The sequence below is a fragment of the Eucyclogobius newberryi genome, unplaced genomic scaffold, assembly GCF_026437365.1.
Source record: "Eucyclogobius newberryi isolate DKJ021-1_F unplaced genomic scaffold, fEucNew1.0.hap1 SCAF_7, whole genome shotgun sequence".
NCBI lineage: Eukaryota > Metazoa > Chordata > Actinopteri > Gobiiformes > Gobiidae > Eucyclogobius > Eucyclogobius newberryi.
The window spans coordinates 2,247,629-2,318,506 of record NW_027316389.1 but is presented as its reverse complement, the minus strand read 5'-3'; the positions used below and the strand labels follow the sequence as shown (position 1 = coordinate 2,318,506).

Sequence of the window (70,878 nt, the reverse complement as noted above, 5' to 3'; positions counted from 1 at the left end):
GTACAAGACCTGTACAGGAACCTCAGGCACCACATGACTCTCAGTATAAGACCTGTACAGGAACCCCAGGCACCACATTACTCTCAGTAGAAGACCTGTACAGGAACCCCCGGCACCACATGACTCTCAGTATAAGACCTGAACAGGAACCCCAGGCACCACATTACTCTCAGTATAAGACCTGTACAGGAACCCCCGGCACAACATGACTCTCAGTATAAGACCTGTACAGGAACCTCAGGCACCACATGACTCTCAGTATAAGACCTGTACAGGAACCTCAGGCACCAGATGACTCTCAGTATAAGACCTGTACAGGAACCCCCGGCACCATATGACTCTCAGTATAAGACCTTTACAGGAACCTCAGGCACCACATGACTCTCAGTATAAGAACTGTACAGGAACCCCCGGCACCACATGACTCTCAGTATAAGACCTGTACAGGAACCTCAGGCACCACATTACTCTCAGTATAAGACCTGTACAGGAACCTCAGGCACCACATGACTCTCAGTATAAGACCTGTACAGGAACCCCCGGCACCACATGACTCTCAGTATAAGACCTGTACAGGAACCTCAGGCACCACATGACTCTCAGTATTAGGCCTGTACAGGAACCCCCGGCACCACATGACTCTCAGTATAAGTCCTGTACAGGAACCCCCGGCACCACATGACTCTCAGTATAAGACCTGTACAGGAACCTTAGGCACCACATTACTCTCAGTATAAGACCTGTACAAGAACCCCCTGCACCACATGACTCTCAGTATGAGACCTGTACAGGAACCTCAGGCACCACATGACTCTCAGTATAAGACCTGTACAGGAACCCCCGGCACCACATGACTCTCAGTATAAGACCTGTACAGGAACCCCCGGCACCACATGACTCTCAGTATAAGACCTGTACAGGAACCCTCGGCACCACATGACTCTCAGTATAAGGCCTGTACAGGAACCTCCGGCACCACATGACTCTCAGTATAAGACCTGTACAGGAACCCCCGGCACCATATGACTCTCAGTATAAGACCTGTACAGGAACCTCAGGCACCACATGACTCTCAGTATAAGACCTGTACAGGAACCCCCGGCACCACATGACTCTCCGTATAAGAACTGTACAGGAACCCCCGGCACCATATTACTCTCAGTATAGGAATTGTACAGGAACCTCCGGCACCACATGACTCTCAGTATAAGACCTGTACAGGAACCTCAGGCACCACATGACTCTCAGTATAAGACCTGTACAGGAACCTCAGGCACCACATTACTCTCAGCATAACCCCTGTACAGGAACCTCAGGCACCACATGACTGTCAGTATAAGACCTGTACAGGAACCCCCGGCACCACATGACTCTCAGTATAAGACCTGTACAGGAACCCCCGGCACCACATGACTCTCAGTATAAGACTTGTACAGGAACCTTAGGCACCACATTACTCTCAGTATAAGACCTGTACAAGAACCCCCGGCACCACATGACTCTCAGTATGAGACCTGTACAGGAACCTCAGGCACAACATGACTCTCAGTCTAAGACCTGTACCGGAACCCACGGCACCACATGACTCTCAGTATAAGACCTGTACAGGAACCCTCGGCACCACAAGACTCTCAGTATAAGACATGTACAGGAACCCTCGCTACCACATGACTCTCAGTATAAGATCTGTACAGGAACCCTCGGCACCACATGACTCTCAGTATAAGACCTGTACAGGAACCCCCGGCACCACATGACTCTCAGTATAAGACCTGTAAAGGAACCACAGGCACCACATGACTCTCAGTATAAGACCTGTACAGGAACCTGAGGCACCACATGACTCTCAGTATAAGACCTGTACAGGAACCTCAGGCACAACATGACTCTCAGTATAAGGCCTGTACAGGAACCCCCGGCACCACATGACTCTCAGTATAAGACATGTACAGGAACCCTCGCTACCACATGACTCTCAGTATAAGATCTGTACAGGAACCCTCGGCACCACATGACTCTCAGTATAAGACCTGTACAGGAACCCCCGGCACCACATGACTCTCAGTATAAGACCTGTACAGGAACCTCAGGCACCACATGACTCTCATTATAAGACCTGTACAGGAACCTCAGGCACCACATTACTCTCAGTATAAGACCTGTACAGGAACCCCCGGCACCACATGCCTCTCAGTATAAGACCTGTACAGGAACCTCAGGCACCACATTACTCTCAGTATAAGACCTGTACAGGAACCCCCGGCACCACATGACTCTCAGTATAAGACCTGTACAGGAACCCCCGGCACCACATGCCTCTCAGTATAAGACCTGTACAGGAACCTCAGGCACCACATTACTCTCAGTATAAGACCTGTACAGGAACCCCCGGCACCACATGACTCTCAGTATAAGACCTGTACAGGAACCTCAGGCACCACATGACTCTCAGTATAAGGCCTGTACAGGAACCCCCGGCACCACATGACTCTCAGTATAAGACCTGTACAGGAACCTCAGGCACCACATGACTCTCAGTATAAGACCTGTACAGGAACCTCAGGCACCACATGACTCTCAGTATAAGGCCTGTACAGGAACCCCCGGCACCACATGACTCTCAGTATAAGACCTGTACAGGAACCCCCGGCACCACATGACTCTCAGTATAAGACCTGTACAGGAACCTCCGGCACCACATGACTATCAGTATAAGACCTGTACAGGAACCTCCGGCACCACATAACTCTCAGTATAAGACCTGTACAGGAAGCCCCGGCACCACATGACTCTCAGTATAAGACCTGTACAGGAACCCCGGCACCACATGACTCTCAGTATAAGACCTGTACAGGAACCCCCGGCACCACATGACTCTCAGTATAAGACCTGTACAGGAACCCCCGGCACCACATTACTCTCAGTATAAGACCTGTACAGGAACCCCCGGCACCACATGACTCTCAGTATAAGACCTGTACAGGAACCTCAGGCACCACATGACTCTCAGTATAAGACCTGTACAGGAACCTCAGGCACCACATGACTCTCAGTATAAGACCTGTACAGGAACCTCAGGCACAACATGACTCTCAGTATAAGGCCTGTACAGGAACCCCCGGCACCACATGACTCTCAGTATAAGACCTGTACAGGAACCTCAGGTGCCACATGACTCTCAGTATAAGACCTGTACAGGAACCCCCGGCACCACATGACTCTCAGTATAAGACCTGTACAGGAACCTCAGGCACCACATGACTCTCAGTATAAGACCTGTACAGGAACCTCAGGCACCACATGACTCTCAGTATAAGGCCTGTACAGGAACCCCCGGCACCACATGACTCTCAGTATAAGACCTGTACAGGAACCTCAGGCACCACATGACTCTCAATACAAGACCTGTACAGGAACCCCAGGCACCACATTACTCTCAGTAGAAGACCTGTACAGGAACCCCAGGCACCACATTACTCTCAGTATAAGACCTGTACAGGAACCCCCGGCACCACATGACTCTCAGTATAAGACCTGTACAGGAACCTCAGGCACCACATGACTCTCAGTATAAGACCTGTACAGGAACCTCAGGCACCAGATGACTCTCAGTATAAGGCCTGTACAGGAACCTCCGGCACCACATGACTCTCAGTATAAGACCTGTACAGGAACACCCGGCACCATATGACTCTCAGTATAAGACCTGTACAGGAACCTCAGGCACCACATGACTCTCAGTATAAGACCTGTACAGGAACCTCAGGCACCAGATGACTCTCAGTATAAGACCTGTACAGGAACCCCCGGCACCATATGACTCTCAGTATAAGACCTTTACAGGAACCTCAGGCACCACATGACTCTCAGTATAAGAACTGTACAGGAACCCCCGTCACCACATGACTCTCAGTATAAGACCTGTACAGGAACCTCCGGCACCACATAACTCTCAGTATAAGACCTGTACAGGAACCCCCGGCACCACATGACTCTCAGTATAAGACCTGTACAGGAACCCCCGGCACCACATGACTCTCAGTATAAGACCTGTACAGAAACCTCAGGCACCACATTACTCTCAGTATAAGACCTGTACAGGAACCCCCGGCACCACATGACTCTCAGTATAAGACCTGTACAGGAACCCCACGCACCACATTACTCTCAGTATAAGACCTGTACAGGAACCCCCGGCACCACATGACTCTCAGTATAAGACCTGTACAGAAACCTCAGGCACCACATTACTCTCAGTATAAGACCTGTACAGGAACCTCAGGCACCAGATGACTCTCAGTATAAGGCCTGTACAGGAACCTCCGGCACCACATGACTCTCAGTATAAGACCTGTACAGGAACCCCCGGCACCATATGACTCTCAGTATAAGACCTGTACAGGAACCCCCGGCACCACATGACTCTTAGTATAAGAACTGTACAGGAACCCCCGTTACCACATTACTCTCAGTATAGGAATTTTACAGGAACCTCCGGCACCACATGACTCTCAGTATAAGACCTGTACAGGAACCTCAGGCACCACATGACTCTCAGTATAAAACCTGTACAGGAACCTCAGGCACCACATGACTCTCAGTATAAGACCTGTACAGGAACCCCCGGCACCACATGACTCTCAGTATAAGACCTGTACAGGAACCTCAGGCACCACATGACTCTCAGTATTAGGCCTGTACAGGAACCCCCGGCACCACATGACTCTCAGTATAAGTCCTGTACAGGAACCTCAGGCACCACATTACTCTCAGTATAAGACCTGTACAGGAACCTTAGGCACCACATTACTCTCAGTATAAGACCTGTACAAGAACCCCCGGCACCACATGACTCTCAGTATGAGACCTGTACAGGAACCTCATGCACCACATGACTCTCAGTATAAGACCTGTACCGGAACCCCCGGCACCACATGACTCTCAGTATAAGACCTGTACAGGAACCCCCAGCACCACATGACTCTCAGTATAAGACCTGTACAGGAACCCTCGGCACCACATGACTCTCAGTATAAGGCCTGTACAGGAACCTCCGGCACCACTTGACTCTCAGTATAAGCCCTGTACAGGAACCCCCGGCACCATATGACTCTCAGTATAAGACCTGTACAGGAACCTCAGGCACCACATGACTCTCAGTATAAGACCTGTACAGGAACCCCCGGCACCACATGACTCTCAGTATAAGAACTGTACAGGAACCCCCGGCACCATATTACTCTCAGTATAGGAATTGTACAGGAACCTCCGGCACCACATGACTCTCAGTATAAGACCTGTACAGGAACCTCAGGCACCACATTACTCTCAGCATAAGACCTGTACAGGAACCTCAGGCACCACATGACTCTCAGTATAAGACCTGTACAAGAACCCCCGGCACCACATGACTCTCAGTATAAGACTTGTACAGGAACCTTAGGCACCACATTACTCTCAGTATAAGACCTGTACAAGAACCCCCGGCACCACATGACTCTCAGTATGAGACCTGTACAGGAACCTCAGGCAACACATGACTCTCAGTCTAAGACCTGTACCGGAACCCACGGCACCACATGACTCTCAGTATAAGACCTGTACAGGAACCCTCGGCACCACATGACTCTCAGTATAAGACATGTACAGGAACCCTCGGCACCACATGACTCTCAGTATAAGATCTGTACAGGAACCCTCGGCACCACATGAATCTCAGTATAAGACCTGTACAGGAACCCCCGGCACCACATGACTCTCAGTATAAGACCTGTAAAGGAACCACAGGCACCACATGACTCTCAGTATAAGACCTGTACAGGAATCCTCGGCACCACATGACTCTCATTAAAAGACCTGTACAGGAACCCCCGGCACCAGATGACTCTCAGTATAAGACCTGTACAGGAACCCCCGGCACCACATGCCTCTCAGTATAAGACCTGTACAGGAACCTCAGGCACCACATTACTCTCAGTATAAGACCTGTACAGGAACCCCCGGCACCACATGACTCTCAGTATAAGACCTGTACAGGAACCTCAGGCACCACATGACTCTCAGTATAAGGCCTGTACAGGAACCTCCGGCACCACATGACTCTCAGTATAAGACCTGTACAGGAACCCCCGGCACCACATGACTCTCAGTATAAGACCTGTACAGGAACCTCAGGCACCACATGACTCTCAGTATAAGACCTGTACAGGAACCTCAGGCACCACATTACTCTCAGTATAAGACCTGTACAGGAACCTCAGGCACCACATGACTCTCAGTATTAGGCCTGTACAGGAACCCCCGGCACCACATGACTCTCAGTATAAGTCCTGTACAGGAAACCCCGGCACCACATGACTCTCAGTATAAGACCTGTACAGGAACCATAGGCACCACATTACTCTCAGTATAAGACCTGTACAAGAACCCCCGGCACCACATGACTCTCAGTATGAGACCTGTACAGGAACCTCATGCACCACATGACTCTCAGTATAAGACCTGTACCGGAACCCCCGGCACCACATGACTCTCAGTATAAGACCTGTACAGGAACCCCCAGCACCACATGACTCTCAGTATAAGACCTGTACAGGAACCCTCGGCACCACATGACTCTCAGTATAAGACCTGTACAGGAACCCCCGGCACCACATGACTCTCAGTATAAGAACTGTACAGGAACCCCCGGCACCATATTACTCTCAGTATAGGAATTGTACAGGAACCTCCGGCACCACATGACTCTCAGTATAAGACCTGTACAGGAACCTCAGGCACCACATTACTCTCAGCATAAGACCTGTACAGGAACCTCAGGCACCACATGACTCTCAGTATAAGACCTGTACAAGAACCCCCGGCACCACATGACTCTCAGTATAAGACTTGTACAAGAACCCCCGGCACCACATGACTCTCAGTATGAGACCTGTACAGGAACCTCAGGCAACACATGACTCTCAGTCTAAGACCTGTACCGGAACCCACGGCACCACATGACTCTCAGTATAAGACCTGTACAGGAACCCTCGGCACCACATGACTCTCAGTATAAGACATGTACAGGAACCCTCGGCACCACATGACTCTCAGTATAAGACCTGTACAGGAACCCCCGGCACCACATGACTCTCAGTATAAGACCTGTAAAGGAACCACAGGCACCACATGACTCTCAGTATAAGACCTGTACAGGAACCTCAGGCACCAGATGACTCTCAGTATAAGACCTGTACAGGAACCCCCGGCACCACATGCCTCTCAGTATAAGACCTGTACAGGAACCTCAGGCACCACATTACTCTCAGTATAAGACCTGTACAGGAACCCCCGGCACCACATGACTCTCAGTATAAGACCTGTACAGAAACCTCAGGCACCACATGACTCTCAGTATAAGGCCTGTACAGGAACCTCCGGCACCACATGACTCTCAGTATAAGACCTGTACAGGAACCCCCGGCACCACATGACTCTCAGTATAAGACCTGTACAGGAACCTCAGGCACCACATGACTCTCAGTATAAGACCTGTACAGGAACCTCAGGCACCACATTACTCTCAGTATAAGACCTGTACAGGAACCTCAGGCACCACATGACTCTCAGTATAAGACCTGTACAGGAACCCCCGGCACCACATGACTCTCAGTATAAGACCTGTACAGGAACCCCCGGCACCACATGACTCTCAGTATAAGACTTGTACAGGAACCTTAGGCACCACATTACTCTCAGTATAAGACCTGTACAAGAACCCCCGGCACCACATGACTCTCAGTATGAGACCTGTACAGGAACCTCAGGCAACACATGACTCTCAGTCTAAGACCTGTACCGGAACCCACGGCACCACATTACTCTCAGTATAAGACATGTACAGGAACCCTCGGCACCACATGAATCTCAGTATAAGACCTGTACAGGAACCCTCGGCACCACATGACTCTCAGTATAAGACATGTACAGGAACCCTCGGCACCACATGACTCTCAGTATAAGATCTGTACAGGAACCCACGGCACCACATGAATCTCAGTATAAGACCTGTACAGGAACCCCCGGCACCAGATGACTCTCAGTATAAGACCTGTACAGGAACCCCCGGCACCACATGCCTCTCAGTATAAGACCTGTACAGGAACCTCAGGCACCACATTACTCTCAGTATAAGACCTGTACAGGAACCCCCGGCACCACATGACTCTCAGTATAAGACCTGTACAGGAACCTCAGGCACCACATGACTCTCAGTATAAGGCCTGTACAGGAACCTCCGGCACCACATGACTCTCAGTATAAGACCTGTACAGGAACCCCCGGCACCACATGACTCTCAGTATAAGACCTGTACAGGAACCTCAGGCACCACATGACTCTCAGTATAAGACCTGTACAGGAACCTCAGGCACCACATTACTCTCAGTATAAGACCTGTACAGGAACCTCAGGCACCACATGACTCTCAGTATAAGACCTGTACAGGAACCCCCGGCACCACATGACTCTCAGTATAAGACCTGTACAGGAACCCCCGGCACCACATGACTCTCAGTATAAGACCTGTACAGGAACCTCAGGCACCACATGACTCTCAGTATTAGGCCTGTACAGGAACCCCCGGCACCACATGACTCTCAGTATAAGACCTGTACAGGAAACCCCGGCACCACATGACTCTCAGTATAAGACCTGTACAGGAACCATAGGCACCACATTACTCTCAGTATAAGACCTGTACAAGAACCCCCGGCACCACATGACTCTCAGTATGAGACCTGTACAGGAACCTCATGCACCACATGACTCTCAGTATAAGACCTGTACCGGAACCCCCGGCACCACATGACTCTCAGTATAAGACCTGTACAGGAACCCCCAGCACCACATGACTCTCAGTATAAGACCTGTACAGGAACCCTCGGCACCACATGACTCTCAGTATAAGGCCTGTACAGGAACCTCCGGCACCACTTGACTCTCAGTATAAGACCTGTACAGGAACCCCCGGCACCATATGACTCTCAGTATAAGACCTGTACAGGAACCTCAGGCACCACATGACTCTCAGTATAAGACCTGTACAGGAACCCCCGGCACCACATGACTCTCAGTATAAGAACTGTACAGGAACCCCCGGCACCATATTACTCTCAGTATAGGAATTGTACAGGAACCTCCGGCACCACATGACTCTCAGCATAAGACCTGTACAGGAACCTCAGGCACCACATGACTCTCAGTATAAGACCTGTACAGGAACCCCCGGCACCACATGACTCTCAGTATAAGACCTGTACAGGAACCCCCGGCACCACATGACTCTCAGTATAAGACCTGTACAGGAACCTCAGGCACCACATGACTCTCAGTATAAGGCCTGTACAGGAACCTCCGGCACCACATGACTCTCAGTATAAGACCTGTACAGGAACCCCCGGCACCACATGACTCTCAGTATAAGACCTGTACAGGAACCTCAGGCACCACATGACTCTCAGTATAAGACCTGTACAGGAACCTCAGGCACCACATTACTCTCAGTATAAGACCTGTACAGGAACCTCAGGCACCACATGACTCTCAGTATAAGACCTGTACAGGAACCCCCGGCACCACATGACTCTCAGTATAAGACCTGTACAGGAACCCCCGGCACCACATGACTCTCAGTATAAGACTTGTACAGGAACCTTAGGCACCACATTACTCTCAGTATAAGACCTGTACAAGAACCCCCGGCACCACATGACTCTCAGTATGAGACCTGTACAGGAACCTCAGGCAACACATGACTCTCAGTCTAAGACCTGTACAGGAACCCTCGGCACCACATGACTCTCAGTATAAGACATGTACAGGAACCCTCGGCACCACATGACTCTCAGTATAAGATCTGTACAGGAACCCTCGGCACAACATGAATCTCAGTATAAGACCTGTACAGGAATCCTCGGCACCACATGACTCTCATTAAAAGACCTGTACAGGAACCCCCGGCACCAGATGACTCTCAGTATAAGACCTGTACAGGAACCCCCGGCACCACATGCCTCTCAGTATAAGACCTGTACAGGAACCTCAGGCACCACATTACTCTCAGTATAAGACCTGTACAGGAACCCCCGGCACCACATGACTCTCAGTATAAGACCTGTACAGGAACCTCAGGCACCACATGACTCTCAGTATAAGGCCTGTACAGGAACCTCCGGCACCACATGACTCTCAGTATAAGACCTGTACAGGAACCCCCGGCACCACATGACTCTCAGTATAAGACCTGTACAGGAACCTCAGGCACCACATGACTCTCAGTATAAGACCTGTACAGGAACCTCAGGCACCACATTACTCTCAGTATAAGACCTGTACAGGAACCTCAGGCACCACATGACTCTCAGTATAAGACCTGTACAGGAACCCCCGGCACCACATGACTCTCAGTATAAGACCTGTACAGGAACCCCCGGCACCACATGACTCTCAGTATAAGACCTGTACAGGAACCTCAGGCACCACATGACTCTCAGTATTAGGCCTGTACAGGAACCCCCGGCACCACATGACTCTCAGTATAAGTCCTGTACAGGAAACCCCGGCACCACATGACTCTCAGTATAAGACCTGTACAGGAACCATAGGCACCACATTACTCTCAGTATAAGACCTGTACAAGAACCCCCGGCACCACATGACTCTCAGTATGAGACCTGTACAGGAACCTCATGCACCACATGACTCTCAGTATAAGACCTGTACCGGAACCCCCGGCACCACATGACTCTCAGTATAAGACCTGTACAGGAACCCCCAGCACCACATGACTCTCAGTATAAGACCTGTACAGGAACCCTCGGCACCACATGACTCTCAGTATAAGGCCTGTACAGGAACCTCCGGCACCACTTGACTCTCAGTATAAGACCTGTACAGGAACCCCCGGCACCATATGACTCTCAGTATAAGACCTGTACAGGAACCTCAGGCACCACATGACTCTCAGTATAAGACCTGTACAGGAACCCCCGGCACCACATGACTCTCAGTATAAGAACTGTACAGGAACCCCCGGCACCATATTACTCTCAGTATAGGAATTGTACAGGAACCTCCGGCACCACATGATTCTCAGCATAAGACCTGTACAGGAACCTCAGGCACCACATGACTCTCAGTATAAGACCTGTACAAGAACCCCCGGCACCACATGACTCTCAGTATAAGACTTGTACAGGAACCTTAGGCACCACATTACTCTCAGTATAAGACCTGTACAAGAACCCCCGGCACCACATGACTCTCAGTATAAGACTTGTACAGGAACCTTAGGCACCACATTACTCTCAGTATAAGACCTGTACAAGAACCCCCGGCACCACATGACTCTCAGTCTAAGACCTGTACCGGAACCCACGGCACCACATGACTCTCAGTATAAGACCTGTACAGGAACCCTCGGCACCACATGACTCTCAGTATAAGACCTGTACAGGAACCCTCGGCACCACATGACTCTCAGTATAAGATCTGTACAGGAACCCTCGGCACCACATGAATCTCAGTATAAGACCTGTACAGGAACCTCAGGCACCACATGACTCTCAGTATAAGACCTGTACAGGAACCCCCGGCACCACATGACTCTCAGTATAAGACCTGTACAGGAACCTCAGGCACCACATGACTCTCAGTATAAGGCCTGTACAGGAACCTCCGGCACCACATGACTCTCAGTATAAGACCTGTACAGGAACCCCCGGCACCACATGACTCTCAGTATAAGACCTGTACAGGAACCTCAGGCACCACATGACTCTCAGTATAAGACCTGTACAGGAACCTCAGGCACCACATTACTCTCAGTATAAGACCTGTACAGGAACCTCAGGCACCACATGACTCTCAGTATAAGACCTGTACAGGAACCCCCGGCACCACATGACTCTCAGTATAAGACCTGTACAGGAACCCCCGGCACCACATGACTCTCAGTATAAGACTTGTACAGGAACCTTAGGCACCACATTACTCTCAGTATAAGACCTGTACAAGAACCCCCGGCACCACATGACTCTCAGTATGAGACCTGTACAGGAACCTCAGGCAACACATGACTCTCAGTAGAAGACCTGTACAGGAACCCCCGGCACCACATGACTCTCAGTATAAGACCTGTACAGGAACCCCAGGCACCACATTACTCTCAGTATAAGACCTGTACAGGAACCCCCGGCACCACATGACTCTCAGTATAAGACCTGTACAGAAACCTCAGGCACCACATGACTCTCAGTATAAGACCTGTACAGGAACCTCAGGCACCAGATGACTCTCAGTATAAGGCCTGTACAGGAACCTCCGGCACCACATGACTCTCAGTATAAGACCTGTACAGGAACCCCCGGCACCATATGACTCTCAGTATAAGACCTTTACAGGAACCTCAGGCACCACATGACTCTCAGTATAAGACCTGTACAGGAACCCCCGGCACCACATGACTCTCAGTATAAGAACTGTACAGGAACCCCCGTTACCACATTACTCTCAGTATAGGAATTGTACAGGAACCTCCGGCACCACATGACTCTCAGTATAAGACCTGTACAGGAACCTCAGGCACCACATGACTCTCAGTATAAGACCTGTACAGGAACCTCAGGCACCACATTACTCTCAGTATAAGACCTGTACAGGAACCTCAGGCAGCACATGACTCTCAGTATAAGACCTGTACAGGAACCCCCGGCACCACATGACTCTCAGTATAAGACCTGTACAGGAACCTCAGGCACCACACGACTCTCAGTATTAGGCCTGTACAGGAACCCCCGGCACCACATGACTCTCAGTATAAGTCCTGTACAGGAAACCCCGGCACCAAATGACTCTCAGTATAAGACCTGTACAGGAACCTTAGGCACCACATTACTCTCAGTATAAGACCTGTACAAGAACCCCTGGCACCACATGACTCTCAGTATAAGACCTGTACAGGAACCCCCGGCACCACATGACTCTCAGTATGAGACCTGTACAGGAACCTCAGGCACCACATGACTCTCAGTATAAGACCTGTACAGGAACCCCCGGCACCACATGACTCTCAGTATAAGACCTGTACAGGAACCTCCGGCACCACATGACTCTCATTATAAGACCTGTACAGGAACCTCAGGCACCACATGACTCTCAGTATAAGACCTGTACAGGAACCTCCGGCACCACATGACTCTCATTATAAGACCTGTACAGGAACCCCCGGCACAACATGACTCTCAGTATAAGACCTGTACAGGAACATCAGGCACCACATGACTCTCAGTATAAGACTTGTACAGGAACCCCCAGCACCACATGACTCTCAGTATAAGACCTGTACAGGAACCCCCGGCACCACATGACTCTCAGTATAAGACCTGTACAGGAACCCCCGGCACCACATTACTCTCAGTATAAGACCTGTACAGGAACCCCCGGCACCACATGACTCTCAGTATAAGACCTGTAAAGGAACCTCTGGCACCACATGACTCTCAGTATAAGACCTGTACAGGAACCCCCAGCACCACATGACTCTCAGTATAAGACCTGTACAGGAACCTCAGGCACCACATGACTCTCAGTATAAGACCTGTACAGGAACCTTAGGCACCACATGACTCTCAGTATAAGACCTGTACAGGAACCTCAGGCACAACATGACTCTCAGTATAAGGCCTGTACAGGAACCCCCGGCACCACATGACTCTCAGTATAAGACCTGTACAGGAACCTCAGGCACCACATGACTCTCAGTATAAGACCTGTACAGGAACCCCCGGCACCACATGACTCTCAGTATAAGACCTGTACAGGAACCTCAGGCACCACATGACTCTCAGTATAAGACCTGTACAGGAACCTCATGCACCACATGACTCTCAGTATAAGGCCTGTACAGGAACCCCCAGCACCACATGACTCTCAGTATAAGACCTGTACAGGAACCTCAGGCACCACATGACTCTCAGTACAAGACCTGTACAGGAACCTCAGGCACCACATGACTCTCAGTATAAGACCTGTACAGGAACCTTAGGCACCACATGACTCTCAGTATAAGACCTGTACAGGAACCTCAGGCACCACATGACTCTCAGTACAAGACCTGTACAGGAACCTCAGGCACCACATGACTCTCAGTATAAGACCTGCACAGGAACCTCAGGCACCACATGACTCTCAGTATAAGACCTGTACAGGAACCTCAGGCACCACATGACTCTCAGTATAAGACCTGTACAGGAACCTCAGGCACCACATTACTCTCAGTATAAGACCTGTACAGGAACCCCAGGCACCACATTACTCTCAGTAGAAGACCTGTACAGGAACCCCCGGCACCACATGACTCTCAGTATAAGACCTGTACAGGAACCCCAGGCACCACATTACTCTCAGTATAAGACCTGTACAGGAACCTCAGGCACCACATGACTCTCAGTATAAGACCTGTACAGGAACCTCAGGCACCAGATGACTCTCAGTATAAGGCCTGTACAGGAACCTCCGGCACCACATGACTCTCAGTATAAGACCTGTACAGGAACCTCATGCACCACATGACTCTCAGTATAAGACCTGTACAGGAACCTTAGGCACCACATGACTCTCAGTATAAGACCTGTACAGGAACCCCAGGCACCACATTACTCTCAGTAGAAGACCTGTACAGGAACCCCCGGCACCACATGACTCTCAGTATAAGACCTGTACAGGAACCCCAGGCACCACATTACTCTCAGTATAAGACCTGTACAGGAACCCCCGGCACCACATGACTCTCAGTATAAGACCTGTACAGGAACCTCAGGCACCACATGACTCTCAGTATAAGACCTGTACAGGAACCTCAGGCACCAGATGACTCTCAGTATAAGGCCTGTACAGGAACCTCCGGCACCACATGACTCTCAGTATAAGACCTGTACAGGAACCCCCGGCACCATATGACTCTCAGTATAAGACCTTTACAGGAACCTCAGGCACCACATGACTCTCAGTATAAGAACTGTACAAGAACCCCCGGCACCACATGACTCTCAGTATAAGACCTGTACAGGAACACCCGGCACCACATGACTCTCAGTATAAGACCTGTACAGGAACCTCAGGCACCACATTACTCTCAGTATAAGACCTGTACAGGAACCTCAGGCACCACATGACTCTCAGTATAAGACCTGTACAGGAACCCCCGGCACCACATGACTCTCAGTATAAGTCCTGTACAGGAACCCCCGGCACCACATGACTCTCAGTATAAGACCTGTACAGGAACCTTAGGCACCACATTACTCTCAGTATAAGACCTGTACAAGAACCCCCGGCACCACATGACTCTCAGTATGAGACCTGTACAGGAACCTCAGGCACCACATGACTCTCAGTATAAGACCTGTACCGGAACCCCCGGCACCACATGACTCTCAGTATAAGACCTGTACAGGAACCCCCGGCACCACATGACTCTCAGTATAAGACCTGTACAGGAACCCTCGGCACCACATGACTCTCAGTATAAGGCCTGTACAGGAACCTCCGGCACCACATGACTCTCAGTATAAGACCTGTACAGGAACCTCAGGCACCATATGACTCTCAGTATAAGACCTGTACAGGAACCTCAGGCACCACATGACTCTCAGTATAAGACCTGTACAGGAACCCCCGGCACCACATGACTCTCAGTATAAGAACTGTACAGGAACCCCCGGCACCATATTACTCTCAGTATAAGACCTGTACAGGAACCTCAGGCACCACATGACTCTCAGTATAAGACCTGTACAGGAACCTCAGGCACCACATTACTCTCAGTATAAGACCTGTACAGGAACCTCAGGCACCACATGACTCTCAGTATAAGACCTGTACAGGAACCCCCGGCACCACATGACTCTCAGTATAAGACCTGTACAGGAACCCCCGGCACCACATGACTCTCAGTATAAGACTTGTACAGGAACCTTAGGCACCACATTAATCTCAGTATAAGACCTGTACAAGAACCCCCGGCACCACATGACTCTCAGTATGAGACCTGTACAGGAACCTCAGGCAACACATGACTCTCAGTAGAAGACCTGTACAGGAACCCCCGGCACCACATGACTCTCAGTATAAGACCTGTACAGGAACCCCAGGCACCACATTACTCTCAGTATAAGACCTGTACAGGAACCCCCGGCACCACATGACTCTCAGTACAAGACCTGTACAGAAACCTCAGGCACCACATGACTCTCAGTATAAGACCTGTACAGGAACCTCAGGCACCAGATGACTCTCAGTATAAGGCCTGTACAGGAACCTCCGGCACCACATGACTCTCAGTATAAGACCTGTACAGGAACCCCCGGCACCATATGACTCTCAGTATAAGACCTTTACAGGAACCTCAGGCACCACATGACTCTCAGTATAAGACCTGTACAGGAACCCCCGGCACCACATGACTCTCAGTATAAGAACTGTACAGGAACCCCCGTTACCACATTACTCTCAGTATAGGAATTGTACAGGAACCTCCGGCACCACATGACTCTCAGTATAAGACCTGTACAGGAACCTCAGGCACCACATGACTCTCAGTATAAGACCTGTACAGGAACCTCAGGCACCACATTACTCTCAGTATAAGACCTGTACAGGAACCTCAGGCAGCACATGACTCTCAGTATAAGACCTGTACAGGAACCCCCGGCACCACATGACTCTCAGTATAAGACCTGTACAGGAACCTTAGGCACCACATTACTCTCAGTATAAGACCTGTACAAGAACCTCCGGCACCACATGACTCTCAGTATGAGACCTGTACAGGAACCTCAGGCACCACATGACTCTCAGTATAAGACCTGTACCGGAACCCCTGGCACCACATGACTCTCAGTATAAGACCTGTACAGGAACCCCCGGCACCACATGACTCTCAGTATAAGACCTGTACAGGAACCCTCGGCACCACATGACTCTCAGTATAAGGCCTGTACAGGAACCTCCGGCACCACTTGACTCTCAGTATAAGACCTGTACAGGAACCCCCGGCACCATATGACTCTCAGTATAAGACCTGTACAGGAACCTCAGGCACCACATGACTCTCAGTATAAGACCTGTACAGGAACCCCCGGCACCACATGACTCTCAGTCTAAGACCTGTACCGGAACCCACGGCACCACATGACTCTCAGTATAAGACCTGTACAGGAACCCTCGGCACCACATGACTCTCAGTATTAGACCTGTACAGGAACCCCCAGCACCACATGACTCTCAGTATAAGACCTGTACAGGAACCTCAGGCACCACATGACTCTCAGTATAAGACCTGTACAGGAACCTCAGGCACCACATGACTCTCAGTATAAGACCTGTACAGGAACCTCAGGCACAACATGACTCTCAGTATAAGGCCTGTACAGGAACCCCCGGCACCACATGACTCTCAGTATAAGACCTGTACAGGAACCTCAGGCGCCACATGACTCTCAGTATAAGACCTGTACAGGAACCCCCGGCACCACATGACTCTCAGTATAAGACCTGTAAAGGAACCTCAGGCACCACATGACTCTCAGTATAAGACCTGTACAGGAACCTCAGGCACCAGATGACTCTCAGTATAAGGCCTGTACAGGAACCTCCGGCACCACATGACTCTCAGTATAAGACCTGTACAGGAACCCCCGGCACCATATGACTCTCAGTATAAGACCTTTACAGGAACCTCAGGCACCACATGACTCTCAGTATAAGAACTGTACAGGAACCCCCGGCACCACATGACTCTCAGTATAAGACCTGTACAGGAACCTCAGGCACCACATTACTCTCAGTATAAGACCTGTACAGGAACCTCAGGCACCACATGACTCTCAGTATAAGACCTGTACAGGAACCCCCGGCACCACATGACTCTCAGTATAAGACCTGTACAGGAACCTCAGGCACCACATGACTCTCAGTATTAGGCCTGTACAGGAACCCCCGGCACCACATGACTTTCAGTATAAGTCCTGTACAGGAACCTCAGGCACCACATGACTCTCAGTATAAGACCTGTACAGGAACCCCCGGCACCACATGACTCTCAGTATAAGACTTGTACAGGAACCTTAGGCACCACATTACTCTCAGTATAAGACCTGTACAAGAACCCCCGGCACCACATGACTCTCAGTATGAGACCTGTACAGGAACCTCAGGCAACACATGACTCTCAGTAGAAGACCTGTACAGGAACCCCCGGCACCACATGACTCTCAGTATAAGACCTGTACAGGAACCCCAGGCACCACATTACTCTCAGTATAAGACCTGTACAGGAACCCCAGGCACCACATTACTCTCAGTATAAGACCTGTACAGAAACCTCAGGCACCACATGACTCTCAGTATAAGACCTGTACAGGAACCTCAGGCACCAGATGACTCTCAGTATAAGGCCTGTACAGGAACCTCCGGCACCACATGACTCTCAGTATAAGACCTGTACAGGAACCCCCGGCACCATATGACTCTCAGTATAAGACCTTTACAGGAACCTCAGGCACCACATGACTCTCAGTATAAGACCTGTACAGGAACCCACGGCACCACATGACTCTCAGTATAAGAACTGTACAGGAACCCCCGTTACCACATTACTCTCAGTATAGGAATTGTACAGGAACCTCCGGCACCACATGACTCTCAGTATAAGACCTGTACAGGAACCTCAGGCACCACATGACTCTCAGTATAAGACCTGTACAGGAACCTCAGGCACCACATTACTCTCAGTATAAGACCTGTACAGGAACCTCAGGCAGCACATGACTCTCAGTATAAGACCTGTACAGGAACCCCCGGCACCACATGACTCTCAGTATAAGACCTGTACAGGAACCTCAGGCACCACATGACTCTCAGTATTAGGCCTGTACAGGAACCCCCGGCACCACATGACTCTCAGTATAAGTCCTGTACAGGAAACCCCGGCACCACATGACTCTCAGTATAAGACCTGTACAGGAACCTTAGGCACCACATTACTCTCAGTATAAGACCTGTACAAGAACCCCCGGCACCACATGACTCTCAGTATGAGACCTGTACAGGAACCTCAGGCACCACATGACTCTCAGTATAAGACCTGTACCGGAACCCCCGGCACCACATGACTCTCAGTATAAGACCTGTACAGGAACCCCCGGCACCACATGACTCTCAGTATAAGACCTGTACAGGAACCCTCGGCACCACATGACTCTCAGTATAAGGCCTGTACAGGAACCTCCGGCACCACTTGACTCTCAGTATAAGACCTGTACAGGAACCCCCGGCACCATATGACTCTCAGTATAAGACCTGTACAGGAACCTCAGGCACCACATGACTCTCAGTATAAGACCTGTACAGGAACCCCCGGCACCACATGACTCTCCGTATAAGAACTGTACAGGAACCCCCGGCACCATATTACTCTCAGTATAGGAATTGTACAGGAACCTCCGGCACCACATGACTCTCAGTATAAGACCTGTACAGGAACCTCAGGCACCACATGACTCTCAGTATAAGACCTGTACAGGAACCTCAGGCACCACATTACTCTCAGCATAAGACCTGTACAGGAACCTCAGGCACCACATGACTCTCAGTATAAGACCTGTACAGGAACCCCCGGCACCACATGACTCTCAGTATAAGACCTGTACAGGAACCCCCGGCACCACATGACTCTCAGTATAAGACTTGTACAGGAACCTTAGGCACCACATTACTCTCAGTATAAGACCTGTACAAGAACCCCCGGCACCACATGACTCTCAGTATGAGACCTGTACAGGAACCTCAGGCAACACATGACTCTCAGTCTAAGACCTGTACCGGAACCCACGGCACCACATGACTCTCAGTATAAGACCTGTACAGGAACCCTCGGCACCACATGACTCTCAGTATTAGACATGTACAGGAACCCTCGCTACCACATGACTCTCAGTATAAGATCTGTACAGGAACCCTCGGCACCACATGACTCTCAGTATAAGACCTGTACAGGAACCCCCGGCACCACATGACTCTCAGTATAAGACCTGTAAAGGAACCACAGGCACCACATGACTCTCAGTATAAGACCTGTACAGGAATCCTCGGCACCACATGACTCTCATTATAAGACCTGTACAGGAACCCCCGGCACCAGATGACTCTCAGTATAAGACCTGTACAGGAACCCCCGGCACCACATGCCTCTCAGTATAAGACCTGTACAGGAACCTCAGGCACCACATGACTCTCAGTATAAGACCTGTACAGGAACCCCCGGCACCACATGACTCTCAGTATAAGACCTGTACAGGAACCTCAGGCACCACATGACTCTCAGTATAAGGCCTGTACAGGAACCCCCGGCACCACATGACTCTCAGTATAAGACCTGTACAGGAACCTCAGGCACCACATGACTATCAGTATAAGACCTGTACAGGAACCCCCGGCACCACATGACTCTCAGTATAAGACCTGTACAGGAACCCCGGCACCACATGACTCTCAGTATAAGACCTGTACAGGAACATCAGGCACCACATGACTCTCAGTATAAGACCTGTACAGGAACCCCCAGCACCACATGACTCTCAGTATAAGACCTGTACAGGAACCCCCGGCACCACATGACTCTCAGTATAAGACCTGTACAGGAACCCCCGGCACCACATGACTCTCAGTATAAGACCTGTAAAGGAACCTCTGGCACCACATGACTCTCAGTATAAGACCTGTACAGGAACCCCCAGCACCACATGACTCTCAGTATAAGACCTGTACAGGAACCTCAGGCACCACATGACTCTCAGTATAAGACCTGTACAGGAACCTCAGGCACCACATGACTCTCAGTATAAGACCTGTACAGGAACCTCAGGCACAACATGACTCTCAGTATAAGGCCTGTACAGGAACCTCAGGCGCCACATGACTCTCAGTATAAGACCTGTACAGGAACCCCCGGCACCACATGACTCTCAGTATAAGACCTGTACAGGAACATCATGCACCACATGACTCTCAGTATAAGGCCTGTACAGGAACCCCCAGCACCACATGACTCTCAGTATAAGACCTGTACAGGAACCTCAGGCACCACATGACTCTCAGTACAAGACCTGTACAGGAACCTCAGGCACCACATGACTCTCAGTATAAGACCTGTACAGGAACCTCAGGCACCACATGACTCTCAGTATAAGACCTGTACAGGAACCCCAGGCACCACATTACTCTCAGTAGAAGACCTGTACAGGAACCCCCGGCACCACATGACTCTCAGTATAAGACCTGTACAGGAACCCCAGGCACCACATTACTCTCAGTATAAGACCTGTACAGGAACCCCCGGCACCACATGACTCTCAGTATAAGACCTGTACAGGAACCTCCGGCACCACATGACTCTCAGTATAAGACCTGTACAGGAACCTCAGGCACCACATGACTCTCAGTATAAGACCTGTACAGGAACCTCAGGCACCACATGACTCTCAGTATAAGACCTGTACAGGAACCCCCGGCACCACATGACTCTCAGTATAAGACCTGTACAGGAACCCCCGGCACGACATGACTCTATGTATAAGACCTGTACAGGAACCTCAGGCACCACATGACTCTCAGTATAAGGCCTGTACAGGAACCCCCGGCACCACATGACTCTCAGTATAAGACCTGGACAGGAACCTCAGGCACCACATGACTCTCAGTATAAGACCTCTACAGGAACCCCCGGCACCACATGACTCTCAGTATAAGACCTGTACAGGAACCTCAGGCACCACATGACTCTCAGTATAAGACCTGTACAGGAACCTCAGGCACCACATGACTCTCAGTATAAGACCTGTACAGGAACCCCCGGCACCACATGACTCTCAGTATAAGACCTGTACAGGAACCCCCAGCACCACATGACTCTCAGTATAAGACCTGTACAGGAACCTCCGGCACCACATGACTCTCAGTATAGGAACTGTACAGAACTCTGATTGGAGGTTTCTTGTTATATAAATCTAGAGATATTTTTATTCCATCATCAAACTGAGTCTTGAACAGAGAGAGAAATCTGGACAACACATCATTTTTTATAGTTTATCAATTTAAAGTCTTTATAGTCGAGAAAAGAGTTTTTCTCTAATATTGTTGATAGTTCTTTATGAAGTACAAGACCTAAATATCTGAGGATCAGTTATTGTGTTACACATGAAGGAAATGCATCATTAGGTCTGAACATTTCACATCAGACCATGACTTGTTTTTCATTGTCTGATATATTGATCCAATGCTTCCAAGTACAAAGCAAACAAAAGGGGAGACCAAGCACAGCCCTGTCCCACCCCTCTGTCCAGAGTGAGTGGGTCCTTCAGGTGACCAGACATTTTAATTCTTGATGTTGGATCATCGTAAAGAGCCTCAAAATGTTTTATTATTAAATCATCTATTTGAAATTTGCCTCTCGCAACTTGTGGCGCTCGGGCCTAATAATGATAATAATGATAAATATAGCCGCAAGCGGCAATGATCGGCCCTCACCACGCCGCCGCCACGCCGCACGAGGAAGGGGCGTGGCTAACGCGCCCCAATTGTCCTTTTATTACATCTGAATCTGTGACGCTGTCACATCTTCTCACTTTGTTTTACCATCAAAAAGCAATTTTATTTTGAATTCTTGGCAAAATGTGCGGCTCTGCCGCACAGACACCGTGACTCTCAGAATAAAAATGTGGATAACTTTTGATGGTCCTGAAGATGAGTCTCACCACATTTCAGGTTAATATGTCTGACGCCCTGAGGGGGAGGAGTTTGTGAAAGTCTAAAGTGTAAACATGTTCTGGCGATTTCCCCATTGGAATAACATGGGAGGTTTCGGTCATCGCTACGGCAACGCCATAACAATTATGAGTTGTGTGTCAAATTTCAAAACTAAACATTTAACCTCCATATAAAATCTGTAGGGGGCGCTGTGGCTCCAAATTAATTTATTTCACCTTAAGTAGGTTTAGGGCAAAGAGTTTAACAACTGATTCTAATTTGACGCAATTCGGACTTTATCTGCGCAAACGGCAGAAATGTTAAATTTGGGAGATTTCTGAAATTCTAGCTACAGTTTGCGGCTTCGCCGCACAGAGACCGTGATAGGGTCAATGTAATTTGAATAACTTTTGATGTCCCACTCCTCAGTACCATTTTCACCAAATTTCAGCTTTTTAGAGCCAACGCCCTGAGAGGAGTTCGTAAAAGTACGACGTTTGGAAAAACTCCCGAGTCAAGCTTAGCCATTTTTGAACCAATATGGCCGACATTTGGTTGGGCGGACGGCGTTGCCGTAATAATATTTTTTACTTCTCTTGTCACCATCTACCTCTGCGCCAAATTTCATGATTCTACGATCAGATTTTTTTTGGGTCATTTCCCATCTCTCAATGCATTTTTGGTACATTTGGGGGCGCTGACGCGCCAATTTTTTTTATTTTAGAAAAGGGAAATAGCCAGAATGTAGAGAGGCACGATTTTTAGAGGTGTGAACATTTGTGTGACTTTTCGTCAATGTTCACTGGGTGAAAAATAGGGGGGTTGGTCCCGAAAAGAAGAAGAAGAAGAAGAAGAAGAAGAAGAAGAAGAAGAAGAAGAAGAATATTCCGATGCAAAAACAATGTTTCCCATTTTTCAAATATCATAAACTATACATTTTCGGAAAGCGCTCGCGATTTCCTACCTCATGGTGTGGGTCCCTGGTCACTGATGGGTACTTTCATTAATATACAGTAATAATGTTACATTTTTGCATTACATGCTTATATGCACGGAACATGCAAGAGATGGGGAACGTATTCGTGAGCTACTTAGCGCAAATGTGTTTTATAAATTTTAAAAATGTGCTTTATAAGGCGATGATGCTCTCGCCTTCCCGCACGTCCATGTTTTCTGCTGCGTTTTGTGTCACCAAAGACGCTCAGTATTTCACAGTTGATGATTGTGTGGTTTGTCCTGATGCAGGATGGTGCTGAACGCAGACCTGAGCAGTGAGAGAGAGAGAGCCTCAGTGACCCGGCTGCACCCCTCCTCCTTGTACCTCCATCACCTAGCAACAGAGACCCGCCGCTAATGCTAATGCTAATTAGCATCAGCGTTTTTGAATTTATATTAATGTATTACGTCTCTAGATTTGAGCTCGATCGGACAAAAACCTAGAACAAGTACGATTATGGAAAAAAAAGTCAAACGTGGCAGTGCCACTTTGATTCAACATGGCTGACTTCCTGTTTATCATAGAGCGATGCTGCCAGGTGTGTTTTACCCGTCAAAGGTCAAAGGTTGCTCTATCAATGTTCCAGCTTTCATGTGCCTAGGCCAAAGATTAAGAGTTTCATGTTTTTTATTGTTTTAAACTAAGTGGCGTTCTTGACAAGCGTTCTTGCAACCTCCATTTTATTCTAGATCGGGCCGATCGCGTCTATGTCCCATGTGTGACTTTTCATCCATGCTCAGGGTCAAAAATGCCCAAGTCTGAACATGAAGAAGAAAAATGAGAAACCAGGGAAAAAGAAAGACTCCTTTCAATTCCGGGGAAGAGCCAAATATAGCAGCAAGCGGCGATGATCGGCCCTCACCACGCCGGCGCCACGCCCTCGCCACGCCTGCACCACGCCCTCGCCACGCCGGCGCCACGCCCTCGCCACGCCAGCACCACGCCGGCACCACGCCCTTGCCATGCCGGCACCACGCCCTCGCCACGCCCTCGCCACGCCCTCGCCACGCCCTCGCCACGCCGCCAGAGGCGTCTTCTTCCCTTTGCTTTACATTTAAAGGGAAAAGTTTGCGGCTGCGTCGCACAAGTCCGTAGCTCTTAGAATAAAAAATCTGATAACTTTTGATGGCCCACTCCTGAAGATGAGTCTCACCACATTTTAGGTCAATTGGGCGAACGCCCTTGGAGGAGTTCGTAAAAGTGTAAACATGTTCACATTTCAGAGATTTGGCGATTTCCCCATTGGAATAACATGAGAGGCTCCTGTAATTGCAAAGCCGTAACAAATATGACATGAGTCTCTTAGAATTTTTTCATCGGGATGCCAAAATGAAATTTTGTGCCAAATTTCGTAAAATTTCGAAAAACTAAACATTTTACCCTCAATATAAAATACTATTTCACGCTGTAGGGGGCGCTGTCGCACCAAATTAATTACTTTCACTTAAAGTAGATTTAGGGCAAAGGGTTTAACAACTGATTCAAATTTGACGCAATTCGGACTTTATCTGAGACTGTAACAGACGAGTCATTTATCACTTTTAATGTCCCACTCCTCAACACCATTTTCACCAAATTGCAGCTTTTTTGGGCCAACGGGAGGAGTCCATTAAGGTACAGGGGGGAGGAGTCTAAAGGTACAGGGGGGAGGAGTCCATTAAGGTACAGGGGGGAGGAGTCCGTAAAGGTACAGGGGGGAGGAGTCTGTAAAGGTACAGGGGGGAGGAGTCTAAAGGTACAGGGGGGAGGAGTCCATTAAGGTACAGGGGGGAGGAGTCTAAAGGTACAGGGGGGAGGAGTCCATTAAGGTACAGGGGGGAGGAGTCTAAAGGTACAGGGGGGAGGAGTCCATTAAGGTACAGGGGGGAGGAGTCCGTAAAGGTACAGGGGGGAGGAGTCTGTAAAGGTACAGGGGGGAGGAGTCTGTAAAGGTACAGGGGGGAGGAGTCTAAAGATACAGGGGGGAGGAGTCCATTAAGGTACAGGGGGGAGGAGTCTAAAGGTACAGGGGGGAGGAGTCCATTAAGGTACAGGGGGGAGGAGTCTAAAGGTACAGGGGGGAGGAGTCCATTAAGGTACAGGGGGGAGGAGTCCGTAAAGGTACAGGGGGGAGGAGTCTAAAGATACAGGGGGGAGGAGTCCGTAAAGGTACAGGGGGGAGGAGTCCGTAAAGGTACAGGGGGGAGGAGTCCGTAAAGGTACAGGGGGGAGGAGTCCGTAAAGGTATAGGGGGGAGGAGTCTGTAAAGGTACAGGGGGGAGGAGTCTGTAAAGGTACAGGGGGGAGGAGTCTGTAAAGGTACAGGGGGGAGGAGTCCGTAAAGGTACAGGGGGGAGGAGTCTGTAAAGGTACAGGGGGGAGGAGTCTGTAAAGGTACAGGGGGGAGGAGTCTGTAAAGGTACAGGGGGGAGGAGTCTGTAAAGGTACAGGGGGGAGGAGTCTGTAAAGGTACGACGTTTGGAAGAACTCCTGAGTCATGCTCAGCACATTTTGATCCAATATGGCCGACATGTGGTTGTCGTGGTAACATGTTTGACTTCTCTTGTCTCCATCTTCCTTTGCGCCAAATCTCATGATTCTACATCAGATTTTTTTTGTCATTTCCTGTCTCTCAATGCATTTTGTACATTTTAGAAAAGGGAAATAGTCAGAATGAAGAGGCACGATTTTTAGAGGCGTCACATTTTTGTGACTTTTCGTCAATGTCACTGGGTGAAAAAAAGGGGAGTTTGTCCCGAAAAGAGGAAAGAATAATATTTCGATGCGAAAAGAATGTTTCCCATTTTTCAAATATCATAAACTACATGTTTGGAAAGCGCCTCATGGTCGGGTCCTTTCATCAATTTTGAGTGGGCTCCGCCCACTTTGTGTGATTGGCCCTTTAAACAGTCATAATGTCACATGTTTGACATAACATTTTATATAGAGGGTAAAATGTTTAATTTTTCAGAATTATACGCAATTTGGCACAAAATTCCACGTTATCATCCCGATCAAAAAAGTCAATGAGACCCATGTCATATTTGTTACGTCGTTGCCGTAGCGATGACAGAAACCTCCCATGTTATTCCAATGGGGAAATCTCCAGAACATGTTTACACTTTAGACTTTCACAAGCTCCTCCCCCTCAGGGCGTCACATGACCCCGACATGTGACGGACTCGTCTTCACGACCATCACAAGTGACATCAACATCGTTATTCTAAGAGTCAACGACTCTAACGAATTAAACAAATGAAAATTAATGTAGTTTCATGGAATCAGCCTGAAGTTTAAAGATGTTTATATTATATTCTCTCCCTCTCTCCCCCTCTCTCTCTCTCTCTCTCTCCCTCTCTCTCTCTCTCTCTCTCTCCCTCTCTCTCTCTCTCTCTCTCTCTCTCTCCCTCTCTCTCTCTCCCTCTCTCTCTCCCTCTCTCCCTCTCTCTCTCTCTCTCTCTCTCTCTCTCCCTCTCTCCCTCTCTCTCTCTCTCTCTCTCCCTCTCTCCCTCTCTCTCTCTCTCTAGTATAAAAGCACACCTCTGCTCTGCTCTCTCTCTCACAGCTTCACTTGCTCCACCCTCCTCCTCTTCTCTCTGTCCCAGACTTGATCTGCATCTCCGGGTCTCACTCGTGGTCCTTCTGCTCGTGGTCCTTCTGCTCGTGGTCCTTCTGCTCGTGGTCCTTCTGCTCGTGGTCCTTCTCTCTGCTCGTGGTCCCTCTCTGCGGTCCAGCCCTGGAGCCGTGGTACACCTACACTCACTGGTTCCCGATGGCCTCGTCCCACGTGAGGAAAGAGCCTCCGGAGGCCTCGTCCCACCAGGCCTCGTGTCCGCGGATGCAGCCGGCCATGATGCTCTTCTCCTCCAAACACTGGACACGAGGCCGGTCACTGGACTCAGCCATGTTCCAGCAGCAGCAGAGCCGGCCCCAGCAGAAGCACACGGGGGGTCAGATGGTGAGTCCTGGGGTCAGAGCGGGGTCAGAGAGCAGAGAGGGGTGAGAGAGAGGTTAGAGAGAGGTCAGAGAGGGGTCAGAGAGGGGTCAGAGCGAGGTCAGAGAGAGGTCAGAGAGGGGTGAGAGAGGGGTTAGAGAGAGGTCGGAGAGGGGTCAAAGAGGGGTCAGAGCGAGGTCAGAGAGGGGTCAGAGAGAGGTAAGAGTGGGGTCAGAGTCGGGTCAGAGAGGGGTCAGAGAGAGGTCAGAGAGAGGTCAGAGAGGGGTTAGAGCGAGGTCAGAGAGGGGTGAGAGTGGGTTTAAATGTGATTTAGTTCTGTTTAAGACCTTGTTTAGTACAACTTTAGTCTTAGGCTGAGTTCAAGCTTGTTTGGTTCTAAACTGAGTCCAGTTTGGATTTATGTTGATGTGATTTGGCCCTGTTCTAGTCCTGTTCTAATCCTGTTCAAGTCCTGTTCTAGTCCTGTTCAAGTCCTGTTCTAGTCCTGTTCTAGTCCTGTTCAAGTCCTGTTCTAGTCCTGTTCTAGTCCTGTTCTAGTCCTCTTCTAGTCCTGTTCTAGTCCTGTTCTAGTCCTGTTCTAGTCCTGTTCTAATCCTGTTCTAGTCCTGTTCTAATCCTGTTCTAATCCTGTTCTGGTCCTGTTCTAGTCCTGTTCTAGTCCTGTTCTAATCCTGTTCTAGTCCTGTTCTAGTCCTGTTCTAGTCCTGTTCTAGTCCTGTTCTAGTCCTGTTCTAGTCCTGTTCAAGTCCTGTTCTAGTCCTGTTCTAGTCCTGTTCTAGTCCTCTTCTAGTCCTGTTCTAGTCCTCTTCTAGTCCTGTTCTAGTCCTGTTCTAGTCCTGTTCTAGTCCTGTTCTAATCCTGTTCTAGTCCTGTTCTTATCCTGTTCTAATCCTGTTCTGGTTCTGTTCTAGTCCTGTTCTAGTCCTGTTCTAATCCTGTTCTAATCCTGTTCTAGTCCTGTTCTTGTCCTGTTCTAATCCTGTTCTAGTCCTGTTCTAGTCCTGTTCTAGTCCTGTTCTAGTCCTCTTCTAGTCCTGTTCTAGTCCTGTTCTAGTCATGTTCTAGTCCTGTTCTAGTCCTCTTCTAGTCCTGTTCTAGTCCTGTTCTAGTCCTGTTCTAGTCCTGTTCTAATCCTGTTCTAGTCCTGTTCTAATCCTTTTCTGGTCCTGTTCTAATCCTGTTCTAGTCCTGTTCTAATCCTGTTCTAATCCTGTTCTAGTCCTGTTCTAGTCCTGTTCTAGTCCTGTTCTAATCCTGTTCTAGTCCTGTTCTAATCCTGTTCTAATCCTGTTCTGGTCCTGTTCTAGTCCTGTTCTAGTCCTGTTCTAATCCTGTTCTAATCCTGTTCTAGTCCTGTTCTTGTCCTGTTCTAATCCTGTTCTAGTCCTGTTCTAGTCCTGTTCTAGTCCTGTTCTAGTCCTCTTCTAGTCCTCTTCTAGTCCTGTTCTAGTCCTGTTCAAGTCCTGTTCTAGTCCTGTTCTAGTCCTGTTCTAGTCATGTTCTAGTCCTGTTCTAGTCCTCTTCTAGTCCTGTTCTAGTCCTGTTCTAGTCCTGTTCTAGTCCTGTTCTAATCCTGTTCTAGTCCTGTTCTAATCCTGTTCTAATCCTGTTCTGGTCCTGTTCTAATCCTGTTCTAGTCCTGTTCTAATCCTGTTCTAATCCTGTTCTAGTCTTGTTCTTGTCCTGTTCTAATCCTGTTCTAGTCCTGTTCTAGTCCTGTTCTAGTCCTGTTCTAGTCCTCTTCTAGTCCTCTTCTAGTCCTGTTCTAGTCCTGTTCTAGTCCTGTTCTAGTCCTGTTCTAGTCCTGTTCTAATCCTGTTCTAGTCCTGTTCTAATCCTGTTCTAGTCCTGTTCTAGTCCTGTTCTTGTCCTGTTCTAATCCTGTTCTAGTCCTGTTCTAGTCCTGTTCTAGACCTGTTCTAGTCCTGTTCTAGTCCTGTTCTAGTCCTGTTCTAGGCCTCTTCTAGTCCTCTTCTAGTCCTGTTCTAATCCTGTTCTAGTCCTGTTCTAATCCTGTTCTAATCCTGTTCTAGTCCTGTTCTAATCCTGTTCTAGTCCTGTTCAAATCCTGTTCTAGTCCTGTTCTAGTCCTGTTCTAATCCTGTTCTAGTGCTGTTCTAGTCCTGTTCTAGTCCTGTTCTAGTCCTGTTCTAGTCCTGTTCTTGTCCTGTTCTAATCCTGTTCTAGTCCTGTTCTAATCCTGTTCTAATCCTGTTCTAGTCCTGTTCTAATCCTGTTCTAGTCCTGTTCAAATCCTGTTCTAGTCCTGTTCTAGTCCTGTTCTAATCCTGTTCTAGTGCTGTTCTAGTCCTGTTCTAGTCCTGTTCTAGTCCTCTTCTAGTCCTGTTCTAGTCCTTGTCTAGTCCTGTTCTAGTCCTGTTCTAGTCCTGTTCTAGTCCTGTTCTAGTCCTGTTCTTGTCCTGTTCTAATCCTTTTCTAGTCCTGTTCTAATCCTGTTCTAATCCTGTTCCAGTCCTGTTCTAATCCTGTTCTAGTCCTGTTCAAATCCTGTTCTAGTCCTGTTCTAGTCCTGTTCTAATCCTGTTCTAGTCCTGTTCTAGTCCTGTTCTAATCCTGTTCTAATCCTGTTCTAGTCCTGTTCTAATCCTGTTCTAGTCCTGTTCAAATCCTGTTCTAGTCCTGTTCTAGTCCTGTTCTAATCCTGTTCTAATCCTGTTCCAGTCCTGTTCTAATCCTGTTCTAGTCCTGTTCAAATCCTGTTCTAGTCCTGTTCTAGTCCTGTTCTAATCCTGTTCTAGTCCTGTTCTAGTCCTGTTCTAATCCTGTTCTAATCCTGTTCTAGTCCTGTTCTAATCCTGTTCTAGTCCTGTTCAAATCCTGTTCTAGTCCTGTTCAAGTCCTGTTCTAGTCCTGTTCTAGTCCTGTTCAAATCCTGTTCTGGTCCTGTTCTAGTCCTGTTCTAACCTGTTCTAATCCTGTTCTAGTCCTGTTCTAGTCCTGTTCTAATCCTGTTCTAGTCCTGTTCCAATCCTGTTCTAGTCCTGTTCTAGTCCTGTTCAAATCCTGTTCTAGTCCTGTTCTAGTCCTGTTCAAATCCTGTTCTAGTCCTGTTCAAATCCTGTTCTAGTCCTGTTCTAGTCCTGTTCTAGACCTGTTCTAGTCCTGTTCTAGTCCTGTTCTAGGCCTCTTCTAGTCCTGTTCTAGTCCTGTTCTAGACCTGTTCTAGTCCTGTTCTAATCCTGTTCTAGTCCTTATCTAGTCCTGTTCAAATCCTGTTCTAGTCCTGTTCTAGTCCTGTTCTAATCCTGTTCTAGTCATGTTCTAGTCCTGTTCTAATCCTGTTCTAATGCTGTTCTAGTCCTGTTCTAATCCTGTTCTAGTCCTGTTCAAATCCTGTTCTAGTCCTGTTCTAGTCCTGTTCTAATCCTGTTCTAGTCCTGTTCTAGTCCTGTTCTAGGCCTCTTCTAGTCCTGTTATAGTCCTGTTCTAGTCCTGTTCTAGTCCTGTTCAAATCCTGTTCTGGTCCTGTTCTAATCCTGTTCTAGTCCTGTTCAAATCCAGTTCTAGTCCTGTTCTAGTCCTGTTCTAATCCTGTTCAAGTCCTATTCTAGTCCTCTTCTAGTCCTCTTCTAGTCCTGTTCTAGTCCTTGTCTAGTCCTGTTCTAGTCCTGTTCTAGTCCTGTTCTAGTCCTGTTCTAGTCCTGTTCTTGTCCTGTTCTAATCCTGTTCTAGTCCTGTTCTAATCCTGTTCTAATCCTGTTCTAGTCCTGTTCTAATCCTGTTCTAGTCCTGTTCAAATCCTGTTCTAGTCCTGTTCTAGTCCTGTTCTAATCCTGTTCTAATCCTGTTCTAATCCTGTTCTAGTCCTGTTCTAATCCTGTTCTAGTCCTGTTCAAGTCCTGTTCTAGTCCTGTTCTTGTCCTGTTCTTGTCCTGTTCTTGTCCTGTTCTAATCCTGTTCTAGTCCTGTTCTAATCCTGTTCTAGTCCTGTTCAAATCCTGTTCTAGTCCTGTTCTAGTCCTGTTCAAATCCTGTTCTGGTCCTGTTCTAGTCCTGTTCAAATCCTGTTCTAGTCCTGTTCAAATCCTGTTCTAGTCCTGTTCTAGTCCTGTTCTAGACCTGTTCTAGTCCTGTTCTAGTCCTGTTCTATGCCTCTTCTAGTCCTGTTCTAGTCCTGTTCTAGACCTGTTCTAGTCCTGTTCTAGTCCTGTTCTAGTCCTGTTGTAGTCCTGTTCTAGTCCTCTTCTCGTCCTCTTCTAGTCCTGTTCTAGTCCTTGTCTAGTCCTGTTCTAGTCCTGTTCTAGTCATGTTCTAGTCCTGTTCTAGTCCTGTTCTTGTCCTGTTCTAATCCTGTTCTAGTCCTGTTCTAGTCCTGTTCTAATCCTGTTCTAGTGCTGTTCTAGTCCTGTTCTAGTCCTGTTCTAGTCCTCTTCTAGTCCTGTTCTTGTCCTGTTCTAATCCTGTTCTAGTCCTCTTCTAGTCCTGTTCTAATCCTGTTCTAGTCCTGTTCTAGTCCTCTTCTAGTCCTGTTCTAATCCTGTTCTAGTCCTGTTCTAGTCCTGTTCTAGTCCTGTTCTAGGCCTCTTCTAGTCCTGTTCTAGTCATGTTCTAGTCCTGTTCTAGGCCTCTTCTAGTCCTCTTCTAGTCCTGTTCTAGTCCTTGTCTAGTCCTGTTCTAGTCCTGTTCTAGTCCTGTTCTAGTCCTGTTCTAGTCCTCTTCTAGTCCTCTTCTAGTCCTGTTCTAGTCCTGTTCAAATCCTGTTCTAGTCCTGTTCTAGTCCTGTTCTAATCCTGTTCTAGTCCTGTTCTAATCCTGTTCTAATCCTGTTCTGGTCCTGTTCTAATCCTGTTCTAGTCCTGTTCAAATCCTGTTCTAGTCCTGTTCTAGTCCTGTTCTAATCCTGTTCTCGTCTTGTTCTAGTCCTGTTCTAGTCCTCTTCTAGTCCTGTTCTAGTCCTTGTCTAGTCCTGTTCTAGTCCTGTTCTAATCCTGTTCTAATCCTGTTCTAGTCCTGTTCTAATCCTGTTCTAGTCCTGTTCAAATCATGTTCTAGTCCTGTTCTAGTCCTGTTCTAGTCCTGTTCTAATCCTGTTCTAGTCCTGTTCTAGTCCTGTTCTAGTCCTGTTATAGTCCTGTTCTAGTCCTGTTCTAGTGCTGTTCTAGTCCTGTTCAAATCCTGTTCTAGTCCTGTTCTAATCCTGTTCTAGTGCTGTTCTAGTCCTCTTCTAGTCCTGTTCTAATCATGTTCTAATCCTGTTCTAGTCCTGTTCTAATCCTGTTCTAGTCCTGTTCAAATCCTGTTCTAGTCCTGTTCTAGTCCTGTTCTAATCCTGTTCTAGTCCTATTCTAGTTCTCTTCTAGTCCTGTTCTAGTCCTATTCTAGTTCTTTTCTAGTCCTGTTCTAGTCCTTGTCTAGTCCTGTTCTAGTCCTGTTCTTGTCCTGTTCTAATCCTGTTCTAGTCCTGTTCTAATCCTGTTCTAATCCTGTTCTAGAACTGTTCTAATCCTGTTCTAGTCCTGTTGAAATCCTGTTCTAGTCCTGTTCTAGTCCTGTTCTATTCCTGTTCTAATCCTGTTCTAATCCTGTTCTAGTCCTGTTCTAATCCTGTTCTAGTCCTGTTCTAGTCCTGTTCTAGTCCTGTTCAAATCCTGTTCTGGTCCTGTTCTAGTCCTGTTCTAGTCCTGTTCTAGTCCTGTTCTAATCCTGTTCTAATCCTGTTCTAGTGCTGTTCTAGTCCTGTTCTAGTCCTGTTCTAGTCCTCTTCTAGTCCTGTTCTAATCCTGTTCTAGTCCTGTTCTAGTCCTCTTCTAGTCCTGTTCTAATCCTGTTCTAGTCCTGTTCTAGTCCTGTTCTAGTCCTGTTCTAGGCCTCTTCTAGTCCTGTTCTAGTCCGGTTCTAGTCCTGTTCTAGGCCTCTTCTAGTCCTGTTCTAGTCCTGTTCTAGTCCTGTTCTAGGCCTCTTCTAGTCCTCTTCTAGTCCTGTTCTAGTCCTTGTCTAGTCCTGTTCTAGTCCTGTTCTAATCCTGTTCTAGTCCTGTTCTAGTCCTCTTCTAGTCCTCTTCTAGTCCTGTTCTAGTCCTGTTCAAATCCTGTTCTAGTCCTGTTCTAGTCCTGTTCTAATCCTGTTCTAGTCTTGTTCTAATCCTGTTCTAATCCTGTTCTGGTCCTGTTCTAATCCTGTTCTAGTCCTGTTCAAATCCTGTTCTAGTCCTGTTCTAGTCCTGTTCTAATCCTGTTCTAGTCCTGTTCTAGTCCTCTTCTAGTCCTGTTCTAGTCCTTGTCTAGTCCTGTTCTAGTCCTGTTCTAATCCTGTTCTAATCCTGTTCTAGTCCTGTTCTAATCCTGTTCTAGTCCTGTTCAAATCATGTTCTAGTCCTGTTCTAGTCCTGTTCTAATCCTGTTCTAATCCTGTTCTAATCCTGTTCTAGTCCTGTTCTAATCCTGTTCTAATCCTGTTCTAGTCCTGTTCTAATCCTGTTCTAGTCCTGTTCAAGTCCTGTTCTAGTCCTGTTCCTGTCCTGTTCTTGTCCTGTTCTTGTCCTGTTCTAATCCTGTTCTAGTCCTGTTCTAATCCTGTTCTAATCCTGTTCTAGTCCTGTTCTAATCCTGTTCTAATCCTGTTCTAGTCCTGTTCTAATCCTGTTCTAGTCCTGTTCAAATCCTGTTCTAGTCCTGTTCTAGTCCTGTTCTAATCCTGTTCTAATCCTGTTCTAATCCTGTTCTAGTCCTGTTCTAATCCTGTTCTAGTCCTGTTCAAGTCCTGTTCTAGTCCTGTTCTTGTCCTGTTCTTGTCCTGTTCTTGTCCTGTTCTAATCCTGTTCTAGTCCTGTTCTAATCCTGTTCTAGTCCTGTTCAAATCCTGTTCTAGTCCTGTTCTAGTCCTGTTCAAATCCTGTTCTGGTCCTGTTCTAGTCCTGTTCAAATCCTGTTCTAGTCCTGTTCAAATCCTGTTCTAGTCCTGTTCTAGTCCTGTTCTAGACCTGTTCTAGTCCTGTTCTAGTCCTGTTCTATGCCTCTTCTAGTCCTGTTCTAGTCCTGTTCTAGACCTGTTCTAGTCCTGTTCTAGTCCTGTTCTAGTCCTGTTGTAGTCCTGTTCTAGTCCTCTTCTCGTCCTCTTCTAGTCCTGTTCTAGTCCTTGTCTAGTCCTGTTCTAGTCCTGTTCTAGTCATGTTCTAGTCCTGTTCTAGTCCTGTTCTTGTCCTGTTCTAATCCTGTTCTAGTCCTGTTCTAGTCCTGTTCTAATCCTGTTCTAGTGCTGTTCTAGTCCTGTTCTAGTCCTGTTCTAGTCCTCTTCTAGTCCTGTTCTTGTCCTGTTCTAATCCTGTTCTAGTCCTCTTCTAGTCCTGTTCTAATCCTGTTCTAGTCCTGTTCTAGTCCTCTTCTAGTCCTGTTCTAATCCTGTTCTAGTCCTGTTCTAGTCCTGTTCTAGTCCTGTTCTAGGCCTCTTCTAGTCCTGTTCTAGTCATGTTCTAGTCCTGTTCTAGGCCTCTTCTAGTCCTGTTCTAGTCCTGTTCTAGTCCTGTTCTAGGCCTCTTCTAGTCCTCTTCTAGTCCTGTTCTAGTCCTTGTCTAGTCCTGTTCTAGTCCTGTTCTAGTCCTGTTCTAGTCCTGTTCTAGTCCTCTTCTAGTCCTCTTCTAGTCCTGTTCTAGTCCTGTTCAAATCCTGTTCTAGTCCTGTTCTAGTCCTGTTCTAATCCTGTTCTAGTCCTGTTCTAATCCTGTTCTAATCCTGTTCTGGTCCTGTTCTAATCCTGTTCTAGTCCTGTTCAAATCCTGTTCTAGTCCTGTTCTAGTCCTGTTCTAATCCTGTTCTCGTCCTGTTCTAGTCCTGTTCTAGTCCTCTTCTAGTCCTGTTCTAGTCCTTGTCTAGTCCTGTTCTAGTCCTGTTCTAATCCTGTTCTAATCCTGTTCTAGTCCTGTTCTAATCCTGTTCTAGTCCTGTTCAAATCATGTTCTAGTCCTGTTCTAGTCCTGTTCTAATCCTGTTCTAATCCTGTTCTAATCCTGTTCTAGTCCTGTTCTAATCCTGTTCTAGTCCTGTTCAAGTCCTGTTCTAGTCCTGTTCTAGTCCTGTTCAAATCCTGTTCTGGTCCTGTTCTAGTCCTGTTCTAGTCCTGTTCTAATCCTGTTCTAGTCCTGTTCAAGTCCTGTTCTAGTCCTGTTCTAGTCCTGTTCAAATCCTGTTCTGGTCCTGTTCTAGTCCTGTTCTAGTCCTGTTCTAATCCTGTTCTAATCCTGTTCTAATCCTGTTCTAGTCCTGTTCTAATCCTGTTCTAGTCCTGTTCTAGTCCTGTTCAAATCCTGTTCTGGTCCTGTTCTAGTCCTGTTCTAGTCCTGTTCTAATCCTGTTCTAATCCTGTTCTAATCCTGTTCTAGTCCTGTTCTAATCCTGTTCTAGTCCTGTTCAAATCCTGTTCTAGTCCTGTTCTAGTCCTGTTCTAATCCTGTTCTAGTCCTGTTCTAGTCCTGTTCTAGTCCTGTTATAGTCCTGTTCTAGTCCTGTTCTAGTGCTGTTCTAGTCCTGTTCAAATCCTGTTCTAGTCCTGTTCTAATCCTGTTCTAGTGCTGTTCTAGTCCTCTTCTAGTCCTGTTCTAATCATGTTCTAATCCTGTTCTAGTCCTGTTCTAATCCTGTTCTAGTCCTGTTCAAATCCTGTTCTAGTCCTGTTCTAGTCCTGTTCTAATCCTGTTCTAGTCCTATTCTAGTTCTCTTCTAGTCCTGTTCTAGTCCTATTCTAGTTCTTTTCTAGTCCTGTTCTAGTCCTTGTCTAGTCCTGTTCTAGTCCTGTTCTTGTCCTGTTCTAATCCTGTTCTAGTCCTGTTCTAATCCTGTTCTAATCCTGTTCTAGAACTGTTCTAATCCTGTTCTAGTCCTGTTGAAATCCTGTTCTAGTCCTGTTCTAGTCCTGTTCTATTCCTGTTCTAATCCTGTTCTAATCCTGTTCTAGTCCTGTTCTAATCCTGTTCTAGTCCTGTTCTAGTCCTGTTCTAGTCCTGTTCAAATCCTGTTCTGGTCCTGTTCTAGTCCTGTTCTAGTCCTGTTCTAGTCCTGTTCTAATCCTGTTCTAATCCTGTTCTAGTGCTGTTCTAGTCCTGTTCTAGTCCTGTTCTAGTCCTCTTCTAGTCCTGTTCTAATCCTGTTCTAGTCCTGTTCTAGTCCTCTTCTAGTCCTGTTCTAATCCTGTTCTAGTCCTGTTCTAGTCCTGTTCTAGTCCTGTTCTAGGCCTCTTCTAGTCCTGTTCTAGTCCTGTTCTAGTCCTGTTCTAGGCCTCTTCTAGTCCTGTTCTAGTCCTGTTCTAGTCCTGTTCTAGGCCTCTTCTAGTCCTCTTCTAGTCCTGTTCTAGTCCTTGTCTAGTCCTGTTCTAGTCCTGTTCTAATCCTGTTCTAGTCCTGTTCTAGTCCTCTTCTAGTCCTCTTCTAGTCCTGTTCTAGTCCTGTTCAAATCCTGTTCTAGTCCTGTTCTAGTCCTGTTCTAATCCTGTTCTAGTCCTGTTCTAATCCTGTTCTAATCCTGTTCTGGTCCTGTTCTAATCCTGTTCTAGTCCTGTTCAAATCCTGTTCTAGTCCTGTTCTAGTCCTGTTCTAATCCTGTTCTAGTCCTGTTCTAGTCCTCTTCTAGTCCTGTTCTAGTCCTTGTCTAGTCCTGTTCTAGTCCTGTTCTAATCCTGTTCTAATCCTGTTCTAGTCCTGTTCTAATCCTGTTCTAGTCCTGTTCAAATCATGTTCTAGTCCTGTTCTAGTCCTGTTCTAATCCTGTTCTAATCCTGTTCTAATCCTGTTCTAGTCCTGTTCTAATCCTGTTCTAGTCCTGTTCAAGTCCTGTTCTAGTCCTGTTCAAATCCTGTTCAAATCCTGTTCTGGTCCTGTTCTAGTCCTGTTCTAGTCCTGTTCTAATCCTGTTCTAGTCCTGTTCTAATCCTGTTCTAATCCTGTTCTAATCCTGTTCTAGTCCTGTTCTAATCCTGTTCTAGTCCTGTTCAAATCCTGTTCTAGTCCTGTTCTAGTCCTGTTCTAATCCTGTTCTAGTCCTGTTCTAGTCCTGTTCTAGGCCTCTTCTAGTCCTGTTATAGTCCTGTTATAGTCCTGTTCTAGTGCTGTTCTAGTCCTGTTCAAATCCTGTTCTAGTCCTGTTCTAATCCTGTTCTAGTGCTGTTCTAGTCCTCTTCTAGTCCTGTTCTAATCATGTTCTAATCCTGTTCTAGTCCTGTTCTAATCCTGTTCTAGTCCTGTTCAAATCCTGTTCTAGTCCTGTTCTAATCCTGTTCTAGTCCTATTCTAGTTCTCTTCTAGTCCTGTTCTAGTCCTGTTCTAGTCCTTGTCTAGTCCTGTTCTAGTCCTGTTCTTGTCCTGTTCTAAACCTGTTCTAGTCCTGTTCTAATCCTGTTCTAATCCTGTTCTAGTCCTGTTCTAATCCTGTTCTAGTCCTGTTGAAATCCTGTTCTAGTCCTGTTCTAGTCCTGTTCTAATCCTGTTCTAATCCTGTTCTAATCCTGTTCTAGTCCTGTTCTAATCCTGTTCTAGTCCTGTTCTAGTCCTGTTCTAGTCCTGTTCAAATCCTGTTCTAGTCCTGTTCTAATCCTGTTCTAATCCTGTTCTAATCCTGTTCTAATCCTGTTCTAGTCCTGTTCTAATCCTGTTCTAGTCCTGTTCTAGTCCTGTTCTAGTCCTGTTCAAATCCTGTTCTAGTCCTGTTCTAGTCCTGTTCAAATCCTGTTCTGGTCCTGTTCTAGTCCTGTTCTAGTCCTGTTCTAGTCCTGTTCTAATCCTGTTCTAATCCTGTTCTAGTGCTGTTCTAGTCCTGTTCTAGTCCTGTTCTAGTCCTCTTCTAGTCCTGTTCTAATCCTGTTCTAGTCCTGTTCTAGTCCTCTTCTAGTCCTGTTCTAGTCCTGTTCTAGTCCTGTTCTAGTCCTGTTCTAGTCCTGTTCTAGGCCTCTTCTAGTCCTGTTCTAGTCCTGTTCTAGTCCTGTTCTAGGCCTCTTCTAGTCCTGTTCTAGTCCTGTTCTAGTCCTGTTCTAGGCCTCTTTTAGTCCTTTTCTAGTCCTGTTCTAGTCCTTGTCTAGTCCTGTTCTAGTCCTGTTCTAGTCCTGTTCCAGTCCTGTTCTAGTCCTGTTCTAGTCCTGTTCTAATCCTGTTCTAGTCCTGTTCTAATCCTGTTCTAATCCTGTTCTGGTCCTGTTCTAATCCTGTTCTAGTCCTGTTCAAATCCTGTTCTAGTCCTGTTCTAGTCCTGTTCTAATCCTGTTCTAGTCCTGTTCTAATCCTGTTCTAATCCTGTTCTGGTCCTGTTCTAATCCTGTTCTAGTCCTGTTCAAATCCTGTTCTAGTCCTGTTCTAGTCCTGTTCTAATCCTGTTCTAGTCCTGTTCTAGTCCTGTTCTAGTCCTCTTCTAGTCCTGTTCTAGTCCTTGTCTAGTCCTGTTCTAGTCCTGTTCTAATCCTGTTCTAATCCTGTTCTAGTCCTGTTCTAATCCTGTTCTAGTCCTGTTCAAATCATGTTCTAGTCCTGTTCTAGTCCTGTTCTAATCCTGTTCTAATCCTGTTCTAATCCTGTTCTAGTCCTGTTCTAATCCTGTTCTAGTCCTGTTCAAGTCCTGTTCTAGTCCTGTTCTAGTCCTGTTCAAATCCTGTTCTGGTCCTGTTCTAGTCCTGTTCTAGTCCTGTTCTAATCCTGTTCTAGTCCTGTTCTAATCCTGTTCTAGTCCTGTTCAAGTCCTGTTCTAGTCCTGTTCTAGTCCGGTTCAAATCCTGTTCTGGTCCTGTTCTAGTCCTGTTCTAGTCCTGTTCTAATCCTGTTCTAGTCCTGTTCAAGTCCTGTTCTAGTCCTGTTCTAGTCCTGTTCAAATCCTGTTCTGGTCCTGTTCTAGTCCTGTTCTAGTCCTGTTCTAATCCTGTTCTAATCCTGTTCTAATCCTGTTCTAGTCCTGTTCTAATCCTGTTCTAGTCCTGTTCTAGTCCTGTTCAAATCCTGTTCTGGTCCTGTTCTAGTCCTGTTCTAGTCCTGTTCTAATCCTGTTCTAATCCTGTTCTAATCCTGTTCTAGTCCTGTTCTAATCCTGTTCTAGTCCTGTTCAAATCCTGTTCTAGTCCTGTTCTAGTCCTGTTCTAGTCCTCTTCTAGTCCTGTTCTAGTCCTGTTCTAGTCCTGTTCTAGTCCTGTTCTAGTCCTGTTCTAGGCCTCTTCTAGTCCTGTTCTAGTCCTGTTCTAGTCCTGTTCTAGGCCTCTTCTAGTCCTGTTCTAGTCCTGTTCTAGTCCTGTTCTAGGCCTCTTTTAGTCCTTTTCTAGTCCTGTTCTAGTCCTTGTCTAGTCCTGTTCTAGTCCTGTTCTAGTCCTGTTCTAGTCCTGTTCTAGTCCTGTTCTAGTCCTGTTCTAATCCTGTTCTAGTCCTGTTCTAATCCTGTTCTAATCCTGTTCTGGTCCTGTTCTAATCCTGTTCTAGTCCTGTTCAAATCCTGTTCTAGTCCTGTTCTAGTCCTGTTCTAATCCTGTTCTAGTCCTGTTCTAATCCTGTTCTAATCCTGTTCTGGTCCTGTTCTAATCCTGTTCTAGTCCTGTTCAAATCCTGTTCTAGTCCTGTTCTAGTCCTGTTCTAATCCTGTTCTAGTCCTGTTCTAGTCCTGTTCTAGTCCTCTTCTAGTCCTGTTCTAGTCCTTGTCTAGTCCTGTTCTAGTCCTGTTCTAATCCTGTTCTAATCCTGTTCTAGTCCTGTTCTAATCCTGTTCTAGTCCTGTTCAAATCATGTTCTAGTCCTGTTCTAGTCCTGTTCTAATCCTGTTCTAATCCTGTTCTAATCCTGTTCTAGTCCTGTTCTAATCCTGTTCTAGTCCTGTTCAAGTCCTGTTCTAGTCCTGTTCTAGTCCTGTTCAAATCCTGTTCTGGTCCTGTTCTAGTCCTGTTCTAGTCCTGTTCTAATCCTGTTCTAGTCCTGTTCTAATCCTGTTCTAGTCCTGTTCAAGTCCTGTTCTAGTCCTGTTCTAGTCCTGTTCAAATCCTGTTCTGGTCCTGTTCTAGTCCTGTTCTAGTCCTGTTCTAATCCTGTTCTAGTCCTGTTCAAGTCCTGTTCTAGTCCTGTTCTAGTCCTGTTCAAATCCTGTTCTGGTCCTGTTCTAGTCCTGTTCTAGTCCTGTTCTAATCCTGTTCTAATCCTGTTCTAATCCTGTTCTAATCCTGTTCTAGTCCTGTTCTAATCCTGTTCTAGTCCTGTTCTAGTCCTGTTCAAATCCTGTTCTGGTCCTGTTCTAGTCCTGTTCTAGTCCTGTTCTAATCCTGTTCTAATCCTGTTCTAATCCTGTTCTAGTCCTGTTCTAATCCTGTTCTAGTCCTGTTCAAATCCTGTTCTAGTCCTGTTCTAGTCCTGTTCTAATCCTGTTCTAGTCCTGTTCTAATCCTGTTCTAATCCTGTTCTGGTCCTGTTCTAATCCTGTTCTAGTCCTGTTCAAATCCTGTTCTAGTCCTGTTCTAGTCCTGTTCTAATCCTGTTCTAGTCCTGTTCTAGTCCTGTTCTAGTCCTCTTCTAGTCCTGTTCTAATCCTGTTCTAGTCCTGTTCAAATCATGTTCTAGTCCTGTTCTAGTCCTGTTCTAATCCTGTTCTAATCCTGTTCTAATCCTGTTCTAGTCCTGTTCTAATCCTGTTCTAGTCCTGTTCAAGTCCTGTTCTAGTCCTGTTCTAGTCCTGTTCAAATCCTGTTCTGGTCCTGTTCTAGTCCTGTTCTAGTCCTGTTCTAATCCTGTTCTAGTCCTGTTCAAGTCCTGTTCTAGTCCTGTTCTAGTCCTGTTCATATCCTGTTCTGGTCCTGTTCTAGTCCTGTTCTAGTCCTGTTCTAATCCTGTTCTAATCCTGTTCTAATCCTGTTCTAGTCCTGTTCTAATCCTGTTCTAGTCCTGTTCTAGTCCTGTTCAAATCCTGTTCTGGTCCTGTTCTAGTCCTGTTCTAGTCCTGTTCTAATCCTGTTCTAATCCTGTTCTAATCCTGTTCTAGTCCTGTTCTAATCCTGTTCTAGTCCTGTTCAAATCCTGTTCTAGTCCTGTTCTAGTCCTGTTCTAATCCTGTTCTAGTCCTGTTCTAGTCCTGTTCTAGGCCTCTTCTAGTCCTGTTATAGTCCTGTTCTAGTCCTGTTCTAGTGCTGTTCTAGTCCTGTTCAAATCCTGTTCTAGTCCTGTTCTAATCCTGTTCTAGTGCTGTTCTAGTCCTCTTCTAGTCCTGTTCTAATCATGTTCTAATCCTGTTCTAGGCCTGTTCTAATCCTGTTCTAGTCCTGTTCAAATCCTGTTCTAGTCCTGTTCTAGTCCTGTTCTAATCCTGTTCTAGTCCTATTCTAGTTCTCTTCTAGTCCTGTTCTAGTCCTATTCTAGTTCTCTTCTAGTCCTGTTCTAGTCCTTGTCTAGTCCTGTTCTAGTCCTGTTCTTGTCCTGTTCTAATCCTGTTCTAGTCCTGTTCTAATCCTGTTCTAATCCTGTTCTAGTCCTGTTCTAATCCTGTTCTAGTCCTGTTGAAATCCTGTTCTAGTCCTGTTCTAGTCCTGTTCTAATCCTGTTCTAATCCTGTTCTAATCCTGTTCTAGTCCTGTTCTAATCCTGTTCTAGTCCTGTTCAAATCCTGTTCTAGTCCTGTTCAAGTCCTGTTCTAGTCCTGTTCTAGTCCTGTTCAAATCCTGTTCTGGTCCTGTTCTAGTCCTGTTCTAACCTGTTCTAATCCTGTTCTAGTCCTGTTCTAGTCCTGTTCTAATCCTGTTCTAGTCCTGTTCCAATCCTGTTCTAGTCCTGTTCTAGTCCTGTTCAAATCCTGTTCTAGTCCTGTTCTAGTCCTGTTCAAATCCTGTTCTAGTCCTGTTCAAATCCTGTTCTAGTCCTGTTCTAGTCCTGTTCTAGACCTGTTCTAGTCCTGTTCTAGTCCTGTTCTAGGCCTCTTCTAGTCCTGTTCTAGTCCTGTTCTAGACCTGTTCTAGTCCTGTTCTAATCCTGTTCTAGTCCTTATCTAGTCCTGTTCAAATCCTGTTCTAGTCCTGTTCTAGTCCTGTTCTAATCCTGTTCTAGTCATGTTCTAGTCCTGTTCTAATCCTGTTCTAATGCTGTTCTAGTCCTGTTCTAATCCTGTTCTAGTCCTGTTCAAATCCTGTTCTAGTCCTGTTCTAGTCCTGTTCTAATCCTGTTCTAGTCCTGTTCTAGTCCTGTTCTAGGCCTCTTCTAGTCCTGTTATAGTCCTGTTCTAGTCCTGTTCTAGTCCTGTTCAAATCCTGTTCTGGTCCTGTTCTAATCCTGTTCTAGTCCTGTTCAAATCCAGTTCTAGTCCTGTTCTAGTCCTGTTCTAATCCTGTTCAAGTCCTATTCTAGTCCTCTTCTAGTCCTCTTCTAGTCCTGTTCTAGTCCTTGTCTAGTCCTGTTCTAGTCCTGTTCTAGTCCTGTTCTAGTCCTGTTCTAGTCCTGTTCTTGTCCTGTTCTAATCCTGTTCTAGTCCTGTTCTAATCCTGTTCTAATCCTGTTCTAGTCCTGTTCTAATCCTGTTCTAGTCCTGTTCAAATCCTGTTCTAGTCCTGTTCTAGTCCTGTTCTAATCCTGTTCTAATCCTGTTCTAATCCTGTTCTAGTCCTGTTCTAATCCTGTTCTAGTCCTGTTCAAGTCCTGTTCTAGTCCTGTTCTTGTCCTGTTCTTGTCCTGTTCTTGTCCTGTTCTAATCCTGTTCTAGTCCTGTTCTAATCCTGTTCTAGTCCTGTTCAAATCCTGTTCTAGTCCTGTTCTAGTCCTGTTCAAATCCTGTTCTGGTCCTGTTCTAGTCCTGTTCAAATCCTGTTCTAGTCCTGTTCAAATCCTGTTCTAGTCCTGTTCTAGTCCTGTTCTAGACCTGTTCTAGTCCTGTTCTAGTCCTGTTCTATGCCTCTTCTAGTCCTGTTCTAGTCCTGTTCTAGACCTGTTCTAGTCCTGTTCTAGTCCTGTTCTATTCCTGTTGTAGTCCTGTTCTAGTCCTCTTCTCGTCCTCTTCTAGTCCTGTTCTAGTCCTTGTCTAGTCCTGTTCTAGTCCTGTTCTAGTCATGTTCTAGTCCTGTTCTAGTCCTGTTCTTGTCCTGTTCTAATCCTGTTCTAGTCCTGTTCTAGTCCTGTTCTAATCCTGTTCTAGTGCTGTTCTAGTCCTGTTCTAGTCCTGTTCTAGTCCTCTTCTAGTCCTGTTCTTGTCCTGTTCTAATCCTGTTCTAGTCCTCTTCTAGTCCTGTTCTAATCCTGTTCTAGTCCTGTTCTAGTCCTCTTCTAGTCCTGTTCTAATCCTGTTCTAGTCCTGTTCTAGTCCTGTTCTAGTCCTGTTCTAGGCCTCTTCTAGTCCTGTTCTAGTCATGTTCTAGTCCTGTTCTAGGCCTCTTCTAGTCCTGTTCTAGTCCTGTTCTAGTCCTGTTCTAGGCCTCTTCTAGTCCTCTTCTAGTCCTGTTCTAGTCCTTGTCTAGTCCTGTTCTAGTCCTGTTCTAGTCCTGTTCTAGTCCTGTTCTAGTCCTCTTCTAGTCCTCTTCTAGTCCTGTTCTAGTCCTGTTCAAATCCTGTTCTAGTCCTGTTCTAGTCCTGTTCTAATCCTGTTCTAGTCCTGTTCTAATCCTGTTCTAATCCTGTTCTGGTCCTGTTCTAATCCTGTTCTAGTCCCGTTCAAATCCTGTTCTAGTCCTGTTCTAGTCCTGTTCTAATCCTGTTCTAGTCCTGTTCTAGTCCTGTTCTAGTCCTCTTCTAGTCCTGTTCTAGTCCTTGTCTAGTCCTGTTCTAGTCCTGTTCTAATCCTGTTCTAATCCTGTTCTAGTCCTGTTCTAATCCTGTTCTAGTCCTGTTCAAATCATGTTCTAGTCCTGTTCTAGTCCTGTTCTAATCCTGTTCTAATCCTGTTCTAATCCTGTTCTAGTCCTGTTCTAATCCTGTTCTAGTCCTGTTCAAGTCCTGTTCTAGTCCTGTTCTAGTCCTGTTCAAATCCTGTTCTGGTCCTGTTCTAGTCCTGTTCTAGTCCTGTTCTAATCCTGTTCTAGTCCTGTTCAAGTCCTGTTCTAGTCCTGTTCTAGTCCTGTTCAAATCCTGTTCTGGTCCTGTTCTAGTCCTGTTCTAGTCCTGTTCTAATCCTGTTCTAATCCTGTTCTAATCCTGTTCTAGTCCTGTTCTAATCCTGTTCTAGTCCTGTTCTAGTCCTGTTCAAATCCTGTTCTGGTCCTGTTCTAGTCCTGTTCTAGTCCTGTTCTAATCCTGTTCTAATCCTGTTCTAATCCTGTTCTAGTCCTGTTCTAATCCTGTTCTAGTCCTGTTCAAATCCTGTTCTAGTCCTGTTCTAGTCCTGTTCTAATCCTGTTCTAGTCCTGTTCTAGTCCTGTTCTAGTCCTGTTATAGTCCTGTTCTAGTCCTGTTCTAGTGCTGTTCTAGTCCTGTTCAAATCCTGTTCTAGTCCTGTTCTAATCCTGTTCTAGTGCTGTTCTAGTCCTCTTCTAGTCCTGTTCTAATCATGTTCTAATCCTGTTCTAGTCCTGTTCTAATCCTGTTCTAGTCCTGTTCAAATCCTGTTCTAGTCCTGTTCTAGTCCTGTTCTAATCCTGTTCTAGTCCTATTCTAGTTCTCTTCTAGTCCTGTTCTAGTCCTATTCTAGTTCTTTTCTAGTCCTGTTCTAGTCCTTGTCTAGTCCTGTTCTAGTCCTGTTCTTGTCCTGTTCTAATCCTGTTCTAGTCCTGTTCTAATCCTGTTCTAATCCTGTTCTAGAACTGTTCTAATCCTGTTCTAGTCCTGTTGAAATCCTGTTCTAGTCCTGTTCTAGTCCTGTTCTATTCCTGTTCTAATCCTGTTCTAATCCTGTTCTAGTCCTGTTCTAATCCTGTTCTAGTCCTGTTCTAGTCCTGTTCTAGTCCTGTTCAAATCCTGTTCTGGTCCTGTTCTAGTCCTGTTCTAGTCCTGTTCTAGTCCTGTTCTAATCCTGTTCTAATCCTGTTCTAGTGCTGTTCTAGTCCTGTTCTAGTCCTGTTCTAGTCCTCTTCTAGTCCTGTTCTAATCCTGTTCTAGTCCTGTTCTAGTCCTCTTCTAGTCCTGTTCTAATCCTGTTCTAGTCCTGTTCTAGTCCTGTTCTAGTCCTGTTCTAGGCCTCTTCTAGTCCTGTTCTAGTCCTGTTCTAGTCCTGTTCTAGGCCTCTTCTAGTCCTGTTCTAGTCCTGTTCTAGTCCTGTTCTAGGCCTCTTCTAGTCCTCTTCTAGTCCTGTTCTAGTCCTTGTCTAGTCCTGTTCTAGTCCTGTTCTAATCCTGTTCTAGTCATGTTCTAGTCCTCTTCTAGTCCTCTTCTAGTCCTGTTCTAGTCCTGTTCAAATCCTGTTCTAGTCCTGTTCTAGTCCTGTTCTAATCCTGTTCTAGTCCTGTTCTAATCCTGTTCTAATCCTGTTCTGGTCCTGTTCTAATCCTGTTCTAGTCCTGTTCAAATCCTGTTCTAGTCCTGTTCTAGTCCTGTTCTAATCCTGTTCTAGTCCTGTTCTAGTCCTCTTCTAGTCCTGTTCTAGTCCTTGTCTAGTCCTGTTCTAGTCCTGTTCTAATCCTGTTCTAATCCTGTTCTAGTCCTGTTCTAATCCTGTTCTAGTCCTGTTCAAATCATGTTCTAGTCCTGTTCTAGTCCTGTTCTAATCCTGTTCTAATCCTGTTCTAATCCTGTTCTAGTCCTGTTCTAATCCTGTTCTAGTCCTGTTCAAGTCCTGTTCTAGTCCTGTTCAAATCCTGTTCAAATCCTGTTCTGGTCCTGTTCTAGTCCTGTTCTAGTCCTGTTCTAATCCTGTTCTAGTCCTGTTCAAGTCCTGTTCTAGTCCTGTTCTAGTCCTGTTCAAATCCTGTTCTGGTCCTGTTCTAGTCCTGTTCTAGTCCTGTTCTAATCCTGTTCTAATCCTGTTCTAATCCTGTTCTAGTCCTGTTCTAATCCTGTTCTAGTCCTGTTCTAGTCCTGTTCAAATCCTGTTCTGGTCCTGTTCTAGTCCTGTTCTAGTCCTGTTCTAATCCTGTTCTAATCCTGTTCTAATCCTGTTCTAGTCCTGTTCTAATCCTGTTCTAGTCCTGTTCAAATCCTGTTCTAGTCCTGTTCTAGTCCTGTTCTAATCCTGTTCTAGTCCTGTTCTAGTCCTGTTCTAGGCCTCTTCTAGTCCTGTTATAGTCCTGTTATAGTCCTGTTCTAGTGCTGTTCTAGTCCTGTTCAAATCCTGTTCTAGTCCTGTTCTAATCCTGTTCTAGTGCTGTTCTAGTCCTCATCTAGTCCTGTTCTAATCATGTTCTAATCCTGTTCTAGTCCTGTTCTAATCCTGTTCTAGTCCTGTTCAAATCCTGTTCTAGTCCTGTTCTAATCCTGTTCTAGTCCTATTCTAGTTCTCTTCTAGTCCTGTTCTAGTCCTGTTCTAGTCCTTGTCTAGTCCTGTTCTAGTCCTGTTCTTGTCCTGTTCTAATCCTGTTCTAGTCCTGTTCTAATCCTGTTCTAATCCTGTTCTAGTCCTGTTCTAATCCTGTTCTAGTCCTGTTGAAATCCTGTTCTAGTCCTGTTCTAGTCCTGTTCTAATCCTGTTCTAATCCTGTTCTAATCCTGTTCTAGTCCTGTTCTAATCCTGTTCTAGTCCTGTTCTAGTCCTGTTCTAGTCCTGTTCAAATCCTGTTCTAGTCCTGTTCTAATCCTGTTCTAATCCTGTTCTAATCCTGTTCTAGTCCTGTTCTAATCCTGTTCTAGTCCTGTTCTAGTCCTGTTCTAGTCCTGTTCAAATCCTGTTCTAGTCCTGTTCTAGTCCTGTTCAAATCCTGTTCTGGTCCTGTTCTAGTCCTGTTCTAGTCCTGTTCTAGTCCTGTTCTAATCCTGTTCTAATCCTGTTCTAGTGCTGTTCTAGTCCTGTTCTAGTCCTGTTCTAGTCCTCTTCTAGTCCTGTTCTAATCCTGTTCTAGTCCTGTTCTAGTCCTCTTCTAGTCCTGTTCTAGTCCTGTTCTAGTCCTGTTCTAGTCCTGTTCTAGTCCTGTTCTAGGCCTCTTCTAGTCCTGTTCTAGTCCTGTTCTAGTCCTGTTCTAGGCCTCTTCTAGTCCTGTTCTAGTCCTGTTCTAGTCCTGTTCTAGGCCTCTTTTAGTCCTTTTCTAGTCCTGTTCTAGTCCTTGTCTAGTCCTGTTCTAGTCCTGTTCTAGTCCTGTTCTAGTCCTGTTCTAGTCCTGTTCTAGTCCTGTTCTAATCCTGTTCTAGTCCTGTTCTAATCCTGTTCTAATCCTGTTCTGGTCCTGTTCTAATCCTGTTCTAGTCCTGTTCAAATCCTGTTCTAGTCCTGTTCTAGTCCTGTTCTAATCCTGTTCTAGTCCTGTTCTAATCCTGTTCTAATCCTGTTCTGGTCCTGTTCTAATCCTGTTCTAGTCCTGTTCAAATCCTGTTCTAGTCCTGTTCTAGTCCTGTTCTAATCCTGTTCTAGTCCTGTTCTAGTCCTGTTCTAGTCCTCTTCTAGTCCTGTTCTAGTCCTTGTCTAGTCCTGTTCTAGTCCTGTTCTAATCCTGTTCTAATCCTGTTCTAGTCCTGTTCTAATCCTGTTCTAGTCCTGTTCAAATCATGTTCTAGTCCTGTTCTAGTCCTGTTCTAATCCTGTTCTAATCCTGTTCTAATCCTGTTCTAGTCCTGTTCTAATCCTGTTCTAGTCCTGTTCAAGTCCTGTTCTAATCCTGTTCTAGTCCTGTTCAAATCCTGTTCTGGTCCTGTTCTAGTCCTGTTCTAGTCCTGTTCTAATCCTGTTCTAGTCCTGTTCTAATCCTGTTCTAGTCCTGTTCAAGTCCTGTTCTAGTCCTGTTCTAGTCCTGTTCAAATCCTGTTCTGGTCCTGTTCTAGTCCTGTTCTAGTCCTGTTCTAATCCTGTTCTAGTCCTGTTCAAGTCCTGTTCTAGTCCTGTTCTAGTCCTGTTCAAATCCTGTTCTGGTCCTGTTCTAGTCCTGTTCTAGTCCTGTTCTAATCCTGTTCTAATCCTGTTCTAATCCTGTTCTAGTCCTGTTCTAATCCTGTTCTAGTCCTGTTCTAGTCCTGTTCAAATCCTGTTCTGGTCCTGTTCTAGTCCTGTTCTAGTCCTGTTCTAATCCTGTTCTAATCCTGTTCTAATCCTGTTCTAGTCCTGTTCTAATCCTGTTCTAGTCCTGTTCAAATCCTGTTCTAGTCCTGTTCTAGTCCTGTTCTAATCCTGTTCTAGTCCTGTTCTAATCCTGTTCTAATCCTGTTCTGGTCCTGTTCTAATCCTGTTCTAGTCCTGTTCAAATCCTGTTCTAGTCCTGTTCTAGTCCTGTTCTAATCCTGTTCTAGTCCTGTTCTAGTCCTGTTCTAGTCCTCTTCTAGTCCTGTTCTAATCCTGTTCTAGTCCTGTTCAAATCATGTTCTAGTCCTGTTCTAGTCCTGTTCTAATCCTGTTCTAATCCTGTTCTAATCCTGTTCTAGTCCTGTTCTAATCCTGTTCTAGTCCTGTTCAAGTCCTGTTCTAGTCCTGTTCTAGTCCTGTTCAAATCCTGTTCTGGTCCTGTTCTAGTCCTGTTCTAGTCCTGTTCTAATCCTGTTCTAGTCCTGTTCAAGTCCTGTTCTAGTCCTGTTCTAGTCCTGTTCAAATCCTGTTCTGGTCCTGTTCTAGTCCTGTTCTAGTCCTGTTCTAATCCTGTTCTAATCCTGTTCTAATCCTGTTCTAGTCCTGTTCTAATCCTGTTCTAGTCCTGTTCTAGTCCTGTTCAAATCCTGTTCTGGTCCTGTTCTAGTCCTGTTCTAGTCCTGTTCTAATCCTGTTCTAATCCTGTTCTAATCCTGTTCTAGTCCTGTTCTAATCCTGTTCTAGTCCTGTTCAAATCCTGTTCTAGTCCTGTTCTAGTCCTGTTCTAATCCTGTTCTAGTCCTGTTCTAGTCCTGTTCTAGGCCTCTTCTAGTCCTGTTATAGTCCTGTTCTAGTCCTGTTCTAGTGCTGTTCTAGTCCTGTTCAAATCCTGTTCTAGTCCTGTTCTAATCCTGTTCTAGTGCTGTTCTAGTCCTCTTCTAGTCCTGTTCTAATCATGTTCTAATCCTGTTCTAGGCCTGTTCTAATCCTGTTCTAGTCCTGTTCAAATCCTGTTCTAGTCCTGTTCTAGTCCTGTTCTAATCCTGTTCTAGTCCTATTCTAGTTCTCTTCTAGTCCTGTTCTAGTCCTATTCTAGTTCTCTTCTAGTCCTGTTCTAGTCCTTGTCTAGTCCTGTTCTAGTCCTGTTCTTGTCCTGTTCTAATCCTGTTCTAGTCCTGTTCTAATCCTGTTCTAATCCTGTTCTAGTCCTGTTCTAATCCTGTTCTAGTCCTGTTGAAATCCTGTTCTAGTCCTGTTCTAGTCCTGTTCTAATCCTGTTCTAATCCTGTTCTAATCCTGTTCTAGTCCTGTTCTAATCCTGTTCTAGTCCTGTTCTAGTCCTGTTCTAGTCCTGTTCAAATCCTGTTCTAGTCCTGTTCTAATCCTGTTCTAATCCTGTTCTAATCCTGTTCTAGTCCTGTTCTAATCCTGTTCTAGTCCTGTTCTAGTCCTGTTCTAGTCCTGTTCTAATCCTGTTCTAGTCCTGTTCTAATCCTGTTCTAATCCTGTTCTAGTCCTGTTCTAGTCCTGTTCTAGTCCTGTTCAAATCCTGTTCTAGTCCTGTTCTAGTCCTGTTCTAGTCCTGTTCAAATCCTGTTCTAGTCCTGTTCTAATCCTGTTCTAATCCTGTTCTAATCCTGTTCTAGTCCTGTTCTAATCCTGTTCTAGTCCTGTTCTAATCCTGTTCTAATCCTGTTCTAATCCTGTTCTAGTCCTGTTCTAATCCTGTTCTAGTCCTGTTCAAATCCTGTTCTAGTCCTGTTCTAGTCCTGTTCTAATCCTGTTCTAGTCCTGTTCTAATCCTGTTCTAATCCTGTTCTGGTCCTGTTCTAATCCTGTTCTAGTCCTGTTCAAATCCTGTTCTAGTCCTGTTCTAGTCCTGTTCTAATCCTGTTCTAGTCCTGTTCTAGTCCTGTTCTAGTCCTCTTCTAGTCCTGTTCTAATCCTGTTCTAGTCCTGTTCAAATCATGTTCTAGTCCTGTTCTAGTCCTGTTCTAATCCTGTTCTAATCCTGTTCTAGTCCTGTTCTAGTCCTGTTCTAATCCTGTTCTAGTCCTGTTCAAGTCCTGTTCTAGTCCTGTTCTAGTCCTGTTCAAATCCTGTTCTGGTCCTGTTCTAGTCCTGTTCTAGTCCTGTTCTAATCCTGTTCTAATCCTGTTCTAATCCTGTTCTAGTCCTGTTCTAATCCTGTTCTAGTCCTGTTCTAGTCCTGTTCAAATCCTGTTCTGGTCCTGTTCTAGTCCTGTTCTAGTCCTGTTCTAATCCTGTTCTAATCCTGTTCTAATCCTGTTCTAGTCCTGTTCTAATCCTGTTCTAGTCCTGTTCAAATCCTGTTCTAGTCCTGTTCTAGTCCTGTTCTAATCCTGTTCTAGTCCTGTTCTAGTCCTGTTCTAGGCCTCTTCTAGTCCTGTTCTAGTCCTGTTCTAGTCCTGTTCTAGTGCTGTTCTAGTCCTGTTCAAATCCTGTTCTAGTCCTGTTCTAATCCTGTTCTAGTGCTGTTCTAGTCCTCTTCTAGTCCTGTTTTAATCATGTTCTAATCCTGTTCTAGTCCTGTTCTAATCCTGTTCTAGTCCTGTTCAAATCCTGTTCTAGTCCTGTTCTAGTCCTGTTCTAATCCTGTTCTAGTCCTATTCTAGTTCTCTTCTAGTCCTATTCTAGTTCTCTTCTAGTCCTGTTCTAGTCCTTGTCTAGTCCTGTTCTAGTCCTGTTCTTGTCCTGTTCTAATCCTGTTCTAGTCCTGTTCTAATCCTGTTCTAATCCTGTTCTAGTCCTGTTCTAATCCTGTTCTAGTCCTGTTGAAATCCTGTTCTAGTCCTGTTCTAGTCCTGTTCTAATCCTGTTCTAATCCTGTTCTAATCCTGTTCTAGTCCTGTTCTAATCCTGTTCTAGTCCTGTTCTAGTCCTGTTCTAGTCCTGTTCAAATCCTGTTCTAGTCCTGTTCTAATCCTGTTCTAATCCTGTTCTAATCCTGTTCTAGTCCTGTTCTAATCCTGTTCTAGTCCTGTTCTAGTCCTGTTCTGGTCCTGTTCTAATCCTGTTCTAGTCCTGTTCTAATCCTGTTCTAATCCTGTTCTAGTCCTGTTCTAGTCCTGTTCTAGTCCTGTTCAAATCCTGTTCTAGTCCTGTTCTAGTCCTGTTCTAGTCCTGTTCAAATCCTGTTCTAGTCCTGTTCTAATCCTGTTCTAATCCTGTTCTAATCCTGTTCTAGTCCTGTTCTAATCCTGTTCTAGTCCTGTTCTAGTCCTGTTCTAGTCCTGTTCTAATCCTGTTCTAGTCCTGTTCTAATCCTGTTCTAGTCCTGTTCTAGTCCTGTTCTAGTCCTGTTCAAATCCTGTTCTAGTCCTGTTCTAATCCTGTTCTAATCCTGTTCTAATCCTGTTCTAGTCCTGTTCTAATCCTGTTCTAGTCCTGTTCTAGTCCTGTTCTAGTCCTGTTCAAATCCTGTTCTAGTCCTGTTCTAGTCCTGTTCAAATCCTGTTCTGGTCCTGTTCTAGTCCTGTTCTAGTCCTGTTCTAGTCCTGTTCTAATCCTGTTCTAATCCTGTTCTAGTGCTGTTCTAGTCCTGTTCTAGTCCTGTTCTAGTCCTCTTCTAGTCCTGTTCTAATCCTGTTCTAGTCCTGTTCTAGTCCTCTTCTAGTCCTGTTCTAGTCCTGTTCTAGTCCTGTTCTAGTCCTGTTCTAGTCCTGTTCTAGGCCTCTTCTAGTCCTGTTCTAGTCCTGTTCTAGTCCTGTTCTAGGCCTCTTCTAGTCCTGTTCTAGTCCTGTTCTAGTCCTGTTCTAGGCCTCTTTTAGTCCTTTTCTAGTCCTGTTCTAGTCCTTGTCTAGTCCTGTTCTAGTCCTGTTCTAGTCCTGTTCTAGTCCTGTTCTAGTCCTGTTCTAGTCCTGTTCTAATCCTGTTCTAGTCCTGTTCTAATCCTGTTCTAATCCTGTTCTGGTCCTGTTCTAATCCTGTTCTAGTCCTGTTCAAATCCTGTTCTAGTCCTGTTCTAGTCCTGTTCTAATCCTGTTCTAGTCCTGTTCTAATCCTGTTCTAGTCCTGTTCAAATCCTGTTCTAGTCCTGTTCTAATCCTGTTCTAGTCCTATTCTAGTTCTCTTCTAGTCCTGTTCTAGTCCTGTTCTAGTCCTTGTCTAGTCCTGTTCTAGTCCTGTTCTTGTCCTGTTCTAATCCTGTTCTAGTCCTGTTCTAATCCTGTTCTAATCCTGTTCTAGTCCTGTTCTAATCCTGTTCTAGTCCTGTTGAAATCCTGTTCTAGTCCTGTTCTAGTCCTGTTCTAATCCTGTTCTAATCCTGTTCTAATCCTGTTCTAGTCCTGTTCTAATCCTGTTCTAGTCCTGTTCTAGTCCTGTTCTAGTCCTGTTCAAATCCTGTTCTAGTCCTGTTCTAATCCTGTTCTAATCCTGTTCTAATCCTGTTCTAGTCCTGTTCTAATCCTGTTCTAGTCCTGTTCTAGTCCTGTTCTAGTCCTGTTCAAATCCTGTTCTAGTCCTGTTCTAGTCCTGTTCAAATCCTGTTCTGGTCCTGTTCTAGTCCTGTTCTAGTCCTGTTCTAGTCCTGTTCTAATCCTGTTCTAATCCTGTTCTAGTGCTGTTCTAGTCCTGTTCTAGTCCTGTTCTAGTCCTCTTCTAGTCCTGTTCTAATCCTGTTCTAGTCCTGTTCTAGTCCTCTTCTAGTCCTGTTCTAGTCCTGTTCTAGTCCTGTTCTAGTCCTGTTCTAGGCCTCTTCTAGTCCTGTTCTAGTCCTGTTCTAGTCCTGTTCTAGGCCTCTTCTAGTCCTGTTCTAGTCCTGTTCTAGTCCTGTTCTAGGCCTCTTTTAGTCCTTTTCTAGTCCTGTTCTAGTCCTTGTCTAGTCCTGTTCTAGTCCTGTTCTAGTCCTGTTCTAGTCCTGTTCTAGTCCTGTTCTAGTCCTGTTCTAATCCTGTTCTAGTCCTGTTCTAATCCTGTTCTAATCCTGTTCTGGTCCTGTTCTAATCCTGTTCTAGTCCTGTTCAAATCCTGTTCTAGTCCTGTTCTAGTCCTGTTCTAATCCTGTTCTAGTCCTGTTCTAATCCTGTTCTAATCCTGTTCTGGTCCTGTTCTAATCCTGTTCTAGTCCTGTTCAAATCCTGTTCTAGTCCTGTTCTAGTCCTGTTCTAATCCTGTTCTAGTCCTGTTCTAGTCCTGTTCTAGTCCTCTTCTAGTCCTGTTCTAGTCCTTGTCTAGTCCTGTTCTAGTCCTGTTCTAATCCTGTTCTAATCCTGTTCTAGTCCTGTTCTAATCCTGTTCTAGTCCTGTTCAAATCATGTTCTAGTCCTGTTCTAGTCCTGTTCTAATCCTGTTCTAATCCTGTTCTAATCCTGTTCTAGTCCTGTTCTAATCCTGTTCTAGTCCTGTTCAAGTCCTGTTCTAATCCTGTTCTAGTCCTGTTCAAATCCTGTTCTGGTCCTGTTCTAGTCCTGTTCTAGTCCTGTTCTAATCCTGTTCTAGTCCTGTTCTAATCCTGTTCTAGTCCTGTTCAAGTCCTGTTCTAGTCCTGTTCTAGTCCTGTTCAAATCCTGTTCTGGTCCTGTTCTAGTCCTGTTCTAGTCCTGTTCTAATCCTGTTCTAGTCCTGTTCAAGTCCTGTTCTAGTCCTGTTCTAGTCCTGTTCAAATCCTGTTCTGGTCCTGTTCTAGTCCTGTTCTAGTCCTGTTCTAATCCTGTTCTAATCCTGTTCTAATCCTGTTCTAGTCCTGTTCTAATCCTGTTCTAGTCCTGTTCAAATCCTGTTCTAGTCCTGTTCTAGTCCTGTTCTAATCCTGTTCTAGTCCTGTTCTAATCCTGTTCTAATCCTGTTCTGGTCCTGTTCTAATCCTGTTCTAGTCCTGTTCAAATCCTGTTCTAGTCCTGTTCTAGTCCTGTTCTAATCCTGTTCTAGTCCTGTTCTAGTCCTGTTCTAGTCCTCTTCTAGTCCTGTTCTAATCCTGTTCTAGTCCTGTTCAAATCATGTTCTAGTCCTGTTCTAGTCCTGTTCTAATCCTGTTCTAATCCTGTTCTAATCCTGTTCTAGTCCTGTTCTAATCCTGTTCTAGTCCTGTTCAAGTCCTGTTCTAGTCCTGTTCTAGTCCTGTTCAAATCCTGTTCTGGTCCTGTTCTAGTCCTGTTCTAGTCCTGTTCTAATCCTGTTCTAGTCCTGTTCAAGTCCTGTTCTAGTCCTGTTCTAGTCCTGTTCAAATCCTGTTCTGGTCCTGTTCTAGTCCTGTTCTAGTCCTGTTCTAATCCTGTTCTAATCCTGTTCTAATCCTGTTCTAGTCCTGTTCTAATCCTGTTCTAGTCCTGTTCTAGTCCTGTTCAAATCCTGTTCTGGTCCTGTTCTAGTCCTGTTCTAGTCCTGTTCTAATCCTGTTCTAATCCTGTTCTAATCCTGTTCTAGTCCTGTTCTAATCCTGTTCTAGTCCTGTTCAAATCCTGTTCTAGTCCTGTTCTAGTCCTGTTCTAATCCTGTTCTAGTCCTGTTCTAGTCCTGTTCTAGGCCTCTTCTAGTCCTGTTATAGTCCTGTTCTAGTCCTGTTCTAGTGCTGTTCTAGTCCTGTTCAAATCCTGTTCTAGTCCTGTTCTAATCCTGTTCTAGTGCTGTTCTAGTCCTCTTCTAGTCCTGTTCTAATCATGTTCTAATCCTGTTCTAGGCCTGTTCTAATCCTGTTCTAGTCCTGTTCAAATCCTGTTCTAGTCCTGTTCTAGTCCTGTTCTAATCCTGTTCTAGTCCTATTCTAGTTCTCTTCTAGTCCTGTTCTAGTCCTATTCTAGTTCTCTTCTAGTCCTGTTCTAGTCCTTGTCTAGTCCTGTTCTAGTCCTGTTCTTGTCCTGTTCTAATCCTGTTCTAGTCCTGTTCTAATCCTGTTCTAATCCTGTTCTAGTCCTGTTCTAATCCTGTTCTAGTCCTGTTGAAATCCTGTTCTAGTCCTGTTCTAGTCCTGTTCTAATCCTGTTCTAATCCTGTTCTAATCCTGTTCTAGTCCTGTTCTAATCCTGTTCTAGTCCTGTTCTAGTCCTGTTCTAGTCCTGTTCAAATCCTGTTCTAGTCCTGTTCTAATCCTGTTCTAATCCTGTTCTAATCCTGTTCTAGTCCTGTTCTAATCCTGTTCTAGTCCTGTTCTAGTCCTGTTCTAGTCCTGTTCTAATCCTGTTCTAGTCCTGTTCTAATCCTGTTCTAATCCTGTTCTAGTCCTGTTCTAGTCCTGTTCTAGTCCTGTTCAAATCCTGTTCTAGTCCTGTTCTAGTCCTGTTCTAGTCCTGTTCAAATCCTGTTCTAGTCCTGTTCTAATCCTGTTCTAATCCTGTTCTAATCCTGTTCTAGTCCTGTTCTAATCCTGTTCTAGTCCTGTTCTAATCCTGTTCTAATCCTGTTCTAATCCTGTTCTAGTCCTGTTCTAATCCTGTTCTAGTCCTGTTCAAATCCTGTTCTAGTCCTGTTCTAGTCCTGTTCTAATCCTGTTCTAGTCCTGTTCTAATCCTGTTCTAATCCTGTTCTGGTCCTGTTCTAATCCTGTTCTAGTCCTGTTCAAATCCTGTTCTAGTCCTGTTCTAGTCCTGTTCTAATCCTGTTCTAGTCCTGTTCTAGTCCTGTTCTAGTCCTCTTCTAGTCCTGTTCTAATCCTGTTCTAGTCCTGTTCAAATCATGTTCTAGTCCTGTTCTAGTCCTGTTCTAATCCTGTTCTAATCCTGTTCTAGTCCTGTTCTAGTCCTGTTCTAATCCTGTTCTAGTCCTGTTCAAGTCCTGTTCTAGTCCTGTTCTAGTCCTGTTCAAATCCTGTTCTGGTCCTGTTCTAGTCCTGTTCTAGTCCTGTTCTAATCCTGTTCTAATCCTGTTCTAATCCTGTTCTAGTCCTGTTCTAATCCTGTTCTAGTCCTGTTCTAGTCCTGTTCAAATCCTGTTCTGGTCCTGTTCTAGTCCTGTTCTAGTCCTGTTCTAATCCTGTTCTAATCCTGTTCTAATCCTGTTCTAGTCCTGTTCTAATCCTGTTCTAGTCCTGTTCAAATCCTGTTCTAGTCCTGTTCTAGTCCTGTTCTAATCCTGTTCTAGTCCTGTTCTAGTCCTGTTCTAGGCCTCTTCTAGTCCTGTTATAGTCCTGTTCTAGTCCTGTTCTAGTGCTGTTCTAGTCCTGTTCAAATCCTGTTCTAGTCCTGTTCTAATCCTGTTCTAGTGCTGTTCTAGTCCTCTTCTAGTCCTGTTTTAATCATGTTCTAATCCTGTTCTAGTCCTGTTCTAATCCTGTTCTAGTCCTGTTCAAATCCTGTTCTAGTCCTGTTCTAGTCCTGTTCTAATCCTGTTCTAGTCCTATTCTAGTTCTCTTCTAGTCCTATTCTAGTTCTCTTCTAGTCCTGTTCTAGTCCTTGTCTAGTCCTGTTCTAGTCCTGTTCTTGTCCTGTTCTAATCCTGTTCTAGTCCTGTTCTAATCCTGTTCTAATCCTGTTCTAGTCCTGTTCTAATCCTGTTCTAGTCCTGTTGAAATCCTGTTCTAGTCCTGTTCTAGTCCTGTTCTAATCCTGTTCTAATCCTGTTCTAATCCTGTTCTAGTCCTGTTCTAATCCTGTTCTAGTCCTGTTCTAGTCCTGTTCTAGTCCTGTTCAAATCCTGTTCTAGTCCTGTTCTAATCCTGTTCTAATCCTGTTCTAATCCTGTTCTAGTCCTGTTCTAATCCTGTTCTAGTCCTGTTCTAGTCCTGTTCTAGTCCTGTTCAAATCCTGTTCTAGTCCTGTTCTAGTCCTGTTCTGGTCCTGTTCTAATCCTGTTCTAGTCCTGTTCTAATCCTGTTCTAATCCTGTTCTAGTCCTGTTCTAGTCCTGTTCTAGTCCTGTTCAAATCCTGTTCTAGTCCTGTTCTAGTCCTGTTCTAGTCCTGTTCAAATCCTGTTCTAGTCCTGTTCTAATCCTGTTCTAATCCTGTTCTAATCCTGTTCTAGTCCTGTTCTAATCCTGTTCTAGTCCTGTTCTAGTCCTGTTCTAGTCCTGTTCTAATCCTGTTCTAGTCCTGTTCTAATCCTGTTCTAATCCTGTTCTAGTCCTGTTCTAGTCCTGTTCTAGTCCTGTTCAAATCCTGTTCTAGTCCTGTTCTAGTCCTGTTCTAATCCTGTTCTAATCCTGTTCTAGTCCTGTTCTAGTCCTGTTCTAGTCCTGTTCAAATCCTGTTCTAGTCCTGTTCTAGTCCTGTTCTAATCCTATTCTAATCCTGTTCTAATCCTGTTCTAATCCTGTTCTAGTCCTGTTCTAATCCTGTTCTAGTCCTGTTCTAGTCCTGTTCTAGTCCTGTTCAAATCCTGTTCTAGTCCTGTTCTAATCCTGTTCTAATCCTGTTCTAATCCTGTTCTAGTCCTGTTCTAATCCTGTTCTAGTCCTGTTCTAGTCCTGTTCTGGTCCTGTTCTAATCCTGTTCTAGTCCTGTTCTAATCCTGTTCTAATCCTGTTCTAGTCCTGTTCTAGTCCTGTTCTAGTCCTGTTCAAATCCTGTTCTAGTCCTGTTCTAGTCCTGTTCTAGTCCTGTTCAAATCCTGTTCTAGTCCTGTTCTAATCCTGTTCTAATCCTGTTCTAATCCTGTTCTAGTCCTGTTCTAATCCTGTTCTAGTCCTGTTCTAGTCCTGTTCTAGTCCTGTTCTAATCCTGTTCTAGTCCTGTTCTAATCCTGTTCTAATCCTGTTCTAGTCCTGTTCTAGTCCTGTTCTAGTCCTGTTCAAATCCTGTTCTAGTCCTGTTCTAGTCCTGTTCTAATCCTGTTCTAATCCTGTTCTAGTCCTGTTCTAGTCCTGTTCTAGTCCTGTTCAAATCCTGTTCTAGTCCTGTTCTAGTCCTGTTCTAATCCTATTCTAATCCTGTTCTAGTCCTGTTCTAGTCCTGTTCTAATCACAGTATTTTGGCCTCTTCTCTGGGAGTTAAACACTTTGCAATGAAGTGATGAGAATGTGGAGCCTCAATCTGTTTGTGAAGAAGAAGAACAAACCTCAGAGTGTTATAAAGCTCTAAAGACACACCTCAGAGTGTATAAAGCTCTAAAGACACACCTCAGAGTGTATAAAGCTCTAAAGACACACCTCAGAGGGGTATAAAGCTCTAAAGACACACCTCAGAGTGTATAAAGCTCTAAAGACACACCTCAGAGTGTATAAAGCTCTAAAGACACACCTCAGAGTGTATAAAGCTCTAAAGACACACCTCAGAGGGGTATAAAGCTCTAAAGACACACCTCAGAGTGTATAAAGCTCTAAAGACACAACTCAGAGTGTATAAAGCTCTAAAGACACACCTCAGAGTGTATAAAGCTCTAAAGACACACCTCAGAGTGTATAAAGCTCTAAAGACACACCTCAGAGTGTTATAAAGCTCTAAAGACACACCTCAGAGTGTATAAAGCTCTAAAGACACACCTCAGAGTGTATAAAGCTCTAAAGACACACCTCAGAGTGTTATAAAGCTCTAAAGACACACCTCAGAGTGTATAAAGCTCTAAAGACACACCTCAGAGTGTATAAAGCTCTAAAGACACACCTCAGAGTGTATAAAGCTCTAAAAGCTCTAAAGACACACCTCAAAGCTGTATAAAGCTCTAAAAGCTCTAAAGACACACCTCAGAGTGTATAAAGCTCTAAAGACACACCTCAGAGTGGTATAAAGCTCTAAAGACACACCTCAGAGTGTATAAAGCTCTAAAGACACACCTCAGAGTGTATAAAGCTCTAAAGACACACCTCAGAGTGTATAAAGCTCTAAAGACACACCTCAGAGTGGTATAAAGCTCTAAAGACACACCTCAGAGTGTATAAAGCTCTAAAGACACACCTCAGAGTGTATAAAGCTCTAAAGACACACCTCAGAGTGGTATAAAGCTCTAAAGACACACCTCAGAGTGTTATAAAGCTCTAAAGACACACCTCAGAGTGTATAAAGCTCTAAAGACACACCTCAGAGTGTATAAAGCTCTAAAGACACACCTCAGAGTGTATAAAGCTCTAAAGACACACCTCAGAGTGGTATAAAGCTCTAAAGACACACCTCAGAGTGTTATAAAGCTCTAAAGACACACCTCAGAGTGGTATAAAGCTCTAAAGACACACCTCAGAGTGTATAAAGCTCTAAAGACACACCTCAGAGTGTTATAAAGCTCTAAAGACACACCTCAGAGTGTTATAAAGCTCTAAAGACACACCTCAGAGTGTATGAAGCTCTAAAGACACACCTCAGAGTGTATAAAGCTCTAAAGACACACCTCAGAGTGTTATAAAGCTCTAAAGACACACCTCAGAGTGTATAAAGCTCTAAAGACACACCTCAGAGTGTTATAAAGCTCTAAAGACACACCTCAGAGTGGTATAAAGCTCTAAAGACACACCTCAGAGTGTTATAAAGCTCTAAAGACACACCTCAGAGTGGTATAAAGCTCTAAAGACACACCTCAGAGTGTATAAAGCTCTAAAGACACACCTCAGAGTGTATAAAGCTCTAAAGACACACCTCAGAGTGGTATAAAGCTCTAAAGACACACCTCAGAGTGTTATAAAGCTCTAAAGACACACCTCAGAGTGGTATAAAGCTCTAAAGACACACCTCAGAGTGTATAAAGCTCTAAAGACACACCTCAGAGTGTATAAAGCTCTAAAGACATCATATCCCTGAGACCAAAAGAAGAGATGGAGCGACTGGACTGTGTCTCATAGAGACTATAACAAAAACATCTTTAAAAATGGAAAAACTACTCTTGTGCACACATCACACATCTAACCCTGGTCCGTGCTTCACCTGTCGCACACACAGCACCTGTTAACACCTGTCAACACCTGTCAACACGTTTCTATTTGAATGAAGTCTGTTTGCTCCAGTCAAACATTAAGTGTGGACACATGGGACCAGAGCCAGAATAACCTTTATTTATTACTTCTGTACTTCAGTCAGAATATTTGCCTTTGGGTTATAAATATTCCATCTTCTCTTTAAGTCTGATTGTAATTAAGTGTAAATATTGAAGTGTAAACATAGAATGAAATAAGAAAATGCAGAGGTTATTTTACATCAAAAGCATAAATCCATAAATCAGGCCAAAAACTTCACTTGAAATAGAAATATTGTGGTTTAAAAGTAAAAATCTGAGTTTTGCAGATCAGATTTTGTCTCGTTTGCTCTGTAACAAACAACTGCAGGAAAATGATGAAAAATCACATATTTCATAATTAGAATGTGAAAAAAACCCAAGTAAAAAGAGTCAAACATTAGTTTAAAGTTTCGATGTTGAAGCTGAACGTCGATTAAATCTCGACCAATCACAACGAGACGATTTAAAACGATTTATTTCTCTGTTTGTGTTTGTCTGGACCAAACTCTAAAACACACGAAAAGAGCTTTTATAACAAAGACAGTAATGTTTATGATATTACACGTTATTACATGTTATTATTATGTTATTACATGTTATTACATGTCATTAAATGTTATTACACGTTATTACATGTTATTATTATGTTATTACATATTATTATATGTTATGTTATTACATGTTATTATTATGTTATGTTATTACATGTTGTTTATTATATGTTATGTTATTAAATGTTATTTATTATATTTTATATTATTGCATGTTATTACATGTTATTACATGTTATTATCATGTTATGACATGTTATTATTCTGTTATTACATGTTAGTTTTATGTTATTATATGTTATTACATGTTATTACATGTTATTGCATGTTATTAAATGTTATTATTATGTTATTACATGTTGTTTATTATGTTATTACATGTCATATCTGTGTTTCAGTCGCGGCGTCCGTCCTTCTGCCCCATAAACGAGAGGTCGGAGAGGGCGAGCGAGCCGGACGCCGGGCGCACGGCCGTCGTCTTCTCTCTGAAAAACGAGGTCGGCGGTTTGGTCCGAGCGCTCAGGATCTTCCAGGTCGAGATTTTAAGATACTCTTTTATATTTAGTGCATGAAACGTGAAGCTTTAAATGTGGTTTGTTCAAACAGTAAAAGTGTCGTACGCTTAAAAGATGAGCTTATTTTAACTTCAAAAGCAGAAAGTACGTATCGTGAATCTATAACTTCAGCGATTAAAGCGTTTTATCTTTCAAAGTCCAGTGATATTTGATCATTTATAACAAAACAGACTTGATCAGATTTAAAGTGGACTGTGGAGAGCCAGTCCAACAAACAAACAAACAAACAAACAAACAAACACGTCAACAACTCTAAATGTTGAGTTTAAACCTAAAAAGAAGTCTCACTGAAGCTCACATTTATCACTGACACTGACTTTCACACACTTTTCTTTTGTGTGTTCTGAGTTTGTTGAGGAAATTGATGGTTATGTTGAGTTGAAGTGTCCTTTATCACCCCCTGTCGTTAGCAAACAAGCTAAAGCTAAGCTAGCACAGTCACAACAACCACCGGAAACGAGTGAAGTTCACATGTGACTGTATAAAGTGAAACATTCCAGGTGGAACAGCGCTGTGATGGGTGCGGCCTCTCCACAGATCTGACCCGTAACTCCTCCCCCTCTGTGTCTCAGGAGCGCAGGGTGAACCTGAACCACATCGAGTCTCGCGAGTCAAAGCGAGTCCTGAACGAGGTGGAGATCTTCGCCGACTGCAGCTGCTCCAAGAAAGAGTTCAACGAACTCCTGCAGCACCTGAAGGACCATGTGACCATCCTGTCCTACAACACGCCCCTCAACGCCTGGTCCTCGGAGGCAGGTGTGAGCCTACTGATGCTGATGCTAATGCTAATGCTAATGCTGATGCTGATGCTGATGCTGATGCTGATGCTGATGCTGATGCTAATGCTAATGCTACTGCTGATGCTGATGCTGATGCTGATGCTGATGCTGATGCTAATGCTAATGCTAATGCTACTGCTGATGCTGATGCTGATGCTGATGCTGATGCTGATGCTAATGCTAATGCTAATGCTAATGCTAATGCTACTGCTGGTGCTGATGCTGATGCTAATGCTAATGCTAATGCTGATGCTGATGCTAATGCTAAGGCTACTGCTAATGTTAATGCTAATGCTAATGCTAATGCTAATGCTAATGCTACTGCTGGTGCTGATGCTGATGCTAATGCTAATGCTAATGCTGATGCTAATGCTAATGCTAATGCTAATGCTGATGCTGATGCTGATGCTGATGCTGATGCTAATGCTACTGCTGATGCTGATGCTGATGCTGATGCTGATGCTAATGCTAATGCTAATGCTAATGCTAATGCTGATGCTAATGCTGATGCTGATGCTGATGCTGATGCTGATGCTGATGCTGATGCTGATGCTGATGCTGATGCTAATGCTACTGCTGATGCTGATGCTGATGCTGATGCTGATGCTGATGCTGATGCTGATGCTAATGCTACTGCTGATGCTAATGCTACTGCTGATGCTGATGCTGATGCTAATGCTAATACTAATGCTGATGCTGATGCTGATGCTGATGCTGATGCTGATGCTGATGCTAATGCTACTGCTGATGCTGATGCTGATGCTGATGCTGATGCTAATGCTAATGCTAATGCTACTGCTGATGCTGATGCTGATGCTGATGCTGATGCTGATGCTAATGCTAATGCTGATGCTGATGCTGATGCTGATGCTGATGCTGATGCTGATGCTGATGCTGATGCTGATGCTAATGCTAATGCTACTGCTGATGCTGATGCTGATGCTGATGCTGATGCTGATGCTGATGCTAATGCTAATGCTAATGCTACTGCTGATGCTGATGCTGATGCTGATGCTGATGCTGATGCTGATGCTGATGCTGATGCTGATGCTAATGCTAATGCTAATGCTACTGCTGGTGCTGATGCTGATGCTGATGCTGATGCTGATGCTAATGCTAATGCTAATGCTGATGCTGATGCTAATGCTAAGGCTACTGCTAATGTTAATGCTAAAGCTAATGCTGATGCTTCTGCTGATGCTAGATGGAGAGGACGTGCCCTGGTTTCCCATGAAGATCTCAGAGCTGGACCAATGTTCTCACAGAGTCCTGATGTACGGTTCTGAGCTGGACGCTGACCACCCAGTGAGTTTAAGTGTGTTTGGACCTGAGTTAGTCCTGGTTTAGTCCTGGTTTAGTCCTGGTTTGGTCCTGGTTTAGTCCTGGTTCAGACCTGGTTTGGCCTTGACCTTCTTTTTCTCCTGTTTTAGGGCTTTAAAGACAACGTTTATCGCCAGAGGAGGAAATACTTTGTGGAAGTCGCCATGAACTACAAATAGTGAGTCTAAACCTGGTTCAGTCCAGGTTTAGTCCAGATATGGTCCTTTTATAGCCTTTTATATCATAAAGCCTAAATTAAAGTGCTACTTGGTTTGACAAATGGCTTTGTCCTAACTTTTCTCTCCTTTAGTCTCTCTTCAGTTCTAACGTTGCTGTCCTAAACCCTCTTTCACTTGGGGGATGGTTTAGTCTTGGTTTAGACCGTCTTTAGTCTTGGTTTAGATCTGTCCTTGTCCCGCTTTGCGTCCTGACCCGCCCTCCCGTTTCCCAGTGGGCAGCCGATCCCGCGTATTGAGTACACGCCAGACGAGGTGAGGACTTGGGGCGTGGTCTTCAGGGAGCTGTCCAAACTGTACCCGACTCACGCCTGTCGAGAGTACCTGAAGAACTGGCCCCTGCTCACCAAGCTGTGCGGCTACCGCGAGGACAACGTCCCCCAGCTGCAGGACGTGTCCACCTTCCTCCGGGGTAAAACGCGTCACTTCTTATGTCGTTCGTGGCGCGGAATCTCTCATCTTATTTCGTTACCAAAAAGCCACATGTCAGACTCGTTGCCGTTGGTTACCGCGGTTTCTTCCTCCACACACTTAGTCACATGGTGCAGGAGCTCTACATCTGCATCAGGAACATTTCATCAAACACTAAAGTCGCACGGGGGAGATTTAGCGGTTTACCACGAGCAGAGACTGGTTCTTCTGGTCACAAACGACTTACAAACAGGATTAAACAATTCAAATCGTGATAAATATCGTACCTGCTGTAGACGTTGTAGCTGCTGTAACTGCTGTAGATGCTGTAGACGTTGTGGCTGCTGTAACTGCTGTAGATGCTGTAGATGCTGTAGACATTGTAGCTGCTGTAGCTGCTGTAACTGCTGTAGATGCTGTAGACGTTGTAGCTGCTGTAACTGCTGTAGATGCTGTAGATGCTGTAGACGTTGTAGCTGCTGTAACTGCTGCAGATGCTGTAGATGCTGTAGACATTGTAGCTGCTGTAGATGCTGTAGCCGTTGTAGTTGCTGTAACTGCTGTAGATGCTGTAGCTGCTGTAGATGCTGTAGATGCTGTAGACGTTGTAGCTGCTGTAACTGCTGTAGATGCTGTAGATGCTGTAGACATTGTAGCTGCTGTAGCTGCTGTAACTGCTGTAGATGCTGTAGACGTTGTAGCTGCTGTAACTGCTGTAGATGCTGTAGATGCTGTAGACGTTGTAGCTGCTGTAACTGCTGTAGATGCTGTAGATGCTGTAGACATTGTAGCTGCTGTAGATGCTGTAGCCGTTGTAGCTGCTGTAACTGCTGTAGATGCTGTAGACGTTGTAGATGCTGTAACTGCTGTAGATGCTGTAGCTGCTGTAGATGCTGTAGATGCTGTAGACGTTGTAGCTGCTGTAACTGCTGTAGATGCTGTAGATGCTGTAGACATTGTAGCTGCTGTAACTGCTGTAGATGCTGTAGCCGTTGTAGCTGCTGTAACTGCTGTAGATGCTGTAGACGTTGTAGATGCTGTAACTGCTGTAGATGCTGTAGCTGCTGTAGATGCTGTAGACGTTGTAGATGCTGTAGACGTTGTAGATGCTGTAGACGTTGTAGATGCTGTAGACGTTGTAGATGCTGTAGACGTTGTAGAAGCTGTAGACTTTGTAGATGCTGTAGAATTTGTAGCTGCTGTAGATGCTCTAGCTGCTGTAGCTGCTGTAGACGTTGTAGATGCTGTAGACGTTGTAGATGCTGTAAACTTTGTAGATGCTGTAGACTTTTTAGCTGCTGTAGATGCTGTAGCTGCTGTAGATGCTGTAGACGTTGTAGCTGCTGTAGATGCTGTAGCTGCTGTAGATGCTGTAGACGTTGTAGATGCTGTAGACGTTGTAGATGCTGTAGCTGCTGTAGCTGCTGTAGACGTTGTAGATGCTGTAGACGTTGTCGCTGCTGTAGCTGCTGTAGCTGCTGTAGACGTTGTAGATGCTGTAGCTGCTGTAGCTCCGGTAGACGTTGTAGATGCTGTAGACTTTGTAGATGCTGTAGATGCTGTAGACTTTGTAGATGCTGTAGCTGCTGTAGCTGTTGTAGATGTTGTAGACGTTGTAGATGCTGTAGCTGCTGTAGCTGCTGTAGACGTTGTAGATGTTGTAGACGTTGTAGATGCTGTAGACGTTGTAGATGCTGTAGCTGCTGTAGCTGCTGTAGACGTTGTAGATGCTGTAGACGTTGTAGATGCTGTAGACGTTGTAGCTGCTGTAGACGTTGTAGCTGCTGTAGATGCTGTAGCTGCTGTAGCTGCTGTAGACGTTGTAGATGCTGTAGACGTTGTAGATGCTGTAGACGTTGTAGCTGCTGTAGACGTTGTAGATGTTGTAGACATTGTAGATGCTGTAAACTTTGTAGATGTTGTAGACTTTGTAGCTGCTGTAGCTGCTGTAGCTGCTGTAGATGCTGTAGACGTTGTAGATGCTGTAGATGCTGTAGCTGCTGTAGATGCTGTAGACGTTGTAGATGCTGTAGATGCTGTAGATGCTGTAGCTGCTGTAGCTGCTGTAGACGTTGTAGATGCTGTAGACGTTGTAGATGCTGTAAACTTTGTAGATGCTGTAGATGCTGTAGACGTTGTAGATGCTGTAGATGCTGTAGATGCTGTAGCTGCTGTAGCTGCTGTAGACGTTGTAGATGCTGTAGACGTTGTAGCTGCTGTAGCTGCTGTAGACGTTGTAGATGCTGTAGCTGCTGTAGCTGCTGTAGACGTTGTAGCTGCTGTAGCTGCTGTAGATGCCGTAGACGTTGTAGATGCTGTAGCTGCTGTAGCTGCTGTAGACGTTGTAGATGCTGTAGACGTTGTAGATACTGTAGACGTTGTAGCTGCTGTAGATGCTGTAGCTGCTGTAGATGTTGTAGCTGCTGTAGCTGCTGTAGCTGCTGTAGCTGCTGTAGATGCCGTAGACGTTGTAGATGCTGTAGCTGCTGTAGCTGCTGTAGACGTTGTAGATGTTGTAGACGTTGTAGATGCTGTAGACGTTGTAGATGCTGTAGCTGCTGTAGCTGCTGTAGACGTTGTAGATGCTGTAGCTGCTGTAGCTGCTGTAGACGTTGTAGATGCTGTAGACGTTGTAGATGCTGTAGACGTTGTAGCTGCTGTAGACGTTGTAGCTGCTGTAGATGCTGTAGCTGCTGTAGACGTTGTAGATGCTGTAGACATTGTAGATGCTGTAAACTTTGTAGATGTTGTAGACTTTGTAGCTGCTGTAGATGCTGTAGCTGCTGTAGATGCTGTAGACGTTGTAGATGCTGTAGATGCTGTAGCTGCTGTAGATGCTGTAGACGTTGTAGATGCTGTAGATGCTGTAGCTGCTGTAGCTGCTGTAGACGTTGTAGATGCTGTAGACGTTGTAGATGCTGTAAACTTTGTAGATGCTGTAGATACTGTAGACGTTGTAGATGCTGTAGATGCTGTAGATGCTGTAGCTGCTGTAGCTGCTGTAGACGTTGTAGATGCTGTAGACGTTGTAGATGCTGTGGACTTTGTAGCTGCTGTAGCTGCTGTAGCTGCTGTAGATGCCGTAGACGTTGTAGATGCTGTAGCTGCTGTAGCTGCTGTAGACGTTGTAGATTCTGTAGACGTTGTAGATACTGTAGACGTTGTAGCTGCTGTAGATGCTGTAGCTGCTGTAGATGTTGTAGCTGCTGTAGCTGCTGTAGCTGCTGTAGCTGCTGTAGACATTGTAGATGCTGTAGCTGCTGTAGCTGCTGTAGACGTTGTAGATGCTGTAGCTGCTGTAGCTGCTGTAGACGTTGTAGATGCTGTAGATGCTGTAGCTGCTGTAGACGTTGTAGCTGCTGTAGCTGCTGTAGACGTTGTAGATGCTGTAGATGCTGTAGCTGCTGTAGACGTTGTAGATGCTGTAGCTGCTGTAGACGTTGTAGCTGCTGTAGATGCTATAGACGTTGTAGATGTTTTTCAGAGCGGTGTTTGTGTCTGGTGTGTTGCAGAGCGCTCGGGCTTCACCGTTCGCCCGGTCGCAGGATACTTGTCTCCGAGAGACTTTCTGGCCGGTTTGGCGTATCGTGTGTTTAACTGCACTCAGTACATCCGCCACAGCACCGACCCGCTGTACACACCCGAGCCGTGAGTACCCGACCCGCTGTACACACCCGAGCCGTGAGTACCCGACCCGCTGTACACACCCGAGCCGAGAGTACCACACATGTGTAACCATGGAAACGTGCTGCTATGGGAACGAGGCGGCAGGTGTGCAGTAGGACGCAGGTAATGATTGACATGTGGGAGAACTACTCAGCTGTCCACAACACCAGGAAATGAGACCCAGATTGCTCCCCAAAAATCTTCTATACATGTACAAGTATACATGTACAAGTATACATGTACAAGTATACATGTACATCTTCATCTTGTCTCTTCATCTGGTCTCTTCCTCTTGTCTCTTCAGGGACACGTGTCACGAGCTCCTTGGACACGTCCCTCTTCTCGCCGACCCAAAGTTCGCTCAGTTTTCTCAGGAAATCGGTTTGGCCTCGTTAGGAGCATCAGACGAGGACGTGCAGAAACTCGCCACTGTGAGTACTGTCTCATACTCCTGTGAGTACTGTCTCATACTACTGTGAGTACTGTCTCATACTACTGTGAGTACTGTCTCATACTACTGTGAGTACTGTGTCATACTATTGTGAGTACTGTCTCATACTCCTGTGAGTACTGTCTCATACTCCTGTGAGTACTGTCTCATACTACTGTGAGTACTGTCTCATACTACTGTGAGTACTGTCTCATACTACTGTGAGTACTGTCTCATACTACTGTGAGTACTGTCTCATACTCCTGTGAGTACTGTCTCATACTCCTGTGAGTACTGTCTCATACTACTGTGAGTACTGTCTCATACTACTGTGAGTACTGTCTCATACTACTGTGAGTACTGTCTCATACTACTGTGAGTACTGTCTCATACTACTGTGACTACTGTCTCATACTACTGTGAGTACTGTCTCATACTACTGTGAGTACTGTCTCATGAAGAGCAGGGGGAGGGGTCAGGGGGAGTGGTCATGAAGCCTCTCCTAAAGAAGAGCAGTCTTGATGCTGCAGGACTGAGTCATTACCGCCCAGTGGATTCACTCTGTCACTGCATCCAACAGATCAGTGTGTGGACCGGCCTCCTGCTGGTGCCAGAGGGCCTCCTGCTGGTGCCAGAGGGCCTCCTGCTGGTGCCAGAGGGCCTCGTGCTGGTGTCAGAGGGCCTCCTGCTGGTGCTAGAGGGCCCCCTGCTGGTGTCAGAGGGAGGGCCTTCTGCTGGTGTCAGAGGGCCTCGTGCTGGTGCCAGAGGGCCTCCTGCTGGTGCCAGAGGGCCTCCTGCTGGTGCCAGAGGGAGGGCCTCCTGCTGGTGTCAGAGGGCCCCCTGCTGGTGCCAGAGGGCCTCCTGCTGGTGCCAGAGGGCCCCTGCTGGTGCCAGAGGGCCTCCTGCTGGTGCCAGCGGGCCCCCTGCTGGTGTCAGAGGGAGGGCCTCCTGCTGGTGTCAGAGGGCCTCCTGCTGGTGTCAGAGGGCCTCCTGCTGGTGCCAGAGGGCCCCCTGCTGGTGTCAGAGGGAGGGCCTCCTGCTGGTGTCAGAGGGCCTCCTGCTGGTGTCAGAGGGCCTCCTGCTGGTGCCAGAGGGCCCCCTGCTGGTGTCAGAGGGAGGGCCTCCTGCTGGTGCCAGAGGGCCTCCTGCTGGTGCCAGAGGGAGGGCCTCCTGCTGGTGTCAGAGGGCCCCCTGCTGGTGCCAGAGGGCCTCCTGCTGGTGCCAGAGGCCTCCTGCTGGTGCCAGAGGGCCTCCTGCTGGTGCCAGAGGGCCTCCTGCTGGTGCCAGAGGGCCTCCTGCTGGTGCCAGAGGCCTCCTGCTGGTGGCAGAGGGCCCCCTGCTGGTGCCAGAGGGAGGGCCTCCTGCTGGTGCCAGAGGGCCTCCTGCTGGTGCCAGAGGGAGGGCCTCCTGCTGGTGTCAGAGGGCCCCCTGCTGGTGCCAGAGGGCCTCCTGCTGGTGCCAGAGGCCTCCTGCTGGTGCCAGAGGGCCTCCTGCTGGTGCCAGAGGGCCTCCTGCTGGTGCCAGAGGGCCTCCTGCTGGTGCCAGAGGCCTCCTGCTGGTGGCAGAGGGCCCCCTGCTGGTGCCAGAGGGCCTCCTGCTGGTGTCAGAGGGCCTCCTGCTGGTGCCAGAGTCAGTGTGTGGAGGCAAAACAACTTTCTCCAGCTGAACTCAGACAAGACTGAAATCATCGTCTTCGTCACTGAAACAAAGAGAAAGTGTTAGCGGTCAGTGTTAGCGGTCAGTGTTAGCGGTCAGTGTTAGCGTCACCTCCAGAGTCTCGCTCTAAAACCTACAAACCAAGTTATAAATCTGGGGTAATAATGGACTCAGACTTGAACTTGAACCCGTCAGATCAATGACATGAGCATTTAGCTGTGACACTTGTGACAGAATTCTTGAAGATTTAATGACAAATGCTTAATGTCTCTTGTTTTCAGTGTTATTTCTTCACCATCGAGTTCGGTTTGTGCAAACAAGACGGTCAACTCAGAGCGTACGGCGCCGGTCTGCTGTCCTCTATCGGAGAGCTAAGGGTAAACACAAGTACTGCTACTACTACTACTACTACTACTACTACTACTACTACTACTACTACTACTACTACGACTACGACTACTGCTTCTGATACTGCTGCTGCTACTACTACTACTACTACTACTACTACTACTACTACGACTACGACTACGACTACTGCTTCTGATACTGCTGCTGCTACTACTACTACTACTACTAATACTGCTACTACTGCTACTACTACTACTACTATTGCTACTACTACTACTACTACTACTACTACTGCTACTACTGCTACTACTACTACTAC

At 45.9% G+C, this 70,878-nt stretch overlaps 1 protein-coding gene across 1 annotated transcript; it reads left to right on the top strand.

The window, feature by feature from the left end:
• The first annotated feature begins 27,659 nt into the window (after positions 1-27,659).
• Positions 27,660-68,111, top strand: LOC140349450 (tryptophan 5-hydroxylase 2-like). Its single transcript, XM_072435778.1, has 7 exons — positions 27,660-27,779; positions 61,537-61,671; positions 62,286-62,469; positions 63,697-63,797; positions 63,923-63,990; positions 64,264-64,460; positions 67,972-68,111. Exons 1-7 carry the CDS (start codon positions 27,660-27,662, stop codon positions 68,109-68,111), a joined length of 945 nt encoding a protein of 314 aa, XP_072291879.1.
• The last annotated feature ends 2,767 nt before the right edge of the window (positions 68,112-70,878 follow it).

What these genes read in the sequence shown, in the direction of transcription:
- LOC140349450 (XM_072435778.1), top strand. Translation starts at nt 27,660, where the DNA reads ATGCAGCCGGCCATGATGCTCTTCTCCTCCAAACACTGGACACGAGGC. An exon ending in CGCCTGGTCCTCGGAGGCAG is followed by an intron (nt 62,470 to 63,696) that starts GTGTGAGCCTAC and finishes TGCTGATGCTAG; the next exon opens with ATGGAGAGGACGTGCCCTGG. An exon ending in AGCTGGACGCTGACCACCCA is followed by an intron (nt 63,798 to 63,922) that starts GTGAGTTTAAGT and finishes CTCCTGTTTTAG; the next exon opens with GGCTTTAAAGACAACGTTTA.